Source organism: Halichoerus grypus, chromosome 11 (assembly GCF_964656455.1).
Source record: "Halichoerus grypus chromosome 11, mHalGry1.hap1.1, whole genome shotgun sequence".
Classification (NCBI taxonomy): Eukaryota; Metazoa; Chordata; class Mammalia; order Carnivora; family Phocidae; genus Halichoerus; species Halichoerus grypus.
Genome location: NC_135722.1, coordinates 9,372,879 through 9,443,446, shown reverse-complemented (window position 1 = coordinate 9,443,446; position 70,568 = coordinate 9,372,879). Strand labels below are relative to the sequence as shown.

General features: G+C 49.0%; 1 protein-coding gene and 1 pseudogene across 3 annotated transcripts; one reads left to right on the top strand and one right to left on the bottom strand.

The window, feature by feature from the left end:
* Nucleotides 1–14,658: 14,658 nt before the first annotated feature.
* Nucleotides 14,659–14,753, bottom strand: LOC118554592 (U6 spliceosomal RNA; annotated as a pseudogene).
* Nucleotides 14,754–37,345: 22,592 nt separating this feature from the next.
* On the top strand, nt 37,346–62,396 carry INCENP (inner centromere protein). Of its 3 annotated transcripts, XM_036122251.2 has the most exons (19): nt 37,346–37,489; nt 40,689–40,839; nt 41,233–41,346; nt 42,275–43,074; nt 48,318–48,369; nt 48,883–48,937; nt 49,022–49,124; nt 50,280–50,331; nt 50,768–50,885; nt 50,957–51,091; nt 51,613–51,624; nt 55,766–55,875; nt 55,955–56,075; nt 56,258–56,380; nt 57,220–57,296; nt 57,487–57,571; nt 57,690–57,782; nt 58,350–58,500; nt 60,032–62,396. In XM_036122251.2, the coding sequence occupies exons 2-19, from the start codon at nt 40,700–40,702 to the stop codon at nt 60,244–60,246; spliced, it is 2,556 nt and encodes an 851-aa protein (XP_035978144.1). In that variant the 5' UTR covers nt 37,346–37,489; nt 40,689–40,699; the 3' UTR covers nt 60,247–62,396. The 3 variants fall into 3 exon arrangements, with proteins under 3 accessions (XP_035978144.1, XP_035978145.1, XP_077914029.1); XM_036122252.2 differs by lacking the exon at nt 51,613–51,624; XM_078057903.1 differs by lacking the exon at nt 51,613–51,624 and having other exon boundaries at nt 50,957–51,103.
* The last annotated feature ends 8,172 nt before the right edge of the window (nt 62,397–70,568 follow it).

Sequence of the window (70,568 nt, the reverse complement as noted above, 5' to 3'; positions counted from 1 at the left end):
CCCCATTCATTGCCTGCAGAGTATTAGCATGAGCCCACCTGGCATAGGATGTCCTCCATTACTGAGCCCCAAACTTCCTTCCCAGGCTCATCCGCGACCTACTTCCTCCATGTCCATACCCTCTAAGACACTTCTCGAGCTGCCCTGCCTCCCCGGGATGCCTTTTCCTGTCCCTTCTCCAGCTCCGCCCACACCCTCAGTGCCTCCTCCTTTGTAAACCTGCCCCTCCTGCTCCTTCCTGTCAGCATGAGTTGCCCCTTCCTCAATGCCATCACTGCAAATAGCAGGTGAGTCTACTCAGCCCTCGTGAGGCCCAGTCCTTGCCTTCCTGTGAGATGTTTACAAGCGTTTCCCCTATACACAGTAAGTTCCTTGAGGGCATTGACCATGAATTCACCTTTGTGAGGGCGGAAACCCAAACTCTCCTATGTCTAGGCAATACGATATCCTCTCTGGGTACAGCATCTTTTCCCAGCCACCATATCTCTGTCCTTTTTTGTGTCACAGTGTTTCTTAAAATGGGATTGGAGGAAGGTGACAAGTGTTGAAAATCAGTCATGGTGAACACTGTTCCTGCTAGAGTCTGAGGCACTGATGACCTAGGGCAGGACAGAGCCACGAATTGAGGACCACTGCAGCTGCTTGAAAGAACAGCCCCGTTTTGTCTCCTATTGCCTCAACCCATTGCAGATAGGATGTGGTCCCTATGGAGCCACCAAAATTCCTTTCTCTAAGCAGATCTCCCAGGAGCAAAGGCCCAGCACATTCTACTCTAGGCCGCCAGTAGCATTTGCTTCATTCAGCATCAAGCTCCTTCCTTAGTCCTCTCCTCTTGTCCTCCGACTGGTCCCTGTCTAAATCCTCCAAACTGGATTGTCCTCTTGGGACCAAGTCACATTAGCAATGCTCTTGCTTCATCTGGGTGTACTGTCCCCAGACTCTTCAGGGCATCGGTTGCTACTACAATGCAGAAGAACCAGACCTTGGTCTACATTGGAGATCTTTCTGAGCTCCAGATCAGAATTTCTGACTCCTAACTGGATGCCCCAAAGCAACCTCAAGTTCCCTCCTAACTAATTAATGTTTTTTTTGGAGGAATAAACTCATATTATTGGCCCCACTTCCTTACCCCTCTGTCTCACTGTAGGCAGAGTAGACTCCCCGAGCCCTTGATTTTGGGCTTGGCCATATGACTTCCTTTAGTCAAGGGCACAACACTGTGCCCTGGATGAGCTTCTGGCAATTGCCATGAGAGTGTCCTCTGGGTAGCTGCTGCCTCCTGAGTCAGGCTCAGAATGAACACACCTAACAAGGCTTCCGTGGCCGATGTGCAAACCTCATGTGAGGAGCAGATGGATCAGAGCCAGGGGCCCTGCTGACCCCCAGAGCTGTGAGAATAAAGGACCGTGGTTTTAAGCCACTGAATGTTGGGCTGGTTTGTTACACAGCATTATTGTAGCAATAGCTGACCAATACAATCTTCCATAGAGATGAATGTATAAAATATAGATACACAAATTAAGGTTAGTTTTGCAGGGAAAATCCACATCACTGCCACCAAGGTCAGGAAGTAAAACATGGCTTGGTAAACCTCCATGGGCCTCTTTGATCACCACCCCCACCCCTCCCTCAGCCCTTGAGGTGATCATAGTTTTGACTTTTTTTTTTTTTTAGAATTTATTTATTTATTTGACAGAGAGAGAGACAGCCAGAGAGGGAACACAAGCAGGGGGAGTGGGAGAGGGAGAAGCAGGCTTCCCGCGGAGCAGGGAGCCCGATGCGGGGCTCCATCCCAGGACCCTGGGATCATGACCTGAGCTGAAGGCAGATGCTTAATGACTGAGCCACTCAGGCACCCCACAGTTTTGACTTTTTAAAAAATATAATTTCTTACTTTTCTTCGTAGCTTAAGATCCAGATATGCTTCCCTCAATTAGATAGTTGGCTTTTGATTGTCTTTGATCTTGATATGAGAAAAATCTTCTGGCTTATGTGTTCTGTCCCCATTTTATTGGCTCAGTATGCTTTATTATAATCATCCTAACTTCTCCATGGAGCTATGGTTTGTTCATTTCCATCACTGTGTGATATTCGTTATGGGAACGAGCTATACTTTATTTATTCTACTGTTGATGAACAGTTCAGATGTTTCCAGTTTTTGTTATTACAAACAATCCTGTGTGAGCATTCCTATGTATCAGGGGTTGGCAAACTTTTTCTGTAAAGGAGCAGATAGTAAACCTTATAGGCTTTGTGGCCACATATGGTCTCTGTTGCATGTTCATCTTTATCTTAAAATACATTTAAAAAAAATGTAGAACAAAAAAAGGAATAACTATTTAAAAATGTAAAAATAGCCCATGGGGTGCAAAAAATAAGGAGATTAGGAGCAGGATTTGGCCCATGGACTATAGTTTGCTGACCTTTGCTATTTGAGCTCTCTGGAGCATGGGCACAAATGTGTCTCCAGCAGTGTAATGGCTGGTCGTAGGGTTCCCACAGCGTTAGCCTCACTAGGTAATGCCCACTCTCAAATTCAGCATGTGGACAATGGGACTTTCATCTTCTCAAGCAGTTGAGTCCGTGGATACCTGCTTCATGAAAAAAGTGACATTCCTGTGGTCCCCATGGGACTTGAGCCCTCTGCCACTCCCACCTCCTCCCCCTTCCGTTCCAAAGGCTGGTGAATAGCACCGCCATCAAGCTGGACGCTCATCAGAATGAGCCAGGGAGGCTGGCACCTGATAGGCCAGCACAGGGAGCTGCACCGGACGTGGAGGCCAGGTTTGGATAGAATTCTACCGGTCATCGAAAACCAGTGGAGGAAATGAAGCAGCACAGTGACAGAGCTGAACTATGCTTCAGAAGGATCACTTTGTGGATTTGGGGAGGACAAGAAAGGAGGCGGGGAGACCTGACAGAAGGTTACTGTTGGGGTCTCATGAGAGTGGTAAGAGCTCGGCCAAGCTGCCTAAGCCAGGCCTCGACCTCCTTCTCCAGCATCATCCTCTGCTTCTCCCCCTTAGGCACCCACAGCTCCAGCCACCCTGACCTGAGCCAGCGTCTGGGTCATCCTGCTCTCTTCCCTCAACACCCCACACCCCATTTCTGCAATCCCTCTCCCCTAACCCAGCAAGCACTGTTCAGATAGCCAGCGGATCCTTCCCTGGCTGATCCCCACCCCACTAGACTCCTCCAGCAGGCAATTAGGTGGCCCCACACCATAAGATGTAATGATAAATGTGATGTATGCCCTAAGTCTGTTTCCTCACTGAACTTTAGACAACTCTTATCTTTGGGTTTTATCTTTATAATTCTGCCTACCACAGGCCATCGAGTGGCATTGTTGGCAAGAACATGGAACTCATCCATTATCTGGCAACCACCTTGGAGATCAGTAGGGCAGACACGAGTCTGACTATGGCGATTAGGAAACAGGGCCACGCAATGAGCCCGCAGGCTGGGTAACAAGGGAAGAGACAGTTTGGTAAAGTGGTCAAACCACTGTGGACTTCTTGAAAGAATTGAGGAACGTAGGGGTGGCTAAGCTTGGCTTCCAGAACAACGGGCACCCACGCTATGCTGGAGGGAGTGAAGCGAGAGGTGCCAAGGGCTGGAACTTCCCTAAAGTAGAAGCTAGGAACATACCTAATTTCGGCTTAACAACAGATAACATCTCTCTTATCTCTTGTCCTGCCAGTTAGCAAGTGGTTACAGCCATCCCTGTTTTAAGATGTGACCGCAGGCGCTGCTCCTGTTCAGTGTGACTTCTTGGCTTTATTCCCACCTGTTCTCCAGAGAAGTGAGTTCTTGGCTCTGTTCCCACCTGTTCTCCAGAGAAGTTGCAACACAGGGCTAAATTAACTTGTAAAAAAAGATTAAACCCTCTAGTTAGCTGGCTATTGGGATTCTGGATAAAGAAAATGGAAGGACAGAGGGAGGAAGAGAGGAAGAAGGAGGTGGAGCTGAGCCAAGGAGAGGGACAGAGAACACTGGGGAAGGATAAGTACGTTGTTTTGTTTTGTTTTTTATAAACTAGTTATTATATTACTTATAATAGTATAGTAAAGAATGTGTTTTATTAAAACATGGCAAATTATTTCAAGATGGGCTAGACCATTGCTTCCCAAACTTTCAGGAACAGGGACTGACCCATGTGTTATCAGTTCAAGAAGTAATATAGGAGTTAGGAGAAATTTTCTAGAATGTTTCATAGCAATTTTAGAAAATAATCTTTCTTTAATTTCTTTTTCTTTCTTTCTTTCTTTCTTTCTTTCTTTCTTTCTTTCTTTCTTTCTTTCTTCTTTCTTCCTTTCTTTCTTCCTTTCATTCTTTCTTTGTTCCTTTTTTAAAGATTTTTTTTATTTTTAAATAACCTTTCAACCCAACACAGGGCTCAAACTTACAACCCCGACATCAAGAGTTGCATGCTCCACCAACTGAGCCAGCCAGGTGCTCTAGGGAATAATTTTCTCACTGTTGAGTCTAATAATGACAACAGGATTTATATTTTGTCCTTTTCTTTCTTTCTTTTTTTTTTAAGTTTAGTTCACTTCCATCACCTCACACAGTTACAACTTTCTTTTCTTGTGATGAGAAATTTTTTTTTTAAGATTTTATTTATTTATTTGACAGAGAGATAGAGAGAGAGCACAAGTAGGGGGAGCAGCAGAGGGAGAGGGAGAAGCAGGCTTCCCGCTGAGCAGGGAGCCCAATGCGGGGCTCGATCCCAGGACCCTGGGATCACGACCCGAGCCGAAGGCAGACGCTTAACGACTGAGCCACCCAGATGCCCCTATTTTGTCTTTTTCAAAATTTCATTTTCCTAGTGCAGGGGAGGCAAATTCTACCTCTGCCCTCTTAGGGTTTTCAGCTATCCCTGTGGATTACGTTGATTTAAGACAGATTAACAGGAGAAAAGCACACACATTTATTTAATATAAGTTTTCCGTGACATGGGAATCCTGATGAGGAAATGAAGACTCAAAGAAGTGACAAAACCTACATGTTTCGACACCAAGTTGAACAAAGAGAGGCAATTGTAGAAAAGTCACTAAAACATAGAGGAGGTTAAGGGAAGAGAATTAGTTTAACAAAGTCTGTTCATACAGAATTTTCTCAACTTCAAACTCCTGCCCTTGATGATAAGAAATATTAAAAGTCTTAGTAACCAAAATGCAACTCTCAGAACGGGTTCACCCCTGGGCCACATCTACCCTCCAGGCTACTCTCAAGATCTCCACAGGTATCAGAGCTGTTGAAGACAATTCAGAATGTCCTGGGTTGTGCTGAGAAATGTCTGCTGCCTTAGGCTTCTATCTCAGTATTTGGGGCAGGAGGCTGCCTAAACCAAAACTCAGAAGAAGCACCTCTGAATGAATCCATAAACTCTACACATCTGCCTCTGTAGGGCAGGCAAAGAAGCAAGTCTTCAAGGAACTCTGAGTCCAGCTGGGAAGATGACACAGCACTGAACGTGCAAAATGACAACGTGGGACGGGGACAAATAGAGTGCAATAGGTTTGTCAAAGCAGCAGATATGTACGCTGAGTTCAAATTAATGAGAGAAATTACTGTGTGAAGAGAGGCTTCTTTGAAGACTGTGAGCTGGGTTGAAAAGCCTGGTAGAAGTTTAATAGAGAGGGAGCAATCTGTTGCTTTGCTTTTTGGCTAGAAGGCAAAGGAGAGAATGCAGTTGGTAATGGCCAGAGGGCGCCCTGAAGTGACTCAGGCCTGTATCTCGGGGTTATTTGCACCCCAGGGAGTTATAAAACCAGACTCAAAGAGCGCCCTTGGTGTTGCTTATCATTGCATGAATTGTGATAAGGAAGAGTCACTTTGGAATTATGATCGGCCAACCGGGGTGATAACATCTCTGGTCATAAATAGTGGAGGAGAGGCAGGAAGCTCCACATTTCCAAGGAGAACAGTCAGTGTCATCCTAACATAAGATGAATGTGAGCATGACTGTCCGGAATATGAGAAGGGGCCTGCTCTCATCCCAGCCCCTCTGTAGGTCAGTGTGATCTGCCATGGGACCTCTGCCGTCCTGACCGATGTGCTCTACGTGTGTTCCCAGACACACGGCAGAGAGAGATGGTGGGGGGCTGCAAAGTAGAGCTGAATTCTTGTGCCCAGCAGAGAGGCCCCTGGAGCACAGCCTGGGCAACTTCTGGCAAGGTGGGACCATCAGCCATGTTACACCACCTGGTCTCTTTCCAGAACATTCTCTGGCATCCTTCAGTTCATAAGTCAAACCTCTCTCTTTCTGGGAAAAGGCAAGGTGGTTATTTTTCATTTTCAGGAATCCTCAAGAGGCAAAACCAACATATAAGGACCAGAGGGGAAAAGGACCAGATGATCCACGGGCTCTCTCTTACATAGCACTCAGAGTGGGCCAGTCCTGCAGGAGGCTTGGGGGCCTTCCAGCCTTTGACTGACTGACATTCTTCCCTCCATACTGAATGTATATGGCGGCGGGGGCTCCTCCTTCTAGACAATGGTTTAAACTGCTTTCAGAGGAAGGAGCTGTGGGACGTGGGACAAGGTTAAGCCCTCTGCCAGGCACGTGTTCCCCGGGGACTGGGGGTCGGGACCCGGGGTTCTGGTCTCAGCACAGCCGCCAGCAAGGTGTGGGGAGGAGCCATGCCTGAGCTCTGGGTCTGTAAGAATGAGAGGCATGAACACACCACCAGCCCTCGCCAGTGCTTTCACTTTCAAAAGGCTCCGAAGACCGTTATCATCTTGTTTGAACCTCAAAACAGACCCATGGTGGAGTCAGGGCATGTTTGCCGTGTGTTCTTGGTAAGGCGTGAAATGCACCCCTCCCCCCAGAGGAAGCCTGACACAAGTCTATTTCAAGCAAATCAAGGACCTCCTCTCAACTGACTGACTTGTCTGAAACAGGTTCAAATGCCAAAGCAAATAGAAAAGAGGAGAAGCCTTGTAGGAAAAAGAAAAGCGGACGCGAATTTCAACTCACTAGGATGTATTTTTAAAGGCATCTATTTTTAATTATGCAACGACAACAAAAAAGAAACACTGCTTCTTTGGATGACCAGCCTGAAGTTCCAAGGCGAGCTGATCTGCCCAAAGTAATTTTAGTAATAAGAGTGAGGGTCGTAATAGCAGCCGCATGCCGTATACTCTATCAGGAGCAGCAAGAAGAGGTTTTCTCATTGAATCCTTACAATGACCCTGCGATGTGAATTGCACACCCTTTATAGAGATGAGGAAACAGACCCAGAGAATCGTAAGTCCTGGAACCAGAAATGGGTCACCCGCTCTCCTGATTCTGTGGCCCATGTCTCTTAAGTGCTCCAGAGGTCCCCTGGCTATAACGGATGGTTTCCCGGTTAGTGTCAGAGCTGGGATGACACTCGGGCCAGGGGTCTTTCCATCATACCCATTGTCCTCTCAAATGGTAGCCAAGGGCTTTCCCAACACCGTGGGGGGTGTGCCCGGCAACATCCAGACTGGGAAACTCTTCAGGTCTGCCACAGAGAAATGGTAGGGAAAGGAAGGATCTGGAAGGAAATTCAGAATTTTAAGAGACTGAAAAGACACATCCAATTAAAAATGCGCAAAACTAAACTATAGTGAAGCACACCTGGGTAAGAAACTACAGAAAGCTCAAGTCTGTGTTTCCTCTACAAGTCAGGAGGTGGGGCTCCCGTTGGGGGAGGGCTGTGGTTGTGTTGGGACACACAGAAGGGACTTGGGGAGTGGCTGGAAAAGCTGTGTTGACCTGGGTAGTGGTTACAATGGTGTTCACCTTATACTGATCTATTAAGCCGTATGTTTGGTTTGTGTGGCTTGTTCTATTTTAAAATTCATTTTATTGTTGTGTGTACTTGTGTTTTGTTTGACAACAAAATGAGTTTTAAAAATTTACCCAGGACTAGTCCCAGGGCTGCCACACGAAGGCCACTCCTTCTGGTATCTGTCCTCCCATCCTGCCTTGGCCATAATCGTGATCCATTCAGAACTCTACTAGGCCAAGCAAGGCCCAGATAGACTCATTCCAAGCCTGTGTGTGTGAGTGTGTGTGTGTGTATGTGCCCCCGATCACAGATGTCCCTGCCTTACTTCTCAGATGCACTTTCTGGGGTAGGAGGAAGCCTCTCTTCTTTCAAGTCCATTTGCTTCTGTGGCCACTTTCAATCTTCATAGCCCCGGGGTGGGAAGATCCCCTAAGGAAGGAGTCTGACCTGAGTCTCAGCTCTCTGGGAGGCACTTAGCACCCCCAAACTGCTCACTGACTGGAACTTCCTGATCCATGACTTGCAGAGAATTTCTCTCTCAGTTGCTCATATCGGCTTCACTACCTGGTTGTCAGGTAAGCCTTCCATTTTTGTTTTTGGTTTTTAGATTTATTTGTTTGTTTGTTTGTTTGAGAGAGAGAGCGCGCCCACGTGCATGTGCACACACGCACAAGCAAGGGGAAGGGCAGAAGGAGAGGGAGAAGCAGGCCTCCCGCGGAGCAGGGAGCCCAATGCGGGGCTCCATCCCAGGACCCCGGGATCATGACCTGAGCGGAAGGCAGATGCTTAACTGACTGAGCCACCCAGGCGCCCCAAGCCTCCCGTTTTTACCACAGAGGGATCACCTTCCCATCTCTATCTGTTCTTTTCCTCTCTTTATCTTAGCTTCTGGCTTCACACTAATTTTTGCTCTTTTCTGTATTTGGGGGACAAAAAGGAGCAAGAGAAACAGAAAATAGACGGACCTCCCACTACTTCCCAGATGCTGTCCACTTGGACCCACGTGCCCTCCACTGCCCCAGGGCAGGGAAGTCACCCCTCCCTGCCCCCATCCCTCCAACAGGCCCTGGTGGGGCAGGGGGTGGTGTCCTGCTGCCTTCTGTGGGGGGCGGGTCCTGTGGACCTCATGGAGCATTTATACTGTCTCTTCTCTCCAACAAGGCGAGAAGAACCTACTGCAAAGGAGCTCCAGGGTCCCCAGAGAGGCCTGGGCAGGAAAGATAAAGTGGAAAAACCCACAGTCAAAAAGGAAAGAAAAACAGAGGTGTGGCCTTGGAAAAAGACAAGCGTCTGCTCTTCCCAGACATGCCTGCAGACGCTAATGACACACGTAGGAATCCTCTCTGCATTTGGTGTCCAGGGGGCCATCGTCTTTTCTTTCTTTCTTTTTTTTTTTTTTTTGTGCAGAACCAGTTTTGACTGAATAACCAACTCTGAGGTCCTTGCTTTTTCCTTGGGTCTGTTACTTCCCCTGCCCTCTTGGGGGCTATTTTGTCCTCTCGGTTTTCTCTCCTGCGGCCCCGTCCTCCTTGGCCTGGGGAGATCCCAGTGAGCACCGTCAGAATGGGTGTGTGCCAAGAGATGGAGCGAATGAGGGGCTGGGAACCAAGTCCATTCACCTCCTGCCATCTTAGCGGTTCCCTTCCTGCACTCGGTCACTTTGACAATCCCAGTCGGAGAACAAGGCTTAATAGGTCTTTCCACTGTAGTGAGGCTCAGGGAGGACCGAGGCAAGAGGAGCTAAAGGCAGGGTTTGCGGATTGCAGACAAGGTGTGGACAAGGTCAAAATGATACCCGGACCTGTATCAACTCAGGGCTTCCGCAGGCAGCAGAACTTCCTGGATCCACGATAACGCCCGCACCCTTGCTTTGTCACCCCTACCTGCGCAGTGGACGTGCGGATAGTCCCCACTGCGGGTCAGTACCCACCTGCTGCGTGCCTGTTCTGACCCTGGCACCTGTGTGGGTGGCCCCGAGGACTGGGACAATAACACCCTTCCTTCAGCTCGCAGGTGGTGGAACATGACAAATATGCGGATGATAATCACATCCTGGCTCATATGGGTAATTTAGCCTCAACGTGAGCACAGCGTGCCAGAAAAGTCCAAAAGAAAGTAAATTCGAGGAGTGCATTCGTGTCCTAGGGCTGCTGGAACAAATTACCACAAACCGGGTGGCTCCAAACAATAGAAATGCATTGTCTCATAGTTTCGGAGGCCAGAAGTCTGGAATCAAGGTGTTGGCCGGGCCATGCTCCCTCCTAAGGCTCTAATGGGGGAGGATCTTTCTTTGTTTCCTCCAGATTCTGGGGGCTGCAGATGTTCCTTGGATTGTGGCAACATCACTCCAGTCTCTGCCCCTGTCTTTTTTTTTTTTTTTTTAAAGATTTTATTTATTTATTTGACAGAAAGAGACACAGCGAGAGAGGGAACACAAGCAGGGGGAGTGGGAGAGGGAGAAGCAGGCTTCCCGCGGAGCAGGGAGCCCGATGCGGGGCTCGATCCCAGGACCCTGGGATCATGACCTGAGCCGAAGGCAGACGCTTAACGACTGAGCCACCCAGGCGCCCTGCCCCTGTCTTCACATGGCCATCTCCGCTATGTCTGTGTCTTCTAGGGACACTTGTCATTGGCTGTAGGGCCCTCCTGGCTAATCCCGGATGATCTTATCACAAGACCCTTAACTTAATTGTATCTGCAAAGACCGTTTTTTCCAAGTGCATGGACAGATCTCTTTGGGCTCCACCACTCAAGCCACTGCCAGTGATATTCCCAGTGTTTGGGAAACGCACTTGAACACTTCACTTAGTCATACCTGTTGTGCACCTACTACGTGCCAGACGCCGTTCTAGATGCTGGGGGACACAGGAGTGCAGGTTCCCGCTCTTCACGGAGCTTCCATCCTAGGGGGAGGAGACGGGCCATACTATTAGACAAATAAACAAGAAATATTAGGGAATGGGGAGGGCCGTACGGAAAATGCAACGAGGCCATGTGATGGAGCCGACTCAGAGGGGGAGGCCTTACTGCAGAGGTGATGTGAAGCTGGTGTCTGAGTGCCAGGAAGGAGCCAGCGTGCAAAGACTTGGCAGAGAAACAGCAAAAGCAGGGGCCCTGAGGTGGGAGTGAGCTGAGCACCTTCGAGGAGCAGAAAGACGGCCAGTGTGGCTGGAGCATGGTGAGCAGGAAAGCAAGTGGCAGGAGATGGGGCTGGAGAGGGAGACTGAGTCAGATCACTGGGGGCCTGGAGGCCAGGTAGGAAGCGTGGCTTTAATTCCCGGAGCCGGGGGAATCCATTAAGTTTCAAGCAGGGGAACACTCTGAGCTAACCTAGGATCTGGCTGCTCACGGGGGAGTGGGCTGAGGAAGGGGAAGGGCCTACAGAAGAGGCAAGTTACAAGTGAGGAGGTTCCTGCTGGGGCAGTCAAAGCAGGGAGACAGGAGTTTGGAGCAGGGCCTGGCTATGGAAGTGGAGGGGAAGATTCCAGAAGCCTCCTAGAGGTACAGCTGAGCAGACTTCCCACAGATTGGTCCTATGGGATGAGGAAAGGAGAGAATCAAGAATGCATCTTAGGTTTTGGAAGTAAGCAATTGAGTTTCCTTTTTTTCTTTTTCTTTTTTTTTTTTAAGATTTTATTTATTTCATTGACAGAAAGAGAGAGGGAGAGAGAGACAGCGTGAGAGGGAACACAAGCAGGGGGAGTGGGAGAGGGAGAAGCAGGCTTCCTGCCGAGCAAGGAGCCCGATGCGGGGCTTGATCACAGGACCCTGGGATCATGACCTGAGCCGAAGGCAGACGCTTAATGACTGAGCCACCCAGGCGCCCCTCCTTTTTTTTTTCAATTGTGGTGAAATACGCATAACATAAAAGTTACCACTTAATCCATTTTTAAGTGTACAATCAGTGGCATTAAGAACCACCACGATGTTGTGCAACCGTCACCACTACCCACTTCCAGAATTTTCTTGGGTTTATTTTTGTGGACCGAACAATCTGGGTACTCATTGGGTTCTGTGGAAAGCAGAGAGCCGGGGAGCTTCTTGGCAGTTGCTGCTCCTGAGCACAAAGACCCGTCTCTGATGTTTCCTCCGATTATTTCCAGTAGGCTCCTGGGCACTGGGAACATGATGTCATGTTTTATTTTTTTCTTTTTTAAGATTTTATTTATTTGCGAGAGAGAGAATGAGAGACAGAGAGCATGAGAGGGAGGAGGGTCAGAGGGAGAAGCAGACCCCCCGCTGAGCAGGGAGTCTGATGCGGAACTCGATCCCGGGACTCCAGGATCATGACCTGAGCCGAAGGCAGTCGCTTAACCAACTGAGCCACCCAGGCACCCCTGTTTTATTTTTTTCTTGATTTTGCCTCAGTGAATCCTAGAACAACCCTGCGCATGGTGCTGAGTAGTAAGTTCCTCTTAACCTTGATGAGGACCAAGCCCTGGGACTCTATCTTTCCTGCCTCCCAGGCACGCACGCACGCACAGGAGGGTTCTGAGCAGAGCACGGGTTAAAGTCCTTTTGACATTAACCTGAAGTTTTGCTCTCTCTTGTCCACAGTGGGGAATCGGTTACAGAAAGGTAGGCCGAAGGACAAAGAGGGCAGATGTGTCCAACTGAAACCCTAGAGGAGGGAAAACAGGGACTGCAGAGCCCTACAGACGGGGAGGGAAGAGTGGGGAGCCGAGGGCCTGGTTTGCAAAGACACCTTGGCGTCTAACAGCTGGCTTTAGAGAAGTCTCTAACTATTAAAAAAGCAAAGGCACCTATGGAGAACTCTCACTTGGGAATGTGGACTAAGATTGTACCCTTCCCTCCCACTCCTATCTTCAGGTCGGAGCTCCACGGAGTTATGTGTGTGAAGCAGTCACAATTTCCTCTAGAGTTTAATTCAGGATTAAGACAGCGCAGATCTCTTATTTTCTAAATGGTGGCATTTTTATAACCCTCTGGAAAGACGCTTAGTGGGGTATCCTATAGATACTCCTGGAGAGAAGCAATCATATAGGTAAGTTGGCAAACTAGTTAAGAGACTGGCACAGGGAAAACCAACTAATCTTACCATCCTAAGGAACTTACATGATTTATCCTCTGTATCAGGTTTCTTTGGCTGCTTTAACAAATTACCACATTCTTGGTGGCTTGAAACAGTGAAAAGTCATTACCTTACAGTTCTGGAGGTCAGAAGTGTCACTGGGCTACATGTGGGTGTCACCAAGGCTGTGTTCCTTTCTGGACGCTCCAGGGGAGAATCTATTTCCTTGCCTTTTCCAGTTTCCAGAAGCTGCCCACATTTCTCGGTTCATGGTGTTCAACGCCAACAGTGGTGGGTTGAGTCCTGGCCCTCCAATCTCCTCTTCTGCCTCCCTCTTCAAAATTTGATAACTGCCATGATTACCATGGGCCCGCTGGATAATTCAGGACAATCTTCCTGTTTTAAGATCAGCTGATGGACAACCTCAATTCCATCCGCAGCCTTAATTCTCCTTTGCCATGTCAGGCAAGATATACACATTTTCCAGGGATTGGGGCACAAACATCTTTAGGGCTCGGGGAACAATTCTGCTGTAATTTCTATCAGAAGAGCAGAAATGGGAAGAGTATTTTCAAGTCGGTAAGTGAATTCAGTAAAGTCACAGGATACAAAATTAATATAGAAAAATCTATACACTAATAATGAGGTAGCAGAAAAAGAAATTGAGAAAACAATTCCATTTACAGTTGCACCAAAAATGATAAGATACCTAGGAATAAACTTAACCAAGGAGGTAAAAGATCTGTACTCTGAAAACTATAAAACATTGATGAAAGAAATTGAAGACGACACAAACAAATGGAAAGATATTCCATGCTCATGGGTTGGAAGAACCAATATTGTTAAAATAGCTGTATTACCCAAAACAGTCTACAGATTTAATGCAGTCCCTAGCAAAATACCAGTAACATTTTCCACAGAACTAGAACAAATAATCCTAAAATTTGTATGAAACCACAAAAGACCCTTAACACCAAAACAATGTTGAGAAAGAATGAAGCTGGAAGTATCACAACCCCAGATTTCAAGATATACTACAAAACCGTATCATCAAAACAGCATGCTACTGGCACAAAAATAAGACACATAGATCAATGGAACAAAATAGAGAACCCAGGAATAAACCCACACGTGATGGTCAAATAATCTACAACTAAAGAGGCAAGAATATACAATGGGGTAAAAGACAGTCTCTTCAACAAATGGTGTTGGGAAAACCGGACAGCTACTTGCAAAAGAATGAAACTGGATCGCCTTTTAATAGCACACACAAAAATAAACTCAAAATGGATTAAAGACCTAAATTTGAGACCTGAAACCATAAAATTCCTAGAAAACGTAGGTAGCAATTTCTTTGACATCAGCCGTAGAAATGTTCTTCTAGATGTATCTCCTCAGGCAAGGGAAACACAAGCAAAATTAAACTATTGCGACTACACCAAAATGAAAAGCTTCTGTACAGCAAAGGAAACCATCAACAAAATAAAAAGACAACCTTTGGAATGGGAGAAGATATTTGCAAATGATATATCTGATAAGGGGTTGATACCGAAAATATATAAGGAATTTATACAACTCAACACCAGAAAACCCCCCAATAATCCAATTAAAAAATGGGCAGAGGACCTGAATAGACATTTTTCTTTCTTCTTTTTTTAAAAATATGGAATGCTTCAGGGCTTCTGGGTGGTTCAGTCGGTGAAGCCTCCAACTCTTGATTTTGACTCAGGTCATGATCTCAGGGTCATGAGATCAAGCCCCACGTCTGACTCTCCACTGGGTGTGGAGCCTGCTTAAGATTCTCTCTCTCCCTCTGCACCTCCCCCGCCCCCCACTCTCTCTTTCTCTCAAATAAATAAATAAATAAATAAGGAACGCTTCACAAATTTGCATGTCATCCTTGCACAAGGGCCATGCTAATCTTCTTTGTACTGAACAGACGTTTTCCCAAAGAAGACATCCAGATGGTCAACAGACACATGGAAAGATGCTCCATATCATTCATCATCAGGGAAATGCAAATCAAAACCACAGTGAGAGATCACCTCACACCAGTAAGAATGGCTAAAATCAAAAACACAAGAAACAACAAGTGTTGGCGAGGTTGTGGAGAAAGGGGAACGAAGCCTCGTACACTGTTGGTGGGAATGCAAGCTGGTGCAGCCCCTGTGGAAGACAGTATGGAGGTTCCTCAAAAAGTTAAAAATAGAACTACCCTACGATCCAATAATCACTCCTGGGTACTTACCCAAAGAAAACAAACACATTAGTTTGAAAAGATGTATGCACCCCTATGTTTATTGCAGCATTATTTACAATAGCGAAAAATAAAATAAAAACAAAAATAAGAAGAGTGTTTTTCATGGCACCAAACTGGGAACTTCTGGAAGTTTTACCATAAACCCAGCGCTGAGCATGTCTACAAAATTACTTACTGACACTCAGGTTTTTTCTGTTGTACCACTCCTTTGTCCCCTAAGCAGAAGAAAAAAATAGTAAAATAAAAAGAACAGCTGTTGAAAGTATCACTGAAAACCACCCCCAAACCAAAAAAGCCTAATGCTTGCTGCCTTATATATGCTGTTTTCTATCCACTCCCCACCCTTCATCTTCTCTCTACCCAAATGGGTAGGCAATATCATCTATTCTACAGAGGAAGGAAACTCACTCAGCCCTTCAAGTGGAAGCAGACTTTATACCATGGTCACAATGGTCACCAATTACAGAAATTCAGGTTTGGTCTGTGTTTCAAATCAATTATAAAAGCGAGTGTGGCCAGGCCAGAGCCTTACAAGTCCTGCCCCCGCTGCAGGTGAGAGCAGGCCTGAGGGCCCTCATTCATTTGTCCGGCAAGTCTGTCCTGAGTACCCTCCATGTGCATATTCCTGGTAAAGACTTAGGCAAAAAAGAAGATAGCTCCTGCTTTGAAAAGCAAACAAAGATGCAGGCTGACCTCATGTATGGTGTATCATCTGTCTCCCACAATAATTAGAAAGGTAAAACCACAAAGACAAGGGCAGGAAGAGGGGAGGACCTCAGCGCCCAGAGGGGGTTTTCACAAGCCCTCTCAGGAGACCCTCCTCTTAGAGAAGTCTTTCCCACGTTTGCAAACCACTGACTCCCATTTTCATCAGGCATCAACCCATCTACCCCTAATTCGCTTTATTGTATTTGGGCGACAACTTTGATCGTCCCTTTTTTTTCTTTCAAATCATTTTTGGATATGTGACAGCTGAAAAAAAGCACGTTTATCAAGCAGCCTCATTTCATGCTAATGAGGATCTGTGGGTGTCAGAAAGAGCAATAGCTCAGCCAGAGTAGTTTTCCATCACCCCAGGCAGGGGGAACCGCTACACCCAGGACTCGGACTCAGTTCTCAAAGCTCTAAGCGTTCAGATGGAAGATAGGCTGCATTTCAGGGGCTCCCCAAACCGTTACTATCTCAAGCCAAGGGCAGTAAAGACAACATGTGCAACGTCATCACAAGTCACTCCAGGGGGCAAGAACCCACTAGTGGTTTGATTACTTACTAAACAGCGTGGAGCCCGTGAACCCGCCCCAGTCAGTTCCCCAGGGAGAACTATGGCTCGCTTGCCTGTGCTGTCCTCTGGCGCCCCCAAATGGGTATTTAGGGTTAATTGCATAGAGGAAGTTAAAACCACATTTACTGCTTTGGATGGACTAAAGACCTTGTGCCACCGTTTCTCTGCAAGTTGATCCGCTTTCTCTTTAAAGTGACAGCTCACAAAACCAGGATACTGAGAGCCAAGTTTCATACAGGGGAGTCTACTGTGGTTCTAGAGGATTAGTCCCCAAAAGAAATATCTAATTTTTAGATATTTCGATAATTTTTATGATATTTCAAAGCATACCAAAAAAGTATAGATAAGGATACAACACTCATGTATTGATGACTCTGCTGAACACCCAAAATATTACAACTTCATTTGTAGCCCCAATTCAATTTCCCTTTCTTCTTGGAGGTAAAATAAAACTCAGGATAGTAATTTGCAGATCCATGTGTGTATTCATACTTGTACAACTTGTATAGGTATCCAGAAACACACATAGTATTGATTTGTGTGTTTTGAATTTTTTTTTTTTTAATTTTTAATTTTTTTTTTTTTTAAGATTTTATTTATTTGACAGAGACACAGCGAGAATGGGAACACAAGCAGGGGGAGTGGGAGAGGGAGAGAAGCAGGCTTCCTGCCAAGCAGTGAGCCGGACGCGGGGCTCGATCCCAGGACTCCGGAATCATGACCTGAGCTGAAGGCAGACGCTTAACGACTGAGCCACCCAGGCGCCCCTGTGTGTTTTGAATTTTTCAAAAAATTGGTGTCATATCATATCATTCTGAAGATCTTGCTGTTATTGATCAATGTGTTTAAAGAATTATTCACGTCAATACATACAAATGTCTCAGCATATGTCTATGCGTATATATGTTAATACATAGTTGATCCATTTTTTACTACTGAAAAATTCCTTGTGTAACGCTGCCCATTTTATTTATCTATTATCCTTATAATAAAGTCATGTCAATAGTTCATCTTTTCCTGATTAACACATTTGAATTCTTTTTACATTCTGAACACTAATCCTTCGTTCGGTGATATGATTAGCAAATTACTTCTTTCAGTCTGTGGCTTATCTTTTCTCTTCATGAATGGTGTCTTTCCAAATACAAGATTTTTACATTTCAAAGCCAAGTGTATCAATCTGTTTGTTTATGGTTTATCCAGTTTGACTCTTTTGAAATCCTTCTCTCTCCCGAGGTTAGAAGGTAGTTTTCTATATTTTTAAATTATTTTATTTTATTTTATTTATTTTTTATTTTTTAAGATTTTTTATTTATTTGATAGAGAGAGACACAGTGAGAGAGGGAACACAAGCAGGGGTGAGTGGGAGAGGGAGAAGCAGGCCTCCCACAGAGCAGGGAGCCTGATGTGGGGCTCGATCCCAGGACCCTGGGATCATGACCTGAGCCGAAGGCAGACGCTCAACGACTGAGCCACCCAGGTGCCCCTATTTTTAAATAATTTTTTAAAGACTTGGTTTTTACATTTAGATGCTTCATTCCCTTTGGTTTTATTTATGTAATTGGTACAAGGTGGATGTCTCTTTGTCCGTATGTGTGAATTTCTGGCAGGGTGCACAGTAGAGTAGCCTTGGGGCTTTTTAAAAAACCAATTTCTGGGCCTCGTCCCAAAATTGATGAAGTCTTAATCTCTGGGAGTGGGATTGAGGCATCTGGCTCCTATTCAAACTATAAATTCAGCCTCAGCTTGAAGAGAGTCACCATACAACTGACTTCTCCCTAAATTCTGGAGTCAGCCACTCCCCAAAGCCCAGGGTTTCAACACACACACAGAAACACCAAATTAGGGCGCCTGGGTGGCTCAGTTGGTTAAGCGACTGCCTTCGGCTCAGGTCATGATCCTGGAGTCCCTGGATCGAGTCCCGCATCGGGCTCCCTGCTCGGCAGGGAGTCTGCTTCTCCCTCTGACCCTCCCCCCTCTCATGTACTCGCTCTCTCATTCTCTCTCTCTCAAATAAAAATAAATAAAATCTTTAAAAATAAAAAAAAATAAAAAAAATAAAAAAAGAAACACCAAATTAGGGGAGGCTGGATATTGACCAATGAGTTAATCTTCAAATGCCAGTCAACAACCAAGAATTTGTCAAGTTTACAAAAATGTATGCATTCCTAACTATGGGCCAAGGAGTGGGCAACATGTTCTGAGGGTTTCAGAAGTAGAAGGCACGTTCTGCTCTTTGGAGATATTGAAACTCTAATGTAAATGAGACAAGGTTTACACAACTCAGTTTTAATTTATCAGTAGAGGGGAGCCTGGGTGGCTCAGTCGGTTAAGCGTCCGACTCTTGATCGAAGTTCAGGGCTTGATCTCAAGGTTGTGAATGCAAGCCCCATGCTGGGCTCCACGCTGGGCATGGAGCCTAGTTAAAAAAAATTATCAGTAGAGGTTTTTAAGTGATATGATTTTTAGAAAGGGATTCACAGGATCTAGCTGCTTGGACTAATCAATCTTGGAATTTCTTTCTTTCTTTCTTTCTTTCTTTTTTTAAAAGATTTTATTTATTTATTTGACAGAGAGAGACACAGCAAGAGAGGGAACACAAGCAGGGGGAGTGGGAGAGGGAGAAGCAGGCTTCACACCGAGCAGGGAGCCCGATGCGGGGCTTGATCCCAGGACCCTGGGATCATGACCTGAGCTGAAGGCAGACGCTTAACGACTGAGCCACCCAGGCGCCCCTCGATCTTGGAATTTCTTTTCCACTCTGCATCTTTAGAGATTTATGAGATAAGGAAGGCTTTGTGGCTGAAAACAAAACAAAACCTTCTCCCTGGTGATGGTAGGTAGCCTCCAAGATCATCCCCGGTGACCCTTGTCCCCTGATATTCACGCCCGTGTACAGTCTGCTCCGCACTGAATAGGGCTGACCTGTGTATCCAGCTGGATGTTGTGGACAAGATGGTATGTGACTTCTGAATTTAGGTCAGAAAGGGCTTCAAGGCTTCTACCTGATCTCTCATGAACTGCTTGCCCTGTGGGAAGCCAGCTGCCATGTTGTAAGGATACTCAAGCAGCCCTGTGGGAAGGACCCTGCCCTGTGGTGAGCAGTGAGACTTCCTGCCAACAGTCAGCACTAACTTGCCAACCTTGTGGACAGGCCACCCGGGGAGCAGATCCCTAACCCTAACCAGACTTCAGATGAACTGCACCCATGGCTGACATCTGACCACAGCCCCATGAGAGACTTGGGGCCAGATCTACCCAGCTAAGCTGCTCACCAATTCCTGATGTACAGAAATTACATAAGAAAATAAATTTTTTTTAAAGATTTTATTTATTTGAGAGAGAAAGGGAGAGTGAGAGAGCAGGGGGAGGAGCAGAGGGAGAGGGACAAGCAGACTCTGCACTGAGCGTGGAGCCCGACATGGGGCTCGATCCCACGACCCATGAGATCATGACCTGAGCTGAAATCAGGAGTCGGACGCTTAACTGACTGAGCCACCCAGGCACCCTGTTTGTTATTTTTTTAAGTCACTAAGCTCTGGTGTAATTTGTTGTGTGGTGAGAGACAACTAATACAATGGCTTTCATATAGATGCATCACTAACCTAATAACAAGAAAGCAATTCTAGGGGCACCTGGGTGGCTCAGTCGTTGAGCGTCTGCCTTCGGTTCAGGTCATGATCTCAGGGTCTTGGGATCGAGCCCCACATCGGTCTCCCTGCTCTGCGGGAAGCCTGCTTCTCCCTCTCCCACTCCCCCTGCTTGTGTTCCCTCTCTTGCTGTGTCTCTCTCTGTCAAATAAACAAATAAAATCTTTAAAAAAAAAAAAAAGAAAGCAATTCTAATTACTTAAAAGCGTTTAAATATTTTTATTATTCCTACAAACACTGAAATGGACAGAGAGTAAAATGAAAGTCTTAGAGAAAATGAATTATTTAAGTATTATGGGGATTAAGTTACAGAGATAAAGAGATGTCCCAGATTTCAATGCATTATGTCCAGTACTTTCGCTATCGGATAGGTTACAACTATTTCAAAAACAGTCTGGCAAGTCACAGATGGCTTTATAGTGTTAGGGTTGAGGTGCAAACAGAGCATATGTGTGAATTAGAAAGAAGCCTTACAACATTTTAAAGCACTGAAAATACACCCACTAGTGTATTCTATGCACTCCCCTCATTTCCAGTCTGTGTTTCCCACTTTATTTTTTTTTTAAAGATTTTATTTATTTATTTGGCAGAGAGAGAGAGAGAGAGAGCACAAGCAGGGGAAAAGGCAGGCAGAGGGAGAGGGAGAAGCAGGCTCCCCACTGAGCAGGGAGCAGGGTGAAGTGCTAGATCCCAGGAGTCTGGGATCATGACCTGAGCCGAAGGCAGATGTTTAAGCAAATGAGCCACCCAGGCATTCCTGTTTTCCATTTAATAAACGGTCAAGATTGATTCCTGGAGAAAGGGGGTCAACATATGGGCAAATTCCTGTTTGATAGGCCTCCTCAGCCCCAAATACAGGAAGGGGAGGTTTAAAATAATAAAAGAGAAAACAAAATAACAACAAAAAACCCTCCAAAGATGGTTTCCTACAGCTGCTGTAACAAATTACTGAAAACCTCGTGGCTTAGAGCAACATAAATTTATGATCTTGCAGTTCTGGAAAGTCAGAAGTCCAAAATCGGTCTTACTGAGCTAAAAACCAAGGTGTCATCAGGCCTGCACCCATTGTGAAGACTCGAGGGGAGACCGTTTCCTTGCAAGCTCTAGAGGCTGCCTGCCTGCCTTGGCTCACGGCCCCTCCCTCTGTCTTCAAGGCCAGCAGAGCATGACCATCAGATTTCGGTCTCTGCTGTTTCCAGGCTCACATCTCCTTCTCAGACTCTCTTGTGTCTCTCTTTCCCTTATAAAGACCCCTGTGATCACATCGGCCCACCCAAAGAATCCAAGAAAATCTCCCCATCTCAAAATCCTGAACCCATCCTATCTGCAAACTCCCTTTTGCTATGTCAGGTCACTAGAAACATGGACATCCATCTCTAGGGGCCCTTATTAGGCTGACCCCACGTGGCCTCGGAACCACGATGAGAAACAGAATTGAAATGCACTGTGGTAAGTGGGATGCAGAGCTCCAGGCCCAGAGGGTCCATAGAAGCCCCCATTTTCATTCCTGGGTGGTCACAGGGACTAAGGGTCTCAAATTAGGCAGAGGTGGAACCCTGCTTGAAGTTGTGGGCTGGGCCAGGCCAGGCCAGGAGCTGAACTTCATTGCTGCTGAACACTATCTGGGCTGAGGCGTATAACAAGCTGCAAGTCCAGAGAAGTGGGAGGACCAGGGTTCATTCTCCTGGCTCAGTGCCTGGATCTGCATCATCCTTAGTCACTCAGGGGAGGCAGCGGTGCCCAACGGTCATAAGGACAGCCTGTTCTGGACTGGAGCTCTTGAGGTTGGGAGCGAGGCAAATGCAAAACCATAAGACTGGGAGAGGTGAGCACAGAGTGAGAGAGAGACGAGAAGAAACAAACATACAATAAACTCTGAACCAAGTCCCTAAACATAAACATAATAAAACCTTGACAAAATGCAATACTAAGACCATCAACAAAATCAGTAATTAGAATATGAGTTTATTTCCGGTGAAATTAATCTAACAAAGTAATCAGAAAAAGAGTTTATATTAAGTATATTTAATTTGCCCAAAGAGATAGATGAAGTCGTTCCAGGTGGTTCCGGGTGGTGGTAGGTTGCTGAGGTGCTGCTTGTGTTTGGGAGAAGACCAATTTGTCTTCTGCAGAGAATGGGAGAGAGCTAAAACATAGTTTATCCACAGCTTATTGGCTTTTCAGTAATAAAGAGTCTTTTAGATCAACAATTCTAATGTCATTTAGGTCATTCCAAAGACTTTTAAAATGCTCTAATCCACTGCACCCCCAAGTAATGTTCAGCTAAGCGAGCATATAGTTTGTAGAGAGGGAGAGAGAAATGGCCTCATTTGGAGACATAAAGTACTTTTGCATGAGTAACCCCCTTTTTGGTCAGTGGGGTTTTTAATAAGCATCTACTATGTACAAATGTTAGGCCATCTTACATGAGATTTAAGAGTAGAGTGCTTTTATTCATTGCCTCTAGGGTTAAACTGCAGGTTGGTGGTAACAGATTGTGGTGGCTCTGGAATCAGAAGGATGTGAGTTCACATCCATGCTGCTCCCCGGGTGCCTTTTCTGGATCCAGAGCAAGCTGGCTTTTGTCTTTGGGACTCAGTGCCCACATTTGTAAAATGGGGAGAATAGTAACTACCAGATAGAGTGCTTATAAGCCCTATTAGAACATCAACATTCAATGAGTAATGCCTTAACATATCCAATGGGTGTTAAGTGACATAAAACAAACATAAATGATCTGCAAAAGAATTTACAATGCCAATAAATGAAAAGGTGCAAAGAAAGTGGATGATGTGGCAAAATAGTAAAACCAGTCAGACAGCCTTCAATGTCAAATAGTGATATGTAATGTTGAACCAAATTACAACTACCCTAAGAACAAAGAGGGAGAAGTTCTAGTCTTCGGTTTTTAGATGACATTTCATCTACTTATAATTATATGTGTAATAGAACATTTGATCATCACAATGGAGTGTTTTAGCTCTCTCCCATTCTCTGCAGAATGCTCCCCCTTTGAACATTTACTGCTAATCTTAAATGGCCATCGATGGGAAACATCATTCTAACTGGTTCTGCCCGAAGGACTTAACCAGGATGTCACCAAAATAGAAGGTAGAATCAAGGACTGGGGAAAAGAGTTTAATTTCACTGTAAACAAAAGAAATAGATATAAAGATGAGCTGCTATTTGTATCTATTCAATTAACAAGGATTCTGAAACATAACAATAGCTAACATAGGCAAGGGCGTGGCAAAACAGACACTCGTAGATTTCCAGTCAGTAACAACCAAACAAACCTCATTGTCCTCAAATTCATCAAAGGGAATATTTAACTAAAACGTGCTGCCCACAAGAAGGGATTTTATAGCCCATACAAGTGAGACTCATGCATGATAAGACACACATGCATAAAAGGAACAAAAGAACACAAGGCTGCTAGGACACCCTGATTACAGCTGTGTTTAAGAGAAATACACAGAGTAATAGGAAGAAATATAGCCACAGTGCCATCAGGTGGTGAGAGTCTGGTGATCACCCTCTAGTTCTATATTTCTCAAAGTTTCTATAATGAGGATATGTTGTTTTGACATTTTCTTTTACATTCTATTTTATTTTGAAGTTTATTTATTTACTTATTTTGAGTAATCTCTACACCCCACGTGGGGCTCGAAATCACGACCCCAAGATCAGGAGTTGCACACTCCTCTGACTGGAGCCAGCCAGCAGCCACTGTTTCATTTTGAAAACTGGATGTTTATTATGTAAACATCTAGATGGGAAACATGAAACAGCTCTCACGGTGATGAAAGCCTAAATTGCAGGGACCATCGAACTCCCCACAACATTCTCCTGAAGGATTCTAGAACATCCCTAAGAGCCTCAGAGCGTACCCTAGTGAAAAAGGCTTTGCCAGTAATCTATGCTTACCTTTGGAGAAAACTGTGGGAACCCACCAGAGCTTATTAGAATAGCAGAGACTTTAGAATCCTAAACTATTTTTCCTCATATTTCACCTTCTTCTCCTTGTTCAGCCCTCCTCTAGCCAAACCAAAGGAGAGTTCGTCCACCTGATGCGCAGGAAGCCAATACAAACTGACACCAAGCTTTTGCAGTGAGAAGAAATAGGCTATTTACTGGTGTGGCGTCACCCAGGAGCACGGGGAGCTCATGCTCAAAAGTCCCAAATGCCCCAGTGGTTTACAAGCAGGCGTTCTTAAAGGGTAAAAATTCAGGGTAAGGGTCTTGGATCATGCTGAATGGTTAGGGATTGAGTCAGCTGTGGTATTTCCTTTCTTCCTCACCTGGTGCCTGGCAACTCCCTGCTGGTTTTGGGGTGATCGCAGTGAGGTGGCTTTAGGGACCTGGGAACTGCAAACCGTTCTGGGTGGTTTGCTTTCGTGATGTCATGTCTAAGCATACAGAGGCAGAAGTTCTACATCTTGTGACTATTACTAAGCTGCAAATTACTATTATTTTTTTTCTTGCAAACACTGCACATTATGTTTGCTATCTCAGGCAGAACAGCAACCACAGACCTCTGGGGAGGCAACCTCGGGTTGTTTCCTGAGGCGATTTTGCAGGTTTCTTGAACAGTGACTAAGGGCTGCTTGGCTGGTCAGAGGCAGGGAAGAGCCCTATGTCTAAATTGTGGGGTCTGCAGGTGCTTGCATCCCCAGTTTCACACCTAGAATGTTTTCTTTCAGCTTTTCTGAGGAAAGGAGATCTTTGGGCATAACTTGCAGTCCACGAGAGATGTCATGGCAAGAACCCCTCTACATTCCAAGCAGTTGGGGTTTCCTGTTTTCCTGCAGAAAGCCTCCAGTGTTCCTAGTTTTCTCAGGAACACACAGTGCCTGGGGAGCGCCCTGAATGCCCCTACCATCCGGGAGGAGCTCTAGATTGATTTTCTCCACTTAGAAGAAGAGGGCCAGAGTATAGTAAGAGACAGCAAAATGCAGCATTATTGATAAAACAGACATGGGCACAGTCTTTTTTTTTTTTTAAGATTTTTATTTATTTATTTGAGAGAGAGCGAGAGCAGAGCATGAGATCGGGGGCGTGGTGGGGGGGCAGAGGCAGAAGCAGACTCCCCACTGAGCAGGGAGCCCAATTCAGGGCTTGATCCCAGGACCTGAGCCGAAGGCAGATGCTTAACCGACTGAGCCACCCAGGCGCCCCATGGGCACAGTCTTTGACCAAAAGGGATGATAGGAATTATACCCTGACTTGCATGTACCTAGTAAATCCCACAAGGGGATAAAGGTTTGTTTTTTTTTTTAAGCATATCTTTTATCAGATAATGTAATGTAAGAGACAGAGAGTGGAGTGCACAAATCGCTGTGAGGAACGCTGGTTTGCAAAACTGAAACATCGTTTAAAAAGAAATTCTAGCATTATCCAAGTGGCTACTGCTAGCAATCTTATGGCACTCTTTAAAACCTTGGACTGGGGGGCGCCTGGGTGGCTCAGTCGTTAAGCTTCTGCCTTCGGCTCAGGTCATGATCCTAGGGTCCTGGGATCAAGCCCCGCATCGGGCTCCCTGCTCGGCGGGAAGCCTGCTTCTCCCTCTCCCACTCCCCCTGCTTGTGTTCCCTCTCTCGCTGTGTCTCTCTCTGTCAAATAAATAAAATCTTTAAAAAAAACAAACAAACAAACAAAAAAAACCTTGGACTGGGATTAGACAATCTGCCAAAAAGCCACTGAGTAAATAAAAGCAGGAATTCTGGCTTCTCCATTTATTGCTGAAGGTGAAGGTGAGGGTGAGAGGCCCACACAGTGGCAGTCTACACCCTTGTTCTAGGGTACAACCCACATCTTACTGGTCCAGGGTGTTTGCATTCACAGAAGGAAATGATTTTAGGCCTCAAGAGTGTTTTACCAGATAGAAATAGAATTCACAAACCTTCTCCCAGAAAGTTCTTCCTAAATTCAGCTTTAAAAGATGTATTTTCCCTACCCTCCCTGTTTTCTCTTACTGGCTAGGAAATGTTGTCAGCCTCCCTGGCTCTTGAAGGGAGCCATTCATGGGCAGAAGGGCTTTTTTGTAGAGGAACTCATGTAACATTGGCCGATTCCTTAAAGCTGTGGTTCCCGAGGCTGATCCGTAGGCTGGCTTCAGTGGGACACAAGGATTTTACTGACTTGTGCAAATGAGACAGATAAGAACAACGCCAGAGTTTTTTCACACAGGAATGTATTTATCTCACTGTGATGTATTCGGAGATCGTGTACCCTCTACTTCTTTAGTTAAAATGTCTCTTATTTTTTTTTTTTTTTTTAAGATTTTATTTATTTATTTGAGAGAGAGAATGAGAGAGACAGCACATGAGAGGGGGGAGGGTCAGAGGGAGAAGCAGACTCCCCGCCGAGCAGGGAGCCCGATGCGGGACTCGATCCCGGGACTCCAGGATCATGACCTGAACCGAAGGCAGTCGCTTAACCAACTGAGCCACCCAGGCGCCCAAAATGTCTCTTATTTTTTAATAATAGGATCACAGTAAGAGATAGGTTTAAAATTAAAACCTGCGTATTTATTCGGTAAAATTAACCCAATGTAGATGACCAAACATTTTTGTTAATTTTACTGCCTTGTGACATCCCAAGGTCTAGAGAACCACTGTTTTCATGGATTTCATCAGAGCTTTAATTTGACATAATGGATTTAATGGGATGTAACTGAAACTCATTCTGATGAGGAAGGTTTTGAAGAATACAGCTCTGCACATGCAAAAAGTCAACCTACTAGAAGCAACTGAGATGTTCTCCAGCAGGTGAACACGTAAATAAATGGATACATCCCGACTATGGAATGCTATTCAGCACTAAGAAGAAATGAGCTATCTGGGTGCCTGACTCTTGATTTCGGCTCAGGTCATGATCCCAGGGTCCTGGGATCGAGCCCCACGTCGGGCTCCCTGCTCTGTGGGAAGCCTGCTTCTCCCTCTCCCACTCCCCCTGCTTGTGTTCCCTCTCTCGCTCTGTCTCTCTCTGTCAAATAAATAAATAAAATCTTAAAAAAAAAAGTCAACCTACCAAGCAAAATTTAATGCTTAGTTAGAATCTCCTTGGGGAGCAGAGATCACTGGTCAGATGATCCACTGTTAGGCCTAGAGGAACTTCAGAGATCCCCTCTCCTTATACAGCAGAGAAAGTTGACTTTGATGGTTTCTAGTTCTGGCCCTGCCACTATGTGACCTTGAACTAGCCACTCACTTCTCTGGTCTGTTTCCTCAACTGCAAAGAGTCCTTCCTTTTCAGGTCCAAAATTCTGTGATTTAACAAGTCTGTGATCTCCAAGTTCAACTAAGAGAAAGAGATGGCTCCTTATGGTGAGGGGTCCGTTCTTCCTCCTCCTCCTCCTCCTCCTCCTCCTCCTTCTTCTTCTCCTCCTCCTCCTTCTCCTTTTCCTTTTCCTTCTTTTTAAAGATTTTGTTTATTTATTTGAGAGAGAGAGAGAGAGTACAGGCAGAGGAAGCAGCAGAGGGAGAGGGAGAAGCAAACTCCCCACTGAGCAGGGAGCCTGAGGCTGGGCTCGGTACCAGGACCCTGGGATCATGACCTGAGCAGAAATCAAGAGTCAGATGCTTAACCGACTGAGCCATGCAGGTGCCAGGTGAGGGGTCAGTTATGGGGAAATTCAGTCTGATGCAGAAAGCAAGAAAACACGCAGTTTTTCTTATTGCCTGGCATGGCCGTGACTTATAAGTTGTTATTCTAGAGTAGTTTGGTATTGAGACTAAAAACTAAAAAGAGATTCCTTTTCCTACCCCCTCTTTTTTCTTTTTTCAGGACCTGACATAAGTTAAGGCGGGGCGTCTGTTCAAAGGGCCCTGGATCCAAACGCAGCCAGCTACTGCCTCCTAGTGGACATGCAGCACGGAGTTCATTTCTACATTCAGAGATTATAACTCGATTCCCCGGGAGCTCTAAGGATTCGCCTTACAAGCTGCAGGGACCTGAAGAAGCCACCTGTTTCACTTCCTTCACTTTGTAGATGGCGATGTTGATGCTTGAAGTCACACCAGCGGGTCCCAAGGCTTTTGTCCCATTGCATCACCCTGCAGCTTCATTCGGCTGCCGGGACTCCACCTACCTCTGTAGACCTCTTGCGTGCTGGCAACTGCCATTACCAACTGCAGCGAAAGAAAGATAGCAGCACCCCATGTCAGCTTCCCCCCCCCTCAGAACTGCCCCCTCCCCCTTGTGGGAGGATGTCTCAGACACAGTCGTGTGATCTAAGAAGGCAAGCACATGGGAGAACGCCATGGAACAGGAAGGCAGAGATTGGGGTATGCCAAAGACTGCCCTCCCAGACAACCACCAGAAGCTAGGAGAGGGGCTCGGATTCTCCTTCACAGCCCTCTCAGGAGGGACCGGCCCTGCCAACCCCTTGATCTTGCCCTCTGGCCCCCAGAAAGGTGAGACAATACATTTCAGTCACGAAAGCCACTCGGTTTGTGGGACTTTGTTACGGCAGCCCCAGAAAACTCACACGGGGTTCGTAGAGCGTTCTCTGCCGAACCCCTTCCAGTTGTCAAATACACTTTGATTCTGCAGAACCAAATTAACTTGCCTTTTCTCCCAAGTAGCCAATGAACCGTGACATTTCCAAGTGTGAACAGGACCTGTGTTCTTAGCATTTCAGAACTTAGCATTTCAGAATCATTAGATGGAAGGAATGTGGTCCAACTAGTCATGGCAAGTAGGAATTCCTTATACAATATCTCCTTCAGCCAGCGACAGAAAGGAGGTAGGATAGCCCAGAGCCAGACAAGATATTCTGTAAAAGAGATGAAGACTTGGAATGGAGCAAAGAATTAATACACGCAAGACCTTCAATAGTCGAGGCTATGGTGAGGTGCTCCTTACGGGTTGTGAAATGAAGGAAATAAGATTGTGAGCTCAACTCGAAGATACTTGTTGGAGCAGGGATATGCAAAGTCACTCAAGCAAAGCAGAAGGAAAATCTGAGCGGCAAATGCTGTCATTTCCTATCCCAGGGCACTCCCAGGAGAGACTGAGTGACCGTCACCAAATGTCAAATATTTCCTGTTCCATAGGAAAGACTTTCTCTTATGTGGAGGTTGGGTACAGGGAGTATGGTAGACCTCAAGCATTTCCCCGAGATCAAGAGTTGCACGCTCCACCTACTGAACCAGCCAGGTGCCCCGTGACCTCATGCATTTCCAATCCCATCAGCAAGACTCTCCCTGTAATAAGCTGGGAGCTCGATTCATTCATCTCCCATGCCGATCCCATTAGCAGGACAACCTTCAGATTACCTGTGGCTTCCATTGTGCTCCAGGGAAGAAACACATATGATTACATCCAGGCTACTTCGGGCTGCTCAAGACAGTGGTTCCTCATTACTAAATCCTCGATTATTTCACTCTGTGCCTTGCCTATCAGGGAGACTGCAGAGATAACACAGGGATTTTAATCTGGTGAGGTTTATTTTTCACTGCAAGTGAATAGACAGGCACTCTTTTATTAACTTTCCTTCAGCCATTATCATAGGGCAGCAACAAAAAAGAGTGAGATTTTTGAGACCTCAACATGGAGGCTCCCCAAATTAAACACACAGCATGGAGGACTTCCTCTACCATCCGTGATAAAGGAACAGGACAAAATTAGCCCTCCTGTCTTAAACAATGGTAGAAATGGACCTCCAAATACAAAGCCCTACTTTCTAGACCTTGGACCGCAGGAAGAGCCAGAGTGTAATCGCTGAGGTAAGGAAACACCTGGGGTTGAGCCCCTGGACTGCTTGGTCTCTCTGTCCTGAGGTGGTGCAATGAGCTGAAGCCCCGCTGAGCTGAGGATGCAGACGTTTGACTCACGGGCAGCTAATGTGATTGGAATCCTTGGGACAGAAGAGTGCTCAGTGCAGGTATACCAGTTGTATGACAAGACTGTTGTCCTGTACAATACCTTTTAAGAATCCTGGCGCCCTTGAGAGTGGTCTTTGTGCATCAAAAGGTAATTTTTTTTTTAAATGTTTTTATTGTTATGTTAATCCCCATACATTACATCATTAGTTTTAGATGTAGTGTTCCATGATTCATTGTTTGTGCATAACACCCAGTGCTCCATGCAGAATGTGCCCTCCTCAATACCCATCACCAGGCTAACCCATCCCCCCACCCCCCTCCCGTCTAGAACCCTCAGTTTGTTTCTCAGAGTCCATCGTCTCTCATGGTTCGTCTACCCCTCCAATTTCCCCCCCTTCATTCTTCCCCTCCTGCTACCTTCTTTTTTTTCATCAAAAGGTAATTTGAGAGTGACTGGGGTAAGAGGGGTAAAAGGAGAGTAAAACACTTCAGACAGTCTGGAAACAGGGAGTCTTATTTGCAAAATTTTCGATTAGCTGGCAGCCCACAGAGAGGTCAGGACCTGGATGGGCCAACTGGAGGTACCAACGACAACAGTTCCAGTTGTTCTTGGATTCTCCAGAAAGTTCTCGAGCATGCAGCTGTAGACCACACTGCCAGGCTCTGGGTAATGGCTGCCAATGGTTTCCCATCGGCAGCTCCACCTCAGTGAGGCCAGCTCTGCACCATTTCTCCCCTTAGAATTCCTCACAAATACTCATAAAGTGGATGGCCTTATCAACTGATCAGTTATTACACATAATTTGGGTTTATATATCTCCATGGAATTTTTGGCTTGTATCTCAAAAGGAATTCAAAGGATTGAGTGATATGCTGTATGTTATATGTTATATGCTATAACCAGATCTCCTTTTCCTTTTATTTACTGATATGAATAAGTTATCAAGAGTTTGAATGCATGAAAAACAAAAAGGGGAAAAATAGGAATAAATTGTATATGAAGCCTGTTTCATTATAGTAATAAATAATGTTAATGGATACATTAATATGCCATTAATCCAAGTATAGATACATATATATTTTAATATACAGATAATTGAGATTCATTTTAACATCCAGATAATTGAGGTTCATTTTTTAAGTTTTAAGATGTATTTTATGTTTTTAGCATTTAAAAATATTCATTGTTTATCAAAATGTGTAATTATGTTTATGTTATTTTGACTAATTAATGTGCAAATAATATTTGGAATGATGACTCAGTCCAAAGGAAAATTTTCAACACATAGAGCTTTATGGTCACAAGAAAAAAAGTTCAGGGGCGCCTGGGTGGCTCAGTCGGCTGGGCGTCTGCCTTCGGCTTGGGTCATGCTCCCAGGGTCCTGGGATCGAGCCCCGCATCGGGCTCCCTGCTCGGCGGGGAGCCTGCTTCTCCCTCTCCCTCTGCTGCTCCCCTGCTTGTGCTCTCTCTCTGTCAAATAAATTTAAAAAAAAAGTTCAATGTATATATATATGTATTTTTTTGTCTCAGAGAATTATGATAAAATAATCAATTACAATTTTAAGCATCTTACATTAAGATAAATCATGTGACAAAGTACAATGTAAATATGAGTTGAAGAAGAAAAAAATAATGTAAGTTTATTTTTATTGTTAAAGAAGAACTCGTTCGTGTAGTTTTTAAATGGACCCCATGGATATTGATGGAGGTGGGATGTCAGCAAGATGGAGGACTAGGAGGGCCCATCCCTTGTCCTCCTACAAAAACAATGTTTTAACAGCTACCCACTGAGAAAAGTAGCTCTGGGGGAGCTCAAGAGTATAATGAAGAAGCTGCAGCAACCCAGCAGAGCACAAAAATTGAGAACAGCCTCAGAGAAAGGTGTAGGAGGCCTTTTATCTGTGTCACCCCATCCCCCAGTGTGGCACAGCTCAGTGCCAAGAGAAATCCCCAAAGCCACAACCTACCCTATGGGGGAAAAGGAGAGCAAGAGGACCCTGACAGCCCTCACCACCCCTGTGGACACCCTCAGCCTTGACCACCAAGGAGCCCCACAGTCTTTGCTGAGACTGACCTCAGCTGATGGAGCCTCCCAGAACCCATGCCACTGCTTCCGTCAGGGCTGGAGCTACCACCCCCCATCTAGCTGGCGCCCTCACACCCGTCTTCAGGTGAAGGTCTTTCCCCACAATGGCCAGTGCAAAAAGTCTGGAAGAGGTGACAGCTCCTTTAAGTGAGTGGAGCTCAACACGAGGCTGTGGGGAACATGAAGAATTAAGAAAATAGGACACCACCAAAGGAACACAATACATTTCCAATAACCAACCCTAAAGAAATGGAGATATCTGAATTCCTCACAAAGAACGCAACAGCAGCAACAACCTGTAAGAAGTAAGAGACAAATTCAGTAAAGTTGCAGGATATAAAGTCAGCACACAAGATTCAGTCACATTTCCATATGCAAACAATGAACCATCTGAAAAGGAAATTAAGAAAGCAATATGGGGCGCCTGGATGGCGCAGTCATGTCCAACTCTTGGTTTCCACTTCTGTCATGATCTCAGGGTCCTGAGATTGAGCCCTGGGTCAGGCTCTGCGCTCAGTGAGGAGTCTGCTTGGGATCCTGGCTCCAGCTCCCTCTGCCCCTCCCCCCTACTCTCTCTCTCTCTATTTCAAATAAATAAATAAATCTTAAAAAAAAAAAAAGAAAGCAATACAATTCACAATAGCAACAGAGAGAATTAAACGCTTAGGGGTAAACTTAACCAAAGAGGTAAAAGACTGATACACTGAAAATTATAAAACATTGACGACAGGAAGTAAAAGTCAATAAATGGAAGAATATCTTATGTTCATGGACTGGGAAATTTAATATTGTTAAAATGTCCGTCCTATGCAAAGTAATCTACACGTTCAATGCAATTTCTACCAAATTTCAATGGCATTCTTTTTTTTTTTTTTTTTTTTTAAAGATTTATTTATTTATTTATTTGAAAGAGAGAGAGAGAGCACATGAGAGGGGGGAGGGCCAGAGGGAGAAGCAGACTCCCCGCCGAGCAGGGAGCCCGATGCGGGACTCGATCCCGGGACTCCAGGATCATGACCTGAGCCGAAGGCAGTCGCCCAACCAACTGAGCCACCCAGGCGCCCATTTCAATGGCATTCTTGACAGAAATAGGAAAAATAATCCTAAAATTCATATGGAACCACAAAAGATCAAATAGCCCAAATCAATCCTGAGCAAAAGAAAGTTAGAGGCATCGCACTTCCTGATTCCAAAATATATCACAGAGCCGTAGTAATCAGAAAGTATGGTACTGGTGTGAAAACAGACACACAGACCAATGGAACAGAATAGAGAGCCCAGAAATAAGCCCACACAAATATGGTCAACTAAGCTTTGATGAAGGCGCCAGGAATGCACAATGGGGACAGGATAGTTTCCTCAATAAAAGGTGTTGGGAAAACTGGATATTCACATGCAAAATAATGAAACTGGGCCCCTATCTTTTTTTAAAAAGATTGTATTTATTTGAGAGAGAGAGAGAGCGCGTGAGCATGAGTGTGGGGGAGGAGCAGAGGGAGACGGAGAAGCAGGATCCCCCTCGGAGCTCAATCCCAGGACCCTGAGATCATGACCTGAGCTGAAATCAAGAGTCAGATGCTTAACTCACTAAGGCCCTAAACTGGACCCCTATCTTAAAAATTAACTCATAAAGGGGGACCTTTATGAGTTAATTTTAGCAAAGATATGGAAACAACCTAAATGTCTGTTGATGATTGAATGGATAAAGAAAATGTGGTATATATAGGGGTGCCTGGTGGGCTCAGTTGGTAGAGCGTGCAACTCTTTTTTTTTTTTTTTGAAAGATTTTATTCATTTGACAGAAAGAGACACAGCGAGAGAGGGAACACAAGCAGGGGGGAGTGGGAGAGGGAGAAGCAGGCTTCCCGCTGAGCAGGGAGCCTGATGTGGGACTCGATCCCAGGACCCTGGGATCATGACCTGAGCCGAAGGCAGACGCTTAACGACTGAGCCACCCAGGCACCCAGTCCAGGCATTTCTAAAAACATGGATGAACCTAGAGGACACTACACTAAATGAAATAAAAAAGACACACAAGGACAAATTCTGCATGATCTCACTTATATATGGAATACAAAATAGGCAAACTCATAGAAGTAGAGAGTAGGATGGCGGTTTCTAGGGGTTGTGGAGGGGGAAAGGATGAGGTGTTGTTCAAGGAGCACAAAGTTTCAGTTATGCAAGATGATTAAGTTCTGGAGATCTAACGTACAGCTATGTGAATATAGGTAGCAATACTGTATTGTGTACTTGAAATTTGCTAAGAGGATGGATCTTAAGTGTCCTCATCATCAAAAAAAAAAAAAAAAGAAAGAACAAAAGAAAAAGTAATTATGTGAGGTGAGGCATATGTTAATTAGTTTGGTTGTAGTGATTATTTCACAATGTGTAAATACATCAAAATGTCATGCGGTACACCTCAAATATATATAATTTTTATTTCTCAATTATACCTCAATACAGAAAAAAGATACACAGAAAAATTGGTCATGGCAGATATTAAATTGCTATGGCATTTTGATGTCATTAGGTCAATTTAAAAAATGTGTATGTGGGGGCGCCTGGGTGGCTCAGTCGTTAAGCATCTGCCTTCGGCTCAGGTCATGATCCCAGGGTCCTGGGATCGAGCCCCGAGTCGGGCTCCCTGCTCAGCTGGAGGCCTGCTTCTTCTTCTCCCACTCCCCGTGCTTGCGTTCCCTGTCTCACTGTGTCTCTCTGTCAAATAAATAAAATCTTTAGAAAAAAAATGTGTATGTGGTTTTAAAATTGTCTTCGTGGATGCTAGAACAAAACTATTTGAAGACTATTTATTGTTGCAGACCTCTGGACTTTGTCTATGCTCTGGAGACCTGGAGCTACCAGTTTCCCCCGTGGGGCAGATGTTAAGAGGGTTTCCTAATCTCACAGGGAATCCACATTTCAGGCGCTGCCTTTGTCTCCAAAGGATCTGGCAGTGGAGGGCTGCAGTGCTCATCTGGAAGGAGGCTTCCTCATTGCTTTCCAGAACATTCCATTCTAGGCTCTTTATGCTAATCTCTACCTGTGGCTTCTACTCTATTTTACTGTCAGAAATCCAACTCTAATTCCCAACTTTCTAATGATCTAAATATAGTCCACCATACTGTAAACTCCATGAGACCAGGGCCACATCTGCTAGGCTCACTGCTGTGTCCTCAGCACAGTGTCTGGAACACAGTGGACACGCAAAAAGTTATTAAATTGAATTAAGAGGGGCAGCTGATTTTGTAGGGGAAGGTTTTTTTCTTTCTTTCTTTTTTAAGTTTGCAGGGTAGTCTTTTTGTGATTTGAAGGCATTTAAATAAATCTCTTTTCTCACATCTGCCCTTAAATAATTCTTCCTAAAGAGGAGGCAAGCTCTTCCGGAGACACGAGGCTTGCTTCCAGTTCTTTAGCTATGGTATCTCGACCGGTTACCTAACCTCTTTTTTCATCAGTTAAAATGGAGATAAAACTCTCTAGCCTGTTGTGGGGAGATAATGCATGGAAGAGTGCCCAGAACAAATACGGTCACAGAGTGGGCGTTCAGGAAACGGTAGCTTGGAGGTAAGGTTCTGCTCTTACTATCCTGTTTGGTCCTCCCTGTGTTCCACAGTGTTCCAGGGTAGACACAGGCCTCTAGGGCTGGGTGGAGTAGAACAAGACTTTTCTCTGTTCACAAACGCTCCTTCATGTTCCCGTCTCTCAGTTTGCTTTAACATGGTTTGGGGGTTGAAACTGGGGCAGTGCAGGACATCTCGGAAGGGGGCAGTGGAACTAGACGGCATAGGAGGAGGTTCAGAAGAAAGCAATGCCACAGAAACACAGGAACTGGAGAGATGATCCAGCTTAACCATCTTTTTTTTTTTTCAATCTTGACCAAAACATATAAAGTTTACCATCTTAACCATTTTTATTTTATTTTATTTTATTTTATTTTAAAGATTTTATTTATTTATTTGACAGAGAGAGAATGAGAGAGAAAGCACATGAGAGGGGGAGGGTCAGAGGGAGAAGCAGACTCCCTGCCGAGCAGGGAGCCTGATGCAGGACTCGATCCAGGGACTCCAGGATCATGACCTGAGCCGAAGGCAGTCGCTTAACCAACTGAGCCACCCAGGCGCCCCCATCTTAACCATTTTTAAATGGACATTACAGTATAGTAACTATAAGCACATTGTTAACTATAAGCACATGGTTGTGCAACAGATTCCTAAAACTTTTCCATCTTGCAAAACAGAAACTATATTGAATAACGCCCCTTTTCCCTCCTCTCCCCCAGCCCCTGGCAACCACCACTCTACTTTCCGTGTCTAAGAGTTTGACTGCTTTAGATACCTCTTATAAGCAAAATCATGAAGTATTGGTCTTTTTGTGACTGGCTCATTTCACTTGGCACAATGTCCTTAAGATTCACCCATGTTGTAGCAGAGGACAGCATTTTTTTCCTTCAAGGCTGAATAATATCCCAGTGTATGCCTATACCACATTTTCTTTATCCAGTCAGCAGTTAATAAACATTTAGATTGCCTCCACCTCTTGGCTATTATGAATAATGCTGCAGCAATGAACATTGGTGTATGAATACCTCTTCCAGATTTAATTGCTTTCTTTTACAGGTAACGGCAACCCTGACTCACAGAGTAAAGTGACTGACTAAAGCACTTTCTCAACGGTGGTGATACTGCCATTTGGGTGGGGCTGGATAGCTTTTTTGTGGGGAATGGGTGCGGGATCTGTCCCACGCATTATACGGTGTTTAACAGCGTGGCTAGCGTCTCCCAGCAGATGCCGTGGCACCACGACCCTCACCGCCACCCGGCCCCCAAGAAAGCATAATTGTATATTGCCAAATGGGGGGTGGGGCAAAAGTATCCGGGGTTGAGAACCCTGTTCCAAAGAAACACTCGGGGGCCAGTATAGGTAGGATCCAGGCTGCTGCCCCGCAAGAGATGACAGAGGGCTCTGGAGAAACACAAAGTCTGGCGCGATTTGCAAAGAATTTGCTTTTTAATTCTCAAAAAACGGCAGAGGGCAGATGGATGTCATCCAGTATCGAGAAGAAAGCTAGACTAAGAAACCGCAAAGCGTAAAGCTCCAGCGATAAGCGCGGTTCTGAGGTTTGACCCCGCAGAGGCCCCCCGCACGCCTCCCCGCCCCGCGGGGCTTCGCAGTGCATGCTGGGGCTTGCAGTTCCGGCGTAAGAGGCCCTGCGCGCGCATTCCTCACCCAGCGCGACTTCCTCCCTCGGCCGCCTGCCGCCGCTCCCGGAAGCTGAGCAGGTTAAAGTTTCCCCTCCTCTTAGTCCCGCAGATTGCCAACCCACGTAGCTAATAGGTGGCCGGGCTGGCGCTTTCTCTTACCTGATTGGTCTAGAGTCTTGTAGCGTCCAGACAAACTCGCCGGGGATTGGTCGAATCTTCAGTTTTGAAATTTCGGAGGTTTCGCCGCGCTGCACCGCCCCATTGCTTCTCCGAACCCGTGAGCCCTGGAGACCCGGAGCCGAGGGTTTGGGCCGGCCGGGGGCTCTGCCAGGGAGGCCGCTGGACTTGGATCGGAGCAGCATTTAGGAGACGCGGTGCAGTCGAGTGAGTGCGCGGGGCGGCCGGAGGGGTTGGGGGTGGTGGCGATTCTGTACCCTCCCGCCAACTCCAGACCCGGGGCGTGACACCCCCCCGCTTCGCCCCGCGGCCTGGAAATGGACGGACCACCTCTTCCAAGTGGCGAGGTGACCTGCCTTGGTCCTGGGGCCTGAGATGACTCCTTATCCTCCCCCTAGGTCACCAGATTCCGAAAGAATAATAATCCCCTCCCCGGCCCCCCCCCCGGGTCGGGTGCCTAGCACCCTGTTTTGTGCTAGGAGACCCTTTGTTGACCTGGACGTGCATGAAGCGCACAGCAACCCGGGATAATGCCGGATGGCATTTCTGTACAGTTAGCCCTTGCTCAACACCTCCCCCACCAGCTAGCAACGTTTTAAATTGACCATTTCCGGAGGCCAGCGCTGCCCCTCATTTTGTCCCTCCCCAAGGACTTTCTCAGTCAGCGGTTCAATTCCATCCCGCCGCCGTGACCTTCCCTGCGGGTGCCCAGAACCAAAACTTGGCGCCCACCTTTCAGAGACTGAAGTCGAGCCTGCGGCATAGCTTGTGGTTACGAGCACAGTTTAAATCCAGGCCCCACCCCTGACTTGCTGGGTGACTTTGACTTGACTTCTCTTTGCCTTGGTTTCCTCATTTGCACACGGGTATCCTTGAGATCCTGGTGAGTGTTAAATGGAACGATGCTCCACCTGAGCATCGAGGCAGGCCTCAGTAAGCGAGAGCAGCTATTTATGATCGCGACCGTCCTTCACTGAGGTGTGGTAGACGGTTAAGTGCCCCACTTCCTACACCTCAAAAAACAGGCATCGCAAAGGAGGCCGGTGGGGCCTCTGGTCTGGTGGGTGGTGTGAGGGAGGTACTGGGAGAGGAAGGTGAGCTCTCTTCTCCCTTGGTGGGATGTTGGGTGCCCTGGGTTTGTGCACACAGGTTCTTAGACCCGCAGAAGAGATTTTTTTTTGCTGTTCTTTCCCGGAGCCTCTGTGATAACACTGATCCTTTCTTTCTCAGAGTCACCTCTGTTCTAACTTACAGTGACCCTTCTTAAATAGCCAAGCTGAGGTCTCTAAAACAACAACAACAACAACAAAAACTTTTCCAAGGAAGAAGCCTAAATAAACACTTTTTTTTTTTTTGCACTTCGTGAAAGAAGCTCTCACCAACTGTATTTTGAACAAATACTTAAAAAACACACAAAAAAATATAGTAAATTGTTGCTTGCTTTAGCTCTTCAGTGAAGAGCTTTTTTGTTTTGGTTTTGGCTTCCTTAAACAATTTTCTCTTTCCTGGCCTGGAACTGGGGTCCCACACTTTGCCAGGGCTGAGCTCTGGGACAGAGGGTCTGTGGGGAGGGAGGACAGCAGAGGCCATGGCTGTGATTGGCTGGCTTCAGAGCTGTCTCTGCCCAGAGCTTCTGCTGTCCTGCCCAACTGGCCCTACCCTGATTAGTGCTGTTCCTGGCATCTAGGAGGGATGTGTGTATGGCGTGCCCTAACCTGTGTAGAATGGTGTCCCTATGTGTGTGTCTAGGGGGAGAAGTACCTGTAGGATGTTTATTTCTAGGTGTAGAACCGACAGATGAATTAATTCAGTCAATAAGTATTCCCTTTATGCCAGGCGCTGTGCCAGGCTCTGGGCTTTCTCCTCTGCAAGCAAGACAGACAAGGGCTTGCCCCGAGGGAGCAAATGTTTAGTGGGCAATGACAGGCAGTAAGTCAACAGATACACAGTTACCCAAGTGCCATGCAGAGAATTGAAATCGATGGATGGGATCGTGGTGGTGGTCAGGTCCTTCCTAAATTGCTGAGATCCAGGTACAAATAGGAAGTTTCCAGATAGAGGGCAGATCTTGCTTGAGGAACAGAGGCCTGGAAATTAGGCCTCAGGAAGTCTTGTGAAGGTGCAACAGGACCTGGTGTTAAGCTCTATAAGGTGTCGAGGGATCAGTGACTGAGCCCCTCCTTCCAGGAGCTTCCATCTTTTTTTTTAAAGATTTATTTATTTTAGAGAGAGAGAGAGCGCGAGAGCGTGCACGGGGGGAGGGGCAGAGGGAGAGAGAAACTCAAGCAGATTCCCAGCTGAGCGCAGAGCCTGACGTGAGGCTCGATTCTGCGACCTTCAGCTCATGACCCAAGCCGAAACCAAGAGCTGGCCGCTTAACCTACTGTGCCACCCAGGCGTCCCCAACCAGGAGCTTCCATCTTCGGTGGGAGGCTGAGCTCTGCATGGTTCTTGATTTTAGGGGTGTAGATCAGGGTGGTGGGTCACTGCGATGGCATGAGACACGCAGTCTGTTATGATGGCTGATGTCCATCACTCATTCATTCCCCTGTAGGGATATTTACTGAGCTCCTGCTGTGACCCTAATGAACACTTCTTCCTGGCCTGGGGCTTTGATGATGATTTTATAACTGAGCCTTAAGGAGGATACCTGAGTTGCTGGGTTATTTTAGAAATAAAGAGACATTGGTTTTGTATTTTTTGTATTTTCTTAAAAATAAGACATTGCTTATCCACTCCTCTCATGCTCTCTCCTCCACTTCTAGGGCATTTCAGTTTAAGGGAGAAGGTGGTAGGGGGCTCTTCGGAGAGGAGCATGTCTCTGAACCCCTACTTTTTTACCAACTCCTTTGGAATGCAGAACTGTCTGTTCACTGGCCTTTTGAAGAAGCAGTTGGAGCTGATGTTCTTTGGCCTGATGCCAGGGGTCAACTTGTGTGTAGCTCGGGGTGGGTGTGTCTAGTCCTTGCTCACCCACAGGTAGTAAGAGGAGAGCCCACAGGCCTGTGACTGGGCAGGTAGAGAGGGGTCCTGTGCTGATCCAGGAAAGCGGTTGGCCATGTCTTGTCGTTTGAAGCCCCAGAAAAGGCCATTTGTAAGGACTGTTGCTACCAGAATTGGCTGGGAAGTGTGGACTTAAGGGGACAGTGGGCTGTGGGTAGGGGGGTCGATTGGGAAGGCGTTTGAAGAGCAAGAAGGGTGGGCCCTTCTTTTTGCAAAAATGAGGTTAGTGGATTGGCGTTTGGGACTTTGCACCTGTGGGGGTGGTTGTGAGCAGGAAGGGGCTCTGATTCAGGCACTGGGCCGTTGTGGCTGGGCATGGGCGCTGTGCCCTAGCGGGCTCTTCCCCTGGAGGAGGTCCAGCCCCTAAGCCTGAACCCTTGTGCCCCTCGTCTGCTTTCACCAGACAGAGCCACCATGGGGTCGACAGCCCCAGGGCCCATTCACCTGCTGGAGCTGTGTGACCAGAAGCTCATGGAGTTTATCTGCAATGTGGACAATAAAGACTTGGTGTGGCTCGAAGAGATCGAAGAGGAGGCCGAGCGCATGTTCACCAGGTAAAGGCGGGGAGCATGTTGGCAGGAGGTGCCTTGGGGCACAGCAGCCTCCATCCCTACCTGACCCGCCAGATAGGCTGCCGGGGGTTCCTCCAGAGTGCCCGCTGTGCTGGGGGCTGCCCTAGGATACCGGGAAGAAGGGGAGGTGGTGCTGAGCTGACCCTCAGGATGGGGCTGCAGAGGCTTGCCTGGTAGCCTTGCTCTGCTCTGTGTCTCTGGGAGGAAGCCTTGAATGCCTGGCGGGGGCCTTGCACATGGCCTACAAGAGCTTGGTGCGGGTCATCCCAGCTTGACCTGTCACTGCCAGGAGAGGGGTGGGGCCAGCTGGGTCGGGGGAGTGGGCTGGCGTTTCGGGGGGGCAGCTTCGAACATCACTCTCCTTGTACCAAACAGAGAATTCAGCAAGGAGCCTGAGCTGATGCCCAAAACACCTTCTCAGAAGAACCGACGGAAGAAGAGACGGGTTTCTCATGTTCAGGATGAAAACAGAGACCCCATCCGGAAAAGGTGGGAGGAGGGTCAGCTGGGCAGATGGGCTCTGTGGAGGCTTGGTGCCCGCCAGGAGATGATGATTCGCAGGTGTTCATGGGGAGCAGAGGCTTAGCAGGAGTAGTGGTGGATACCATGTGGGCCGTGCTGAGGGGTAAGATGTCCCAGGGAAATAAAGCATGACCCAAGACCCCAAGACCATGGAGTGCAGAGTGTGTATGTGTCGCGTACGTGCGCGCGTGTTTGTGTGTGTGTGTGTGTGTGTGTGTGTGTGTGTGTGTGTGTTCTGGGCCTTGGAGAATGGGAAGGGTTTCCAGACGTGGGAGAAGAAAGAGAATCCAACCTACTGCTTGGGTGAAAGGAACCAGAGGTATGGACCAGGGCTCCCCCTGTTGCTGCGTTTGATAATGCCCATGAAAATGACCGTGGGTTGCAGAGGACTGGGGGGAAAGAGGCTGGGTCTTGGGGTCAGGTAGTCCCTAGCTCACACACCCTAGCTCTGCCCCTTCTCGGCTGGGTGTCCTTGGGTTAATTTTCCACCTTTGAGCCTCAGTTTGCTCTAAGGTGAGGAGGATGGTCCCTGCCTCTCAGGGCCATCTTGTGGATTAAGCGACAGCATGGACAGAGCCTCCAGCAAGATGCTTGGTGCAGTGTGATCTCAGTCAGCGGGAGGCTTGTATGAATTTAATCTTCCCAACAGTTCTGTGAGGTCTGGCGTTATCCCACTTTCTAGGTAAGGAGGCTGAGGCTCAGAGAGGAGCAGCCAGGGGTCTCGGCTGGGCGTTGGCCAAGCCTGGACTAGAGCCTTGGTCTTCCACCTCCAAGCCCTCTGATTCATCCTCCATGCAAGCTAGTGGCTCCTGGGAAGATTGGTGCCCCTGCTTGATTTTGGGGTGCCCCTTGCCTTGTTGGGTTGTCTCAGCTTCTGCTCCGCTGCCTCCGGCAGGTTGTCCCGCAGAAAAACCCGGAGCAGCCAGCTGAGCTCCCGGCACCTGCGCAGCAAGGACAAGGTGGAGAAGCTGGCCACGGTGGTGGGGGAGAACGGCTCTGTCCTGCGGCGGATGACCCGCGCTGCGGCCGCAGCTGCGGCGGCCACCGTGGCGTTCGCTGCCCCTTCATCCAGCCCTGAGTCCCCCACAGCACTGACCACGAAGCCTGAAAACAGCCTGGCCGAAGGCCAGCTGGTGCCCGTGGTGAAGATCAGCGTCAGCGAGCGCCAGAGTGCCGAGCAGCAGCTCGGCCGGCTCGAGTCCGCCCAGGCTCCCTCTCTGGCTCCGTCCCCTCCAGCCACAGCTCCCGCCTCCCACAGCATCTCGATATCGGAGGAGCAATCAACCCCCAAGAAGCCAGAGGCTGGGAGACTGGAATCTGTTACCGTGAGCTCCTTGACGGCCACACCCCAGGACCCCAAGAGCCAAGGGGTCGGAGCAAGCCGGTCGGCCTCCAAGCTCAGGATCGCGCAGGCTTCCCCAGGCCCGCAGGACCTGTCGGGCTCTCCGGCGTCCCCATGGCAGGAGCGGGTGCTGGCTCCCATCCTGCCGGATAACTGCTCCACGCCCACGGGGACCCGCGTGGACCCGCAGTCAGTGCGGCGCAGCCTGATCGCGCCGTCCTCCCCTGGCCACCAGCCCTCGCTGGCCCAGAAGTACTCCCTGGTGGCCAAACAGGAGAAACCTGTCCGCAGGTCAAGCAGAAGGATTGGCAAGAAAGCCTCTGTCGAGCCGGCTGCCTCCGCCCGCATCATCTGTGAGTCGGGGGTGGGGCTGAGCAGCAGGTGGGGGCACCGTGGAGGGTCCTTGGCCCTCCGCCTCAGCCAGAGGAGCTCTGGGGAGCCATCGAGCAAGGAGCTGTCCCGAGAACTTTCCACAGCGGTGCGAACGTTCCCTGTCGGTGCTGTGCCCGACCGTAGCCACCGCCAGCCCCGTGTGGCTGTTGAGCCCTCAGAAAGCGGCTAGTTGAGGAGCTGAATTTTTAGTTTTATTACATTTTACCTAATTTAGATTTAAACTAGTGGCTGCCATACTAGAGAGCGCAAATCTAGTCCAACCCTCTTACTTTACAAATGAGGAAACTGAGGTCCGGGGAGGTTGGCCAGTGTCCCTGTGAGTAATGACCATGTTGAGGCTCAAACCCAGATCTTTTACCCAGGGCCAGCGTGTTCCACTTTCTTCCCACAGAGGCTCACGTGGACTGACCACGTTTGTAGGCCGCCTCCTGGGAGCGCAACTGCTGGTCCGGAGATACTGAGGGGGAGAGATGGGGATGCTCACCGCGGTAGGCGCGTTCTAGAGGGACAGAGGACTCAGCCATTTACCGGCCCTGTGACCTTGAGCAGGTTACAGAGACTTCTTCGTGGGCCTCACCTGTTAACGTTAGCCATGTTTTTATTTTAAGATTTATTTATTTATTTGAGAGAGAGTGTGCGCAGTGGGGAGGGGCTGAGAGAGAAGGAGAGAGAGTCTTCAGCAGATTCTGTGCTGAGTCTGGAGCCCAACGCGGGGCACGTCCCGACCTGAGCCGAAACCAAGAGTCGGCTTAACCTTACCCGACTGCACCACTCAGGTGCCTCTGACATTAGCCATTTTTATCATCATCTGGTCCCAGCTCAGGGGACCTTTGTTTCGGTGGGAGCAGCTGTCTGTTACGAGCTACAGAGGAGGATAGGCAGCTGTAAGAATCAGGGCTGGCTGCCTGGAGGAGGTGGGGTCTGAGATGGGAGGGATTTGAAGGATGCCCGGGGAAAGAATGTGGGGAAAGGTATCCCTAACAGAGGGAACGGCCTGAATGAAGACCCAGAGGAATAACATGGCAAGTAATGGGGTGTCTTGGGCTCATATGCCACACAAGGGGCTTGGGCTTGACCCCACTGATGCGGAGGGTGTGGTCCCTTGATGGTTGTTGAAAGGTCTCTGGCACTGTGTGAAAAATGGCCAAAAGGAAGGGAGCGAAGGAGGCAGGGAGACCAGGAAAGAGGCTGCTGCCAGGGTCCAGCCAGAGGACGGCGAAGCAGTGGACTGATGGAGAAGAAGGGCCAGGTTTTAAGTGAACGTGTCTTAAGATTGGGGTCAGCTTCTGCCTGGCGCTTCCAGATATATGAAACACTAGGTTCTCATTTGGCCCTTGCACCAACACTCTTAGAATTCCCCTACTTTATAGAGGAGGAACTTGAAGCTTATGGTGGCCACCAAATCTATAAAATTGGGAAACGGTCTTGAGCCCCATGTTTCAGCCTTTCTGGGATGGCGGGCTGCTTGCTGAGGAGGCCTTGTGGAGAGCCCCGGAATGGGGTTCAGTCTGGCAGGTAAAGGCACCTCACCTTGCCAGGTCTCTTCCCCACCTGGGGAAGGACTTGGGCAGGACTTGCTCCGGGTCATGGGGCCTAAGGACATGCAGTCCGGGCGCCTGGCACACTGTCCATTTTTGGATTCTCAGAATGGCTGAGATATGTCTGACTTGCCTTGATGGTTCCCTCAGGCTTGACTCTGACCCTTGGAAGGGGTCTGATGGAGCAGGTGAGCCTGGAGCTCCAGAGGGAGGGTAGGGGAGAGACTCCAGACGAGTCTGTCTCGCTCTGAGCGCAGGGCTCGTCCACCTTGAGGTGGAAGGAAGAGGGAAAGGAGGGAGAGAGTAAAACATGGAGCCTTGGTGACCTTGGGCACACCCTTCTCAGGACCTCAGTTTTCCCATCCGTTAAATGGTGGTAACACCTGCCTTGAATGTGGACCCCATCTTAATGCTAGGGTAGGGTACCAGCTCAGTCAGTCTTAAACCATAAGACCCAAGGCCTGTGTTCCTGAAGCTCAGTCTGGGTGTGGCCAGGCTTACCCTGAACTGAATTGGGCTGCAAGGGTATGGAACAGTGAGGGAGAGAGGCTTCCTGGAGGCCTTTCTGACGCCCAGGCTCTGGGGCCTGGCTGGCCAGGCAACTTGGAGTGGGGGGGAGGGGCGGGGAGGGTGTCTTAGTTTGGGTTTCCCCAGAAGCAGCCTTGATGTCAGGATTTGAGGGCAACTTGTTAATTTTGGAGGTGCAGGAAACACCTGCAGCGGGGTCGTGGGGAAGTGACACAGGGAAGGCCTGCCAGTGAAGGGGCCTGGTGCTTCGGGGGGGCCCCTGGAAGTCAGGTGGAGCACTGAGGCAAGGGGCTGCCGGGCGGGGGGCATTCATCCCCTGCGCTCCTGGCCTGGTGCACGTTGGCCAGAGGGAGCCATTGGGCAAAGAAATGCACAGCAGTTGGCAGGCAAGTGGGCTCTGACGTGGTTAGGCGGAAGCTGCTTCGGGGTGTCTGGAGGGTCCTGCTCTTTGGGCCAGGCTCCTCCTTGGGGTCCCTCAGCCACCTCTCCATTGGGGAACAGCCCATCCGTCCCTCTGCCAGGACTGTCGCCATCTCCCTGCCACCACACCAGGCCTGAGGCCCGAATGGCGTGGAGATGGCCCTTAACATTCCAGAGGAGTCCTTGTGCTGGTGGAAGAGTTGTGCTGTCACGTGGCCTCTCCTCATCCCTCTGCTCCCCCAGCGAGCACCGACTGAGCTGGGATGGGAGACGAGGGGAGCCACTCTGGCTACTGGCCCCCCGCAGGTGGGAGCAGGCCCCACCCGTGACTGCAAGCGGGCTCTGCCCCAGGCCCCGCTACACCCCCGGAAGCAGCGTCCTGCTGCTTTTCTCTCTGTGCTTCAGTTTGCTGCTCCAGCCCTTTGTTCTTCTTCCCGCCTTCCCTTCGCCCATGGGCACTGCCTGGCCTTACCCCGGCTGCCTCTCAGCTTCACCTCAGAAAAGCCTGCCCTTTCCTGCCTCACAGCCTTCGCAGGTGCTGTTCCTTCTGCCTAGACCAGCAGCTCTCAACTTTCGGTCTAAGCACCTGCTTCCAGTCTTAAAAATTATGGAGGACCCCAAAGAGCTTCAGCTTATGAGGGTTCTGTCCATTGATAGTTACTGTATTAGAAACTAAAACTGAGGGATTTAAAATGTTTCATTTTATTTAATATTTTATTCTCTGTAGTCAAATTAATTACTGTGATATTAAAGATTAAGAATATTATTTAATACTTTGATATAAAAAAACCAAGCCCATTACTTATTAATGTTAGCTTTTTGTTTTTGTTTTTTTTTTGAATAAAATAAACAACTCTTTTCCAAAACAAAACTGTAATGAGGAGACTGGCACACTTCTACATCTTGCAGATCTTTTGAATGTGTGACTCTAAGGAAGGCAGCTGGATTCTGTACTCCATCTGTTACCTTATGTTGTTTGGGTTAAAGCATATGAAGAAAAGTTGGCCTCACACAGATACGTAGTTGGAAAAGAGAGGAGTACTTTAAAAGACTTCCCAGATAATTGCGCACACTCATTTTTTTTTTTTTTCAGATAATCTGTGCGTGGCTTCTTAGAGGCTCAGTGCAGTGTGGAATCGGAAACCATCCTTGATCCCACCTTGGTCTGTCTGTCACTGTGAATGGAACTTTTAGCCATGTGTGATTTTGTAGCCTCGTGCGTTGATCATTTGGAAAGTACTATGTTACTGAGTTATGTGTGTCTTCCAGATGTCGACACCCTTCATCATCTGTTTTTTTAAAAGGAGCACATTTGTCTTCTGATCTCATCAGAAGAATCTTTAGGTATTGGGAAGCTATGAAGCTCATGGTAGTGTGTACATATTTTTCAAAATTCTGTTTTTGGTCTCTTTTGGGGGGCCTCATTTTTTTAACTATTGGCAACAAATATTATTTATTGTTTTATGTTAAGTGACAGACTCACTTCATTTTTTAAGAAAACGTCTGCCAGCTATCCAAGATTGAATAGCCATGGTTTGCCAGTTGCCTTTTCAATTAAAAATAGTTCCATGAGAAAGAGTGGCTAGTTGAGCTGGGTACTCAAACATGGGCGCTTTCCAGAGACATGGGTGTGCAGCGGAGGGCGCTGCGCAGACTTCCCACCCTCCCATACAGAGGATTTGGAAGATACGTACTTAAGTTTAGATTTGGTAAAATTCATAGTTTTTACTCCTTCATCGAGGACATTCTTAAGTGAAACTGGACATGTCTGTGCTGAGCGTGGCGTACAGTGGGCTTCACGACCTCCGTCTGGCACTCAGCCTCCAGCCGTCTCACCTGGCGTTGCTTTTGAACTTTCAGGGCAAATCCCAGCACAGCGAAAAGGGAAAATTATGTTTTTGTGTTGCCATCGAAACAGGACTCCACAGATCCCACCTGGAAGGATCTTGGGCACTTGACTTCCAGGAGTCTGAGAGTATGCTCTGGGAACCACTGGCCCGGACATCCTTCTCCCTGCCAACCCTGCCCCTTTGTGACCTTCTTGTCCTTCACGTTTCAGCCTCTAGACCAGCTCAGTTCCTGTCCGCCTTACGGTCTTTCAAAATCCTCTGCTCTTTCCTGTCATCACACATACCACATGTCTCTCACACGATTATTTGACGGTTATATAGACCAGATTGTGGCTTTGTCTGTTTTGCTCACCATTGGGTCCCCAGGGCCTGGTACATAGTAGGCCCTCAAAGAATAATTGTTGAATGAATAAGCTGCTTTGTGTTGGGCCCCATGCTGCATGTTGGGGGCCTGGAATTAGACATTCCCAAGACACTCCCAGCCCGGTGAAGGAGCCAAGACGTGCCCTCAGATGGGCAGGTTGCCAGCTAGGGAGTAGTGGGAGATGTAAAACCAACAGCTCTACTGAGGGTGCTAGGAGCAGAGAGAATGTACTCAGGGCCTCTCCACCCAGTGAAGGGAGGGGTCTCTGGGGTGGAGAGGGCCTGGGTCTAGTGAAGGGAGGGGTCTCAGGTGGAGAGGGTCTGTGGTTAGTGAGAAGGGTCTCTGGGGTGGAGAGGGCCTGGGTCTAGTGAAGGGAGGTCTCTGAGGTGGAGAGGGTCTGGCTGCAGGTGAAGAGTGGCCAAGCCCCAACCAGCACCTGGGCCTTTTGGAGCGGCACCTGGCCAGTTTCTGAGGCATCATTCGTTCGTTTGTTTTTCCCGCAGGTCACAGTTACCTGGAGAGGCTCCTGAATGTGGAGGTGCCCCAGAAAGTTGGGTGAGTTCAGTTCCAGGACTTGGGGACCTTTCCAGGGCTGGGCAGGGCACATGGATTCTGTGCAGGTGAGCCCCAGGCCTGGAAGCATTTCCTGTACCCGAGCTTTCCCTCCTGGTTGGGACCGCCAACCGCTGCAGCCTCACCCCATTCTAACCAGGCAGCAGATAACACAGGTGTCAGCCCTGGCCTGGCCGTGAGTCTTCTAAGGCTTACCCTGGGGTGTGGGCTCCATGGGTCGTCAAATCCACCGGGCCTGCTGGCCCTTCGGTGAATCGAGAGCCGGCCTCACCAGAGACAAGAGACAGTGGCTCATTGGGGCATGCGGGGTTGGGGTGCAGCCGGGAAAGGGCTGACATCCCGAATCAGGCCCCTGGCTCTGGCTGCTGTCCTGGCCTGCCTGGCACTGTGGGTTTGTGATCCAGGCCAGGGCGTCTGATGGGTGGGGGAGGGGCTCCTGTGAGGAGGACTCAGGCCGGCTGAACGGGTCCCACATGCCTCTTGGTCCGCTTTCAGCCCTGAGCAGAAGCCCAGCGAGAAGGCTGAGCCTGTGGAGGCGGCTGAGCCAGAGGTAAGGCGAGCGGGCCAGGGAGAGGAGGTCTCAAGGGCCTGGGAGTCCCGGGTGAGACCCCAGAGCCTTGGTTCCTCCCCCCAGGTCCCCAAGAACGTGCCCCGCAGTGCCACCAAGATCACCATTAGCACACCTGGCTCGCGGCCTGTGGCTGGTGGCCAGGAAACGCCCTCTGAAGGGCAGCAAGGTGAGTCTTTCTGCCCGGCCGTGGACAGAGACCAGGGCCCTGCTGGCCTTGGTGGCCTTGGCCTGACTTCCTGTCTGGGGAGAGGGAAGCCCGTATCCTGGGCTGTTGGCCAGAGGTAAATGACACCCAGGGGTGGTCGATCCCCTTTGGGATCGCAGGGTTCATCGCCCAGCTTTCGGCTGGAGCTGCTGCCGAGCACCATGTGAATGGTCATGGCTGGTCGGTGTGTGAAGCTGGGGGAGGGCGGGGGGCCTGAATTGGGGCATTGACTGCGAATGTGCCAGGTCAGAGACTTGAGCCCCTCTCCTGGGGGCAGTGGGAGGAGCTCTGCGCTGGGGTGTGAGCACCTGGCCTTGTTATGTCTCTGCCACCGGCTCACTTCTCACCTTTGTGGGTCTCCCTGCGTGAAGAGGACAGGAGAGCTATGCGCTCTGGCTCCCCCCTGGCTGCCGGGGGCGTCCCAGGGCCTGGCTCATGTCTTCTCAGCGGGAAGAGCACGATAGCCGTGAGGTCTTTGAACATGGCTTCCCCGCTTCATGTTCAAAGGGGGTCAGGGACAAGGGCCACGCCAGCCCCGTAGCCCACGGGCGAGCTGCGAGGTCCCTTTGGAGGAGAGTGTTAAACGGGAGGGGGAGATTGGTGCTTTCCCTGAGCAGTGAAACAAAATGTCCTGACCCCACACCCCACGTGGGGACCCTGCATGGGAGCCCTTCCCTCCTCCTATCATGCCGGCCCCAGCTGATAGGCCTGGAGGAGTGGGGTTTCGAAGCTGGGTGAAGGGTCTGTTAGAGTTTGCAGTTTCCATAGGCTTCTGCTCCTGAAAGGTACTCACCCCCCTGGGTCTCAGTGTTAAGAGGTGGACGAGCCATGGTTGGGGTCACCTCAGTAGCATTGTCCTGCCGTTCTTGTCACAGGCTCCAGGCATGGGGGTGAGGGGTCCACGGGCTGGGCATAGCATGCTAGGCTCCAGATGTCCCCAGATTTCTCAAGGCCAGTCGGTGCTGAGGCTGATGGCTTCTGCCACTGACCACCCTGGGGTCTGCCAGGAAGGGAGCCTTGCCCCTGCCACGGCTGCTGCTGGGAGTGGGGGGGGGGTGGGGTGGCTGGCCCCTCCAAGCTGTCCCTGCCGCCTCACCAAAATCGCTGTCTTCACAGAGCCCAAGACTGACCAAGCAGATGGCCCCAGGGAGCCACCCCAGAGTGTCAGGTTTGCATCTGGGCAGGGCCGTGCAGGCAACTCTTGTGAGGGGCCCAGAGGGGCCTGAACCTTGAGTCCTTTTTCGGGGAGGGTGGGCATGTGGTCGGGGGCCTCCGCTTCCTCTCGACAGGGGTGGGCCCTAGTACTCTGGCTGACTGAAGGAGCTGGTTCACTGCAATGAGACAAACCTGGTCTGGGAGTGGGTGACCAGATCCTAGACCCCGTCCTCTGCATCCTCCTGGCTGTGTGACCTAGGACAGGTCACTTCCCTTCTCTGGGCAGCAGAGGGGTGGTCAGGGAGACCCCACCTCACCAGTGCTTTTTAGTCTGGAACCCTCTGCTGCGCCCACTTCTGTTCATCGGGTGACCTTTTATGGGGCGGGGCTGGGGCCCCGGGGCGGGCCCTGGGCTCAGCCCTGTGACGGCTTTCGCCCCGCTGCGGCAGGAGGAAGCGCAGCTACAGGCAGGCCGTGAGTGAGCTGGACGAGGGGCAGCAGCTGGAGGAGGAGGAGCTGCAGGCCCCCAGGAGCAAGACCCCTTCCCCGCCCTGTCCGGCCAGCAAGGTGAGTGGGCATCTGCCGTCCCTCGGTGCCCTGCCCCGCGCCTGAGTCCTTACCGTGGTCCTCGTCCACAGGTGGTGCGGCCCCTCCGGACCTTCCTGCACACCGTGCAGAGGAACCAGATGCTCATGACCCCGACCTCGGCGTCCCGCAGCAGTGTCATGAAATCCTTCATCAAGCGCAACACTCCCCTGCGCGTGGACCCTAAGGTGAGGGAGCCCGTACCCCTGGCCAAGCTTGGCTAGAGCCGTCCTGCCTGTCCCCTCGGCTGCTGGGAGTAGCGTGGATCTAGGCCAAGGCAGCTGCGACCTGGCCCTGGTGAAGGGCCAGCTCCATCCTCTGTGGCCCCGGGCTGCCTCAGCATTTGAGGACTGTCCTGGCTCCTTGGGCCTCCGCACTGCGGCTTAGAGGCTCGGCCGGCTCAGCGTGACTCCTGGGCCTCGGGCGCTGAGCTGGGAAGCAGGAGAAATGGCGTAGCTGGCCGCTGCCGTGACGTCTGTCCCCACGCCCCCTGCGGGGCCTTGAGTAGTTAGGGTGAGGGACACACGTGGACGCTGTGCTCGCTGGGGATGGGGGCTGGTAAGATGGGAGGAGGTGGGGGGGGAGCGCTGATGAGAGGCTGCGGGGCCCCAAGCTGAAGCTAGCATGGCCAGGAGGGTGGCCTGCTTTCAGGGCGTCCCCCAGCCTGGCAGTAACTCCTGGCTCTTTCCTTGTCTCCTCTCCCCCACAGTGCAGCTTCGTTGTAAGTAAAGCCTTTTCCTGCCCCGGTAGCCTAGCTGCCCCTCGCACTCACTTGCTTAGCCCTGCTCCTGCAAACCCACCAGCGCCCGTAGAAGCACTAACATGGGAAGTGGAGGGGTGCGGCCGAGGGGGTGGGGGAGCCCGAGGCGCTGGGTGACCGCCTGGAGACGCCCAGCCCTTCCGGGCGTCCTCCCCCTGCAGGGCCTGCCCTCTCTGCCCTTGCCTCTGCTCCCTGGAGGACGAGCGTTGATCTCAGAGCCTCCTGAAGGCTGAGGAGGCAGAGGGGGTGCGGCCTGCGGCCGTTTACGGGGCCACAGCTTGAATTTCCCCACAACACCTCCCTCCCCGCTCCCCAGCACTGGGCTCCTCCCACACAGGGTCCGGGGGTTGTGGGGGGGGCGCTGCGAAGAGAACAGAGAAGTTGTCTCTGATCCCCAGACCACTGAGCTCAAGCAGGTCGCAGACGGGAGCTACTGCCGTGAGGGGCGGGGCAGTGGGGGGACACCGGGGCTGAAGGCTGGGTCTTGTGGGCGTAGCACTGCAACCGTCAACAGCGGCCTCTGAAGAGAAGGCCGCCCGAAGCTGTTCTCTTCTCAGGTACCTCAGAGCTGAGCCGGGCCTTGGGCCCTGAGGAAGGAGCCCCAGATAGCCGGGATCGGCTCAGCCTGGGGTCTTGGCTTCCTGGGGCCTCCTTTGTTCCCACTGGCGCTTTGTAGGGCCTCCTACTAGGAGGGCTTCTGCCTCTGGCTGAGGGCCTGGGGCTTGGCGGGTCACGGGGCTTCCCAGCAGCTAGACAGGTGGGCCCTGAACTTGCCTGTCCTGCAAGGAGGCTGGTCCCCTCGTTGAACGAGGCGACGGCATGCCTTCCATTGCACAGGCACGCAGGCTGTGTGGCCTTCCTCACCTACTTGTGTGCCAGGCCCCTGCTGGGCACCTGGGCCCACGGCAGTGAGCCAGACTTGGACTTGCTCCTCCTACAGAGAACTCCCGTGGCCCACACGGACGGCCTGGAACCTGACAGGCCTCGGGGGGATGACCGAGAGGTCCAGAGAGCTGCCCTTTCCTGCTCTGGGGAGCCCAGATCCCTCACCGGGCATCTGGGGGTGGTGGGCCAGTTCTCAGGAGACAGGGGGCCTAAGTGGGTCACAGGGACCTCGGGGCCTTGGACTAGTTGCCTAACCTTCGGCTGAGTTTCCTTTGGCCACAAAAGGAGATCGAGGTCGCTTCATAGAAATGGATGAGCCAGAGTCCTGTGTTCCAAGCACCCAGCACAGGGCTTGGTATGAAGTGGTTTTTAGTAAAAGGCAGAGAGACTGCTCAGTTGAGGCCCCTGGAGGCAGAAGGAGCCCAGCAAGCTTTTGGTTTTCTCACCTGCTGCCTTGGCCCCGATGGTGGCCTCTGGGGAGCAGGGACAACCCAGCCCACCTCGGAGGCTTGGGGGCAGAGGGCGCACATGGATTCTATGACTCGGACAACTCTTGCTTTCTTCTATAAAATTCACAACGCTCAGGATAGTTTCCCTGACCTGGGTTGGGAAATTTTAGCACTCAAACTCCGGGACTAAAACCGGTTTTGCTGAGCCCTATGGGAAGCAGGAGTCTGGTCGGCACTTGGGGCAGGAAGAGAGGGTGGTGGGCGCTCCAGGTGCCACGGGTGCTTTCCTCACCGAAGGGCGGGGGGTGGGAATCGACTTCTGCTTGGGTGACCTTCTTGAACCTGCAGAGTTACGCCTTTTAGCAAATGTGGAGTAAACACTATTGCTAAGAAATTCTGTTTCAGTGTTGCGTTCTTTCCTCTCCACCGTGGGTGGTGACGACCCCCTGCCAGCAGTGGGCCTTCCTGCGTGTCTGGAAGTCCTTCAGACTCTGTTCATTTCTCTTCAGTAGCTTTTTCTGTCTGTTTGGATCAGATACATTTTATTGACTTATATTCATGTTTACTGACATCTGCCTGTCTTTCCCATTCTGCTCTTGGACCTAGGCCCTGAATTTTTTTATCTCTGTTACTATATTTTGAGCTCTAAAATTTCCAATTTGCTCTTTTCTAGATCTCCTCTTTGCTGAGATTTTCTTTTTTGCCAATTGTCTTAATGTGATTACTGTCGGAACATTTTTATGATAACAGCTGTGACGTCTTTGTCAGATAAGTCTAACGTCTGTCATCTTGGTGTTGGTGGCTGCTGATTGCCTTCACCTGGGAGCTGAGATTTTCCTGGTTCTTTGTGTGCTCAGGAACTGGATTATATCCTGGCCATTTTGAATATCACGTTAGGGGGCTGCGTGTTTAAATCTTATAGAGAATGTTGGTATTCTGCTCTGCCAGCGACCCACCGGGTTTGGTTCAGGCTGCAGGTGCCACCCTGCCTTCTGTGGGGTGTGGTTCCGATGTTCAGATTTCAAAGCCTCTGCCGTGCTCTTTGGATCTGTCCTGGGTGTGCTGGTCGGTGGGCAGGATAGGATCTGGCAGGTGGTCTGTGAGTTTAATTCTCCGAAGTTTGTGGTGTAATATTTAGGGTCAGATCTGTGCATCTGCAGCCCGCGCTGCACCTTGGCATTCACAGACAACCTTACGGTGTTGTTTTCTCCCTCCATCCTGTACATTTCCCTTCTTTGGGGTTCCCCCTCTCCGTCCTCCAGCCAGGAAGCTGGGGCTTTAGTTACCCTGCTCTGCTGTGTGCTTCCATGGCCGCATCCAGGGTCACCTGGTGTGGGGTACACAGAGAAGACCAAAAGCCTTGTCACAACCTTCTGGGATCACAGCTCTGCTGTGTGGAGGGGAAGCTTCTCCCCCCTCAGAGTTTTGACTCTGCACGTTCCTGTAACTGCCGCTGTTCCCACTGCCACAGGGCTCCTTGTGGCCTGGGGCATGAGAGGAGGAAGAAGAGGACACCCAGAATCGGGGTTTCTGCATACTCTGAGCATTAGACGTCCCCTTTCCACTCCCTGAGTCAGAACGAGAGGGCCTTTCCCAGATTCTGTGTGCACCCCACAGGTCCCTTTGGGGTTTCAGACCTCATTGAGTTTAGACTAGAGGAAAAATAATGGTAAACTTCCTGCAGTTCAGTGATGCTTCAAAGCGTGATCTTCCCCCTCTGCCTGCTCACATAGGCCTCACATAGCTGCTCCGTGCAGTCGGGTTTTATAGGCACATTCAGTGCGAGAGGCTGCGTGGAGTGTGTCTACCCTCAACCAGGAGAAACCCTTCTCTGCATCTTTAGGGTTATATTACCTTGGGGCCAGATTTCTAGGTGGGAAATCTGCAGTCAAGGTCAGAGGCCAAGGGGAAATGGATAGTCACTCATGCAGGGAGAGGGGCCTATGGGTGGCCGAGCCCAGAGGTGAGAGTCTGATGGGAGCCAGGAGAGGGGGATAGAGGGGGCAGCTCTGGTCCATGCCCTTAGCCATCAGGGGGCAAGTACCAGTCTTGTCCTTGGCCAGGGAGGGCTCGGAGCCCCCACCTATGCCCTCTGGTTGTCCATGCTATGCCTCTGGGCCTTCTGGGCATGTGGAGGAGGAGGGGCCCAGCATTGATCTGCTGAACAACCAACTAGTACTTTAAAAAAGTTGTAAAAATCGTCATGTACCTGTATCAGAGGGAGTTTGGAAAATACGCCATCCTTAATGTATCTCCCCAGCTTGTGGTAATCTGTGTTAGCACTTGGCCGTATTTCATTTTTTTTTAAATATTGAGAAACACGAAAGAGTGTGTGTGTGTGTGTGTGTGTGTACACATAGTATAAACAGAGCATGGTTCTAATCTAATGGTTAGATCTAATAGATGAACACTTATGTACCCACCACCCCCTGTGTAGAACATTAACCCCAACTTCTACAGCTGTCTCTCCCTTCCCGGTCTCATCCTTCCATCTCTTCCCAAGTGCACTTTAACATAGTTCTAATCAGAACATTTATCCAATTTTGAGCCTGATTTTTGTGCTGCTGTGACCTGGCAGGGTTCAGTCAAAGGCACTTGGGAGGCCTTACGGTCCCCGACCCCCAGGCCTCAATCTGGGGAGGGAGGCATGTTTGGGGGTGACTCTGCCTCTCAAGCAGTCTGGCCGGGGCCCGGGGGCCTCCCCCCACTGCACCAGGGCCTTGCTCACCCCCCCCACCCCCTCCCGCCCCCCCCCACCCCCGCCCCAGGAGAAGGAGCGGCAGCGCCTAGAGAACCTGCGGCGGAAGGAGGAGGCCGAGCTGCTCCGCAGGCAGAAGGTAGAGGAAGACAAGCGGCGGCGGCTGGAGGAGGTGAAGCTGTAAGTGCTCTGGCTCCTGGCCCCGGCCCGGCCCGGCCCGGCCTCGGCTCGGCTCCCCATGACTGCCCTGTGCCCGCAGGAAGCGTGAGGAGCGCCTCCGCAAGGTGCTGCAGGCCCGGGAGCGGGTAGAGCAGATGAAGGAGGAGAAGAAGAAGCAGATCGAGCAGAAGTTTGCTCAGATCGACGAGAAGACTGAGAAGGTGCGAGCCTCGGGCTGGTGGGCTGTACCCTGGTGGGCCCCAAGCAGGTCAGACTCGGGGGCCCATGGCTTCTGGGCGCCTCTCCCCTGGGCCATGGGGAACAAGCCGGGTTTGCAGGGGCAGGGGGTGCAGAGTTCTGGGCCCATTCTGCGGGGCTGAGTGAGGAGGGGTGTGCTCTGCAGGCCAAGGAGGAGCGGCTGGCTGAGGAGAAAGCCAAGAAAAAGGCAGCAGCCAGGAAGATGGAGGAGGTGGAGGCGCGCCGGAAGCAGGAAGAGGAGGCCCGGCGGCTCAGGCGGCTCCAACAGGTACGAGGACAGGTGCGCCGAGGGCCTCAGGCATCGGGAAGGGTGCGGAAGGCTGGGCCGTGCCACTGCGCACACCCCACTCTGTTGGGTCGGTCTTGGTGGCTCTTGTGGCTTCAAGCCCGGAAGAGGTTCCACAAAGCCTTGGAGACGTGGACGGTGACAGTGACTGGCCTCCTGCGTCCTGTGGAGGTGACGGTTCGAGGGTTAAGAGTATAGACTCCGGAGCCTGACTTCCAGTCTCAGCTCTGCCGCTTGGCAGCTGTGTGACCCTGAGCGGGTCACCTGACTTGGCTGGGCGTCCGTTCCTTCAGGTACCAGGTATCTGCTTGATAGGGTTGGTGTGAGGGCTGAACGTTTTGCCTCGAAGAGTAGGGGTTTGCTTCTTCCTGGGAACTGTCAGGCTTAGGACAGTAGGGAACACAGATCTGTCACTAGGGGGTTATAGATCCCAGTAACTGAAGTTTAGTTAGTATTTGCCCGCGCCCGACGCTGCTCGCAGTATGTCCGCTGTGTGAACTCCGCAGCTTTGTGAGGTTGTAGGTATTCCTGTTGTTCCCGCTTTATCAGTGAGGAAACCGGGGCCAGAGAGCTTAAGCCACTGGGCCAGGGTCACACAGCCGGAGAGTCTGGCTCCAGCGTCAACCCTTAAGTCCTAGTTCTGCTGCTGAATGAAAAGCAGTTGTCGTGGTGATTCTCGTGGAGCTTTGCCCGCGGTGTCCCCGCTGGGAGGGGAGCAGGCTGTCGGGCCGGGCTGTCCCCGCTCCTTCCTGGGCCTCCGCCTCTCACGTTGCCAGCCCAATGCTGGCCGGAGGCCCCCGACCTTGCTGTCTGTTCACCAGGACGAGGAAGAGCGGCGGCACCAAGAGCTGCTGCAGAAGAAGAAGGAGGAGGAGCAGGAGCGGCTCCGGGCTGAGAGGTGAGGGGCCCGCGCCCCAGCCGGCCAGCGTGTCGTCCTGGCGTCCTGCCGCCGCTTCCCTGGGGCCGTGGGCAAGGGAGGCGGTTCCCCCCCCTCACCTGGGGGTGTGCGAAAGGACGGGCTCTTCTCTGGTCGGGGACTGGGCCGGGGCGCGGCTTCCTGCCCTGACAGGCCCTTGCCGGGTCCGCAGGGAGCTGCAGGAGAGGGAGCGGGAGAAGGCCCTGCGGCTACACAAGGAGCGGCTGCAGAGGGACCTGGAGGAGAAGAAGAAGAAGGTAAAGGGGAGCGGCCGGGGCTCCCCTGGGGGCTGCCTCGCTGCTGGGGGGGGCCCGAGCGGGGGGGGGGGGGGGGCGCGCACATGCACGGTCTCTAACGCCCCCCGCTGACTCCCAGGAGGAGCAGCAGCGCCTGGCCGAGGAGCAGCAGAGGAGAGCCAGGGAGGCGGCGGCCGCCAGCAAAGGCCTGACTGCGACCCCGGACGCGCAGGTGAGGCCCCCCCGCCCCCGTCCCCCTTCCCGTCCCCCGGCTCTGGTTCGTCCCTTCCCAGTAGCTGGAGGTGCGGACCGTGTCCTAGGACCACAGGAAATAGGAAGGATGCGGTGGGCCCAACGGTTTTTACCATTTTTGGTATGTATGTTTTCTTACTCTTAAAAGTAGAATTTGTTGTTAAAAAAGAAGAACAAGAAGAAGAAACTAAACTTTTTTAAAGAGTATAAAGTGAAAGAAAGGCACCCTTACAGGAAAACTCCCAAGTCTGGTGTCTTTCTATAGTTTGCACACATAAACCTCTACATGGGGTTCCCAGGGGAGTATCCTGGGCTGTTGCAAAGGGGACACGCTGACCAGAAAGAACGTTTGCAAAACACTTCAGCTTGAAAAAGGAAGATACAGTCATGTATGTGGTGTGACTTTTTTAAGTTAAAAAGCGAACCCCTGAACCCTTTTTAGTCCCCATGAAATGAGGGGTGCTGCCTAGAGCCCCAGCACTCCTTAGCGGTGAGAGATGCAGGAATGCGGGGAAGGGGAGCTGACGGCCATGTTTGTCTTCTCCAGTCTCCAGCTTGTACCTCCTATCAGATGACGCCACAGGGCCACAGGGCCCCCCCCAAGATCAACCCAGATAACTACGGGATGGATCTGAATAGCGATGACTCCACCGATGACGAGGCCCATCCCCGGAAGCCCATCCCCACCTGGGCCAGAGGTAAGCAGGGCCCAGAGTTCCCTGGGAGACCTGGGTCCTCACTTGTGACATCTGGGACCTAGAGGTAGCGGCTCGGCAGCTGTGGGTGTCGGGAGGCCATTGTACCCATGGGCTGGCAGATTGAAGCATTGGCCCAACAAGCCTGCGTCGGGCCTTGGGATGTGCCCAGGGAGGGGTGGGCACTCTATGGCCAGTGGGCTCATCTGAGGACCAGATCGACAGTGTTGGGCACCTGTGTTCTCAACAAATGAGTTAAATTATGGCTGGCTGCCGGCAGGCATGGTGCTGGGTGTTCTAGCTCGGGCTCTAGGCCCCTCCTTGGAGCCCCACCCCATGGGCCAGCTGAGAGTTGGACCCAAATAAGCCGCTTAGGGTAGGAATAGTGCCAAGAGTGGTAACAGATTTTAGACAGCACCCCAAGAGCTGGAGCTGGGGGTTCCAGGCAGCTGGGGAAGGCCCAAGGCAGGGGCACTTGAGCAGGATTTGACCCCAGAGTTTACAAGCCCCAGTGTCTAAACAGGAGTGTGGGTGAGGGTGACCAGGCCACCGCCGACCAGGGCGCAGGGCCTACTGGGAAAGGGGTGGGGCCCGTGCATACAGTGGGCACTTTATAGAGTGTGCTGAGCTGGGGGTCAGGGTGGGATGCAGTCTCACTCTCCAGAGAGAAGGGCCCAGAGCCCTGTCGGGGGTCAGCTCTCTACAGAAGACAACTTGCTTCGGTGTCACCTCATTTGAACTCCATGTTAGCCAGAATCTGATTTAGTTTCCCTAACTTCTGACATCAGGTTATTTGGGAGGTGGCAGCAGGCAGGGGTGAGCATGGCCGAGGAGCCAGATGGCTGGCAGAGCCACCTAATGGTGGTTGACCTTCGCCAGCTTACTTAAACTGGCTCAGTTTTCTCATCTGTGAAATGGGGGCGATACCAGCTGAGGAGGGTTATTTAGGATGAAGTGAGTTAGTGTTTGTAAGTGGCAGGCACATTTTCCACCTCCTGACCCCCCAGGGTCCTCCTAAAGCCTTGTTGACAGGGCTGTGTGCCACCCACAGCCTTGGCCCAGGGGCCCCCTCGGTAAGCACCCTGCGCCACGGGACCTGGGGGCTGGGGAGAGAAGCAGCCGAGCATGGCAGTCAAGGACGGCAATGTATGCTTACGTTCTGGAGCTAGACTGGTCTCCAGACCCCAGCTCCCCCAGTCACTAGCCATGTGCCTCTGGGCACGTCTCACCATTATAATGGGGAGAATAAAGGAGCTGCTTCCTTGGTGGTTGGGATAACGAGGCCAGGCAGTGAGGGCCCCACCCAGGGCCCGGCTTACGCGAGCGCCTGAAGACCCGTGTTCAGGCAGAGCTGCCGGAGGATGGCAGTGGGAAGAGTCAGGAGGAGCATTTCTAGGGAAGAGGGCTCTGAGAGAGGAGCTCGTGTGGCAGAGGTGGGGGCATGCTGGGGTGGAGAGGCTGATAAGGGGCCGGGGGATGGGGAGGCTCATGAGGAGCCCCAAGGCAGTGACCTGACCCTCCGTGTCCCCCACAGGCACTCAGCTAAGCCAGGCCATCATCCACCAGTACTACCACCCCCCGAACCTGCTTGAGCTCTTTGGAACCATTCTCCCACTGGACTTGGAGGACATCTTCAAGAAGAGCAAGCCCCGCTACCACAAGCGCACCAGCTCTGCTGTCTGGAACTCGCCGCCCCTGCTGGGCGCCAGGGTCCCCAGCAGCCTGGCCTACAGCCTGAAGAAGTACTGAGGCCTCCAGGCCTTCTCAGCAGGCTCAGCCCCTGTGTGTGTGTGTCTGTCCGCCCCTCTGGTGCCATCCTGCCTGGTGTTCTGTCTCTGGGGCTTTGCCATGTGTATATAAATGTCCTCTGTGTGCTGCAGGTAGAACGTGGCCCAGGCCTTTTTGGAGGCTGCACTCGGTGGGTGGTTGGGGGAGAACCAGCCCAGCCCCACCTGGCCTGCAGACAGCACTCTGTAAATAGATTGTTATAATTCAGCAGAATTTTAGCCTCTAGCGTTCGAGAGCTAGATTAATAAAGTCTGTTCCTTCAAGCCTGCTGTGGGTATTGTGGAGATGGGGGGGCCTTGGCAGAATGCCCTGGACCCTGGCCCTGCAGCCACGTGTCTCAGGCCACTGATGGGCGGGGGGGACCAAGGGTCTTTGCCTTTTCCTGGGGTGTACTTCTAGGTCACCTGGGTCCCACGTCAAGATGCTGATGCAGTGGGTGATTCTGATCCTGTCCTTGAGCAGTGCTAAGACACAGGTCAGTTACTTGCACGATGGGGCAGGTGAAGCTACTTTCTGATTTTCTGGAGAGCTCCCTGTTTGTAAAGGGGGGCTTGTTCGGTGGGAAAGACATGGGGTTGAGGTCAGGAGGACTGGGCTCTTGACCCAGGTGTGCCACCTAGGACCGTCCCTCAGCCCCCAGGCTCCGCCCTTGCCACACGGATGGTCAAAGGACCTGACAAGGTGTGCACGCAGCTAAAGCAGGAGCTCTGATTAGAAAGCTGTCTCCTGAAACCACGTCCGGTTCGGTGCTTGCAAGCAGTTGAGATGTTTCTCCAACAAATCCAGGCAGCTGCTCGTTAAATGCTTAGTGTCAAGAACGTAGTGGCTCTGGGGCTGTCCCTTAGCTGCAGCGGCCAGCTCCTTCTCATCTGCGGCCCCACCCCTAGAACAGGGCTTGGCGAATTGTGGCCTCGGGGGCCAAATGAAACCTCAGTCAGTTTTTGTAACAAATACCTGTTTTCTCCGGCTGCTCCGCTGAGGGCAGAGTTAAGTATTTGCAGCAGAGGCCTTATGGCCCACAAAGCTGAAGATACGGTGACCCTTTACAGAAAGTTTGCTGACCCCTGCTTTAGGACAAAATAAAGGCTAAATTCAAGAGTGCTTGAAAAATGAGGACATAGTGAACACACACAACAGACTGAAGTTTAGAGGAATCCACCCATTAAAAAAAAAAATTTGATGGTTCATTCACATATGGTGCACAATTCAAATTGGTTCCATATGCTCTTGGACTAGAAACTTCTGTGGAGTCCATTGGCGAGGGTGTCTTTACCTAGAATTGATCAGTTTTTTTTCTTTTATGGACTGTACTTTTTTCGTGTCACGTCTAAGTCATCTTTGTCTAGCCCCAGTTTTCAAAGCTTTCCCCTTATGTTTTCTTCTGTTTTATAGTTTTACAAATATTACATTTAGGTTTATGATCTACTTTGAGTTAGTTTTTTTTAAAGTGTGAGGTTTCTGTTTTTGGTTTATTTGGTTTTGGGGGGCAATATGTCCAGTTGTTCCAGGACCATTTTGTTGAAAAGACTGTTGTTTGTTTCCCACTGAATTTCTTTTGCATCTTTGTCAAGAATCAATTAGCCCTATTTGTATGGGTCAATGTCTGGACTTTGTATTCTCTTCCATTGATTTGTGAGTCTCTCCTGTTACCAATACCACATCGTCAAAGTTACTGTATCTTGTATCCATCTTAAAAATCTGTTCGTATGATTCCTCTAGTTTTATTCTTCCTTTTCAGAATTATTTTGACTTTTCCATCAATTTTGCCTCTCCATCTAAATTTGAGGCTGAGCTTATTTATACAAAAATGTTGCTGGGATTTTGATTGGAATTACATTAAATCTATAGATAAGTTTGGGGAGAACTCACATATGATGGTGAGTCTTCTAAACCGTCATATGACTTATCTCTCCATTTATTTGCATCTCTGGCTTCTGCCATCAGCATTTCATAGTCTCAGCATCCAGATCCTGTACAAGTTTTGTTGGACTTATAGCTAAGTATTTTATTTTCTTGGAGTTACTGTAAATGGTATTGTTTTTCTAATTTTGGTTCCCAGTTGTTCACTGCTGATATATAGAAATACAATTGATTTTTGTGTGTTGACCTTGTATCTTGTGATGCAACTAAAGCAGTGTGTAGAGGGGCATTTATAGTACTAAATGTCTGTGTTAGATGAAAGGTGTTGAATCAGTGACTTCAGCTTCCACTTTAAGAAATTACAAAAAGAAGAGCGAATAAAAGTATAAGCAGAAGAAGGGAAATAACAAAGGTAGAGCAGAAATCTATGACATTGGAGAGAGAAAAATAATAGAGAAAATTTAACTAAACCAAAAGCTGAGTCTTTGAGAAGCTCAAAAAAAAAAAAAAAAAATTCATAAACCTCTAACTGGATTGATCAGGAGCAAAAGAAAGAAACAAATGGCCAGTGTCAGGAATGAGAGGTATAACCACTATAGATTCTATAGTTATTAAAACAACAGAAAGAATATTACAAGCAACTTATAATAAATTGGACAATTTAGATGAATACAAATTCTTTGGAAGATCCAAATTATTTTAGTTCACTCAAGAAGAAATAGAAAACCTAAATAGCTCTACTTATGAAAGAAATTGAATCTCACAAAGACTACTCTAGACCTAGATTACTTTAGTGGTAAACGCAACCACATATTCAAGAAAGACGTAATACCGATTCTACATAACCTCTTTCAGGAAATTAAAGAGGAAAGAATATTTTCCCCTCCATCAATGAGGCCTACATTGCCTTGATCCCAAAACCAAACGAAGACACTGGAAGAAGGGAAAATTCGATACCTATCCCTCATAAATCTCAACACAAAAATTCTTAACAAAATTTTAGTAAATTAAATCCAACAAGTTCTATAAAGAGGATAATACATCTTAACCAAATAGGGTTTATCCCAAGAATGCAAAGTAGGTTTAACATTTGAAAGTCAACTAATGTAATTTGTCATATTAATACAGGAGGAAAACCGTGTGATTAATAGATGCAGAAAGTGCATTTGACAATTCAACGCTAATTTGTGATAAAAGCTCTAAGCAAATTTTTTGGTCTCATATTCAACTCTGCCTCTCCCATTAAGCTGAAGGTATGGCCAATAACATGACTTAAATTTAAGTATCTCAAAAAATAAATGAGTGAATGAATTATAACATGCGAATTAGAATCTAAAAGGAATTCCCTCGGTTTGATAAACCACATCTACAACAACAACAAAAAAACCCAGCAAACATCATGGTGAATGTCTTCCTAATAGGTCCAATGTAAAGATGTCCACTGTCATTATTTCTGAACATTTTACTGGAGGTTCTAGCCAGTGCAATAGGACAGAAAAAAGGCAGGAGAGAGGAAGGCTTACAACTATATTCAGAGACAACTTGTGGAAAATCTGGTAGTGTCTATCGGGATGAATATGTGAGTTTAGCATGGCTGTAGGATACAAAATTAATATAAAAAAAACACATGTATTTCTTTTTTTTTTTAAGTTTAACATTTTAATTGGAAACAGTTCATATGGCCCATCCAGTGGAAGCTCAGATAAGCAAAGTGCAATATACAGAATGAAATATCACACAGAAGTCTCTGTATAATGGAATATTATGCAGCCATCAAAAGGAATGAAATCTTGCCATTTGCAACGACATGGATGGAACTGGAGGGTATTATGCTGAGTGAAATAAGTCAATCAGAGAAGGACATGTATCATGATCTCACTGATATGAGGAATTCTTAATCTCAGGAAACAGGGTTGCTGGAGTGGTGGGGGTGGGAGGGATGGGGTGGCTGGGTGATAGACATTGGGGAGGGTATGTGCTATGGTGAGCGCTGTGAATTGTGCAAGACTGTTGAATCAGACTTGTACCTCTGAAACAATATTATATGTTAAAAAAAAAAAAAGCAGGAAGGGAAAAATGAAGAGGGGGAAATCGGAGGGGGAGACGAACCATGAGAGACGATGGACTCTAAGAAACAAACAGGGTTCTAGAGGGCAGGGGGGTGGGGGGATGGGTTAGCCTGGTGATGGGTATTAAAGAGGGCACGTATTGAATGGAGCAGTGGGTGTTATGCACAAACAATGAATCACGGAACACTACATCAAAAACTAAAGATGTAATGTATGGTGGTTAACATAACACAATAAAAAAAAAGTCTGTATAAATCAACATGAAAAGATATCTTAGATATTTGAAAGGGAAAAAGCAAATTACAAAATAAGTACAGTGAGTCCATTGTCAAACATTTTTCTAAACTATGTATTTTTGCAAATATTGTTTTTGTAATATAAAAACAATAAAATTAATGATAATGTTCAAAACATATTCACTAAATCACTTAATCACATCTATTTCTATATACTTACTTTGCACAATCAGAAATCAATATTAAGAAACATTGCATTTTATGATAATGTCAGAAATTATCAAAATCTTAGGAATAAATTTGACAAGAGATGTGAAAGACCTATACATTAAAACATAAAACTTTTTTTTTTTTTTTTTAAAGATTTATTTATTTATTTATTTAACAGAGAGAGAGATAGCGAGAGCAGGAACACAAGCAGAGGAGTGGGAGAGGGAGAAGCAGGCTTCCCGCGGAGCAGGGAGCCCGATGCGGGGCTCGATCCCAGGACCTGGGATCATGACCTGAGCCGAAGGCAGACGCTTAACGACTGAGCCACCCAGGCGCCCCATTTCTTTTTTTTTTTTTAAGATTTTATTTATTTGACAGAGACACAACGAGAGAGGGGACACAAGCAGGGGGAGTGGGAGAGGGAGAAGCAAGCTCTCCACTGAGCAGGGAGCCTGATGCAGGACTCGATCCCAGGACCCTGGGATCATGACCTGAGCCAAAGGCAGATGCTTAACAACTGAGCCACCCAGGCGCCTCTAAAACATAAAACATTTCTGAGAGCAGTTAAGGGAGACCTAAATGGGACGTACATAGTGTTCGTGGATTGGAAACAATTTTCTTAAGATGTCAATTTCTTCCAATTTGATCTATAGATTTCATGCAATGCAATTTGAAAGCCCAAATAGGATTTTTTTTTTTTGGCAGAAGTTTGTGGAAAATGTGGTTTTGAAATGTATATTTAACTTCAAAGGACCTACAATAGCCAAAACAACTTTGAAAAAGAACAAATTTGGAGGGACTACGTACATACCTTCAAGACTCACTACAGTTACAGTGTTAGGAATGGTATGGTATTGGTGTAAGGATAGACAAATCAGTGGAACTATACAGAGTCCAGAAACAGAACTACATACATATAATCACGTGGTTTTCGACAAAAGTGGAAAGGCAATTCAGTGTGGGGAAAGATAATCTTCTCAACAAATTGTCTTGGAACAATTGGATATGTTAAAAAAAATCTGCAACCCTTCCTCACATCATATATCAGATTTAATTCATGATAGATCATAGGCCTAAATGTACAACTCCCAGAAGAAAACGGGACAAAATCATAGTGTTTGTATTTGGTACAAATTTCTTACACTTGACACAAGTATGAACTATAAAAGAAAAAGTCTACGTTGGATTGGTATAAAGGTAAAAGTCAATCAAAATTAAAAACTTTTTCCTCTTTATTTTTTTTTTTTTAAGATTTATTTATTTATTTATTTAACAGAGATAGAGAGAGAGCATAAGCAGGCAGAGCGGCAGACAGAGGGAGAGGGAGAAGCAGGCCTCCCACCGAGCAGGGAGCCCGACGCGGGGCTCGATCCCAGGACCCTGGGATCATGACCCGAGCCGAAGGCAGCCGCCCAACCAACTGAGCCACCCAGGCACCCCACTTTTTCCTCTTTAAAAGTTGCTATTATTCAACATCTTCTCCCCTGCCCTCCACATGATTGGAATGGTGCAAATAACCTATCATGTTCCTGGGTATAGTACTGGGAATGATCTTCACCACGGTCACAGTGAGGATGAATGACACAGGTTCATGTAGACTCTCTTGCTTCAGTAGGATCTGCCCAGCCAACCTTACCCCTAACCCCACCCCCTTGCCACCTGGTACTCTTCCTCTTCTTGGGCCCCAGCTAGTTGCCTGTCCCATGAGACTTCACCTGTCTCCCTCAGGTAGACCAAGGTACAGCTTCTTTCTGGTTCCCTCTGGGCTTCTTCACAGCACAGGCCTCAGTCTCTGTGCTGCAATGAACCGTGAGCCACCAGGACCCCATTGCAGCTTTGGTCTGCTGAGCAATGGTGAATGTTGGGTAAACTCGGCTTGGGCAAGAGCCCTGGCAGGCTCTGCTTCCTCTGGGCTTCCATGATGCAAACATACCTCCACAAGGTTTAGGAAAGAAGGAAGACCAGGCATGAGAAGGGAAGTTGGTCATAACCTGTATTACAAAGGTTTGCCATCTCTCCCCAGATCTCAAGTTATTGTCCTGTCTGAGCTGCTTGGAGCTTAATTCTGAGGTTCCCTTAGATATCTACAGAGCTGGATAGCAGCACCCAGAACCATAGAAAGCTGAGTTACTCTAGGCCTGAGGTTTTTGTATTTCTCACTGAGAAGTACAAACTCAGTTGCCCCCAACCAAGTAGCCAATAATTTACATGGCCAACCCAGCCAAATCCCCACTCCTGCCCAATTATTTTGAACATTCTCAACCAAAGAAATCTGCCTTACATGCTGTAAAGAGGAAGTAAACTCATTTTCTTGCAATGGGAAACTTTTAGAATAGTCACACCTTCCTTTGGTACTTGCCTTAATTGCAATTTATGACGCCTGAAAAAGTGGATGTGAAGGCCAACGCTTTCGAAGGACCCAACTTCATAGCCACTTGGGCAGCCCTGGCTTGATCTAGGTGCCTACCATCATCCCTGGATGGACAACTTGTGTGGCCCCCAATCCTCTCCCTCTTACCCCAGTACCCGTGATTATTTCAGCCACCACGCCACCCTCTTCCACCCACAGCACCCAGCCCTCACTGGTCCACCTCTGTAAGAGACCCCAGCAGGGCAGAGCCTTGCCAAGAAAGCAATTGCTGTGTTTTTATTGAGAGGAGCCAAGAAAAGGTGGCAGTGAAGTGGGTCCAGGTGAAGATGGTGGCCCTTGAGAGAACAGGACTGTGTCCCCACTCAGGCCCAGCCCTTAGGAGCTCTGGTGGGAAACTCATTCTCTGTGGAGCTGCTGGCCTCAGGAGTGGGTGCCACTGGCCCTTCAGCAGCTGTGTCTCATGTTTTGCTGCAATAGATCAAGAAGAGTGACTCAGGCAGAGAACACAACATGGCGGTAACTCATCCAGTAAACTCACTCTGTCGGGGCCAAGGATGTGGGATTTGTCATCCAGCCCCACCTAAGTCTTCCTGGGGAATAGTGTAGGAGTATGGATAATAAAGCACCTACTGTGTGTGAGGTATGGTGCAAGGCACTTGGCCTTGGTTGTGTTCTTCAATCACATCTGTTCTCCAAGATGGGGGCTGGTATTATTTTCATCTTCCTCTCAAGTTTTGGAAAGTGAGACTGAAAACGTTAGTTACTTGTTCAAGGTCATATGGCATGTGCAAGGCCCTGGGCAAGTTGTAGGTTTCAGTGGGGACACAAAGGTGAGGTTGGTCAGTCCTACCCCCTGTGTCCTATCACCCTCAACCTACCTGGGTAAATCAAGGCATGCTTTGGGGAGGTTACTTGAGCGGAAGCTTGAAGGATTCATTGGAGTGTGTCAGGTAGGTGAGGTGGGGAGCAGCATGTGTGTGTATACTGGTTCCGACCTGCACAGCAGATTGGGTGAAGGATACCGGAATGGTTCCTTACCCCCCAAGCAATCTCTGTGGGCTTTATCTGTAGGATGAGTGTAAGAATAGAGCTCTCACAGTGAGAATTAAGTGAAATCCCATCACTTGTATGTCTTCTTCAGGAAAAAGAAATGTCTATTCAGGTCTTCTGCCCATTTTTAAGTTGAATTGTTTTGGTTTTTTGCTATTGAACTGTAGGAGTTCATTATATATCCTAGATATGAAATCTCTTATCAGCTATGGGATTCGCAAATATTTTCTCCCATTCAGTAGGTTGCCATTCATTTTGTTACTGATTTCCTTTGCTAAGCAGAACTTTTTAGTTTGATGTGGTCCCACCTGTTTATTTTCGCTTTGGTTGCCTTTGGTTTGGAGTCAGATCTGAAAAATCATTACCAAGACTGGTGATTCAGGGCTGCCATAACAAAGTACTACTACCTGGGTGGCTTAAACAACGGAAATGTCTTGTCTCCTCATTCTGGAGGCCAGAAGTCTGAAATCAGGGGGTCAGCAGGGCTGTGAGGGGGAATCTGCTTTATGCCTCTTTCCTGCCTTCTGGTAGCTTGCTGAGAATCCTGGCTTGTGCTGCTTCATTGCAATATCTGCCTTCAGTTCACATGAAGTTCCGTGTGTGTGTGTGTGTGTGTGTGTGTGTGTGTCCAACTTTTTCTCCTTTTCAAGGACACCAGGAATATGGATGAAGACCCATCTTAATGTCCTAATGACCTCTACAAAGGTCATTATTGATTACCTCTACAAAGACCCTATCACCGAAATAAGGTCACATTCTGATGTACCAGGAGATTAAGACTCCATCTCCTTTTTTTTTTTTTAAACAGAGCTTGAACTCACGACTGTGAGATCAAGACCTAAGCCGAGATCAAGAGTTTGACGCTTAGCCGACTAAGACATCCAGGCGCCCCAGGACTTCATCTCTTTTTGAGGGGACACAATTCAGTCCGTAACACACCATATCATCACACTTGCTCCTCTGAGGGGGATTCTGGTATACTCTCTATTTTAGAGGCGAGGAAACCGAGGCCTAGAAAAGTTGGATAACGTGTCAAGGTCGCACAGCTTGTACGGGCTGGGTTTGAACTGCAGCTGGCCAACTCTGAAACCCAGGCTCCTACTCACTACTGTGTGCCATATTGGCAGAGTTACTGGAACAAGATCGTTGGTGACAGCAACAAGGAGTGAGGACATTTGGGGTGGGCGAGTGGGATAAGCATGGTCATAGCAAGTGGTGGGAGTGAGGAGAGTGGATTACCTGAGGGGCTGAAGGGAGTGGGCAGCGTGGCCACTTGTGGTATCCATGGTTTATGGTGCTCTGAAGGCCAGGTAGAGGTATTTGGGTTTGATGAATAGGGGGATTAAGTACTTTTATAGGTTCTGGGAAAGGGGGTTGCCCAGATGAGAGGTGATCCCAGGAAACACAAGTTGTATCAAACTAGAGATCAGGTCTGCTTCATTCATCTCTATATCCTTAGGACCCCCTCCTGGAGCCGACCCAAAGAAAATTCTCAATGAATTCTGTGGGGTAAATCAAAGAATACATGCACAGGATCGGAGTGGATTGAGACACGAGGCAGGAGGCCATCCAGAGATGCTATTACATTGAGACATGTCCCGCCATTTTTGTTTTCTTGTGGGGATCTGCACTCTCTGCCCCCACCCCCACTCTCAGTCCGAATGGGTCTCCTGGAATGGGCTCTCTCACTGGCTTCCAGTGGGGGGTAGGGGCACCTGGCCCAGGTCTGGCCAATCCGAACATCATATTGTCAGTTGGCACTATGCATGATAAAGTCTATGGGACTCATTTGTGGCATTTTGTTTCAGCTCCTGGGAAAGGATTTCTTATCTTTGGACGCAAAACTGCCAGATGTGAAGGAGCTGTGGGCTCATCGTGGGAGAACAGGGGACATTGTGGGACAACCAGGCAATGGCAAGAAAGCAGAACAGAGACATGGAGAGATGGAGAGAAAATTGGGCCCTGCTGCCCCTGGACTCTGAACCAACATGAGGCATGAACTTCCTTTGTCCCAGCCATGCATCCTGGACCACAGAACCCAGGAGTGGGCTGTTTAGAGAAGCAGAAGAGCAGCATCTGTGCCAACCCCTCTTGAGTACAGGGGACAGGGAACAAGCTGAGCCCCTTGAGCTTGGCCACTACAATGAAAGCTTGCTCAAGAGCATTGCACTCACACAGAAATCAACCCTGGTGGCAGCCACCGGCCCAGAGGTCCCTCAGCAGGGTCACACTGACTGACCCCAGCCACCTTCCTCAGAACCACAGGGCTCTTGGCAGTCAGGCCCAGGAAGGTGTGTTGTCCCTAGCCTTGATTTCCCACCATTTTTTGTTTTCTGGGACCTTGGGGCCTCAGCCTCTGATGAGCTGTACCATGTTCTCCCATCTGCATGGGAGAGTGACTTGGCTTGGAGGGTCTGATTCACTGGAGGTCTCAGCTTCAGAGCTTAGGCATGAGGCTGAGAAAAAACCAGAAATCTTGGACCAGTA

Coding starts and splice junctions, on each gene's coding strand:
- INCENP (XM_036122251.2), top strand. CDS start 40,700: ATGGGGTCGACAGCCCCAGGGCCCATTCACCTGCTGGAGCTGTGTGAC. Junction 43,075..48,317: donor TGCCTCCGCCCGCATCATCT/GTGAGTCGGGGG, acceptor TTTTTCCCGCAG/GTCACAGTTACCTGGAGAGG. Junction 57,783..58,349: donor CTGCGACCCCGGACGCGCAG/GTGAGGCCCCCC, acceptor TGTCTTCTCCAG/TCTCCAGCTTGTACCTCCTA.